This window comes from Grampus griseus (assembly GCF_964374135.1).
Source record: "Grampus griseus genome assembly, chromosome: X".
Taxonomy (NCBI): domain Eukaryota; kingdom Metazoa; phylum Chordata; class Mammalia; order Artiodactyla; family Delphinidae; genus Grampus; species Grampus griseus.
In genome coordinates this window covers 110,039,203-110,111,291 of record NC_138999.1, presented here as the reverse complement: position 1 = coordinate 110,111,291, position 72,089 = coordinate 110,039,203, and positions in this window count along the sequence as shown.

The following is a 72,089-nucleotide window of genomic DNA, read 5'->3' as shown; positions in this document are numbered from 1 at the left end:
GAGTCCTCCACGAGCGAGCTCTTTATCTTCCGTCTACAGAAGCTCTGTGCAGAAAGAGCAACTCAGGCTGCCCCTTAAGCAGCTTCATTATCAAAGGCTCAATAGAATTCTCCTTCTGAACAAAGGGAGATACATTTCTTTATCTCTCTAATTAATGCTTAGACTTAAAAAAAAAAATTGTGTTCAGTCCGCAGCCTAGAGGATGAACTACCTGCAAAAAGAGTATTCTTTGGAAGAAGAAGAAAAAAAAAAGAGTTGATGTCATCTCTGCTGTATGGATTTTCACATCAGTCAGGGAGCTTGATAAATAGAGATTCAGAAAAAAAAATCCAGGGGGTGTATTCTGCCCCAGCCTAGACACTCAGACTCCAATTCCCATTATGTAGCAGTCCAGTGGGTGGAAATGGAGCGAATGCAGATCTCCGGGAGCTACAGTAAATGTGTGTTGCACCGACCTCTGTGTGATATGTGCAATGCTTTCTCTCTTCAGTTATGCACCTTTTAGGCTTGTGCAAAAAGACCAGTCATAAAAATATACTGTGCTGGTGGGGAGTAGAAACAAGTACAGAATGCATTCAAACTTTCTGTCTTCCAGATCAATTCTAAATTGACCCTGCTGGCTTAGGGAACTCTGTGCACGGATCTGCTAAAGCTTATCTCCGTGAATAGATCTCTTCTCTCCCCCTTTCATCCCTCCCACCACATTGTACCCCTACTCCTTCTGCTGCTTTTTGTCTTGTCTCTCTCTCCCCCACTTCTTTCGGGGCGATTGGACTGTGATGTCTCTCTTGCCACGTTGCAACTTGTGATCATTTGACTATCTTGCAAGAGCCACAAAAGAAGTGAAAATCAGGCTATGGCAAGACTAAATGATTGCGGTTTTATCTTGATGAAACGAATCGCAAAATAGTTGAGCAAAAAGACATGGGATCTTTCACTTTTGTAGCATGCATGGCCAGAGAATATTCTAGAAATTGAAGTGCTGTGGGCTTGTGTTCTGTACATATTGTAAAGCTTAACCTTCAGCTGTGAGCAACACTATGAACACGAAGTGATAAGTACAGAAGGAAGAGAAGCCAGGTAGCAGAGCAGATGCATTCTGTTCTGCTCCCTCGGAAAACAGGAGAGATGTTTCTATAATTCAAATGAGGCCTGTATTCCCTAGACGCTCTCCTTCTGAGACCAAAGGGTTCTCTCCAGAGCCAGCAAATTCAGGTTTCGTCTAGGGGCATTATTATACCTTGTTGCCAGAAATTCCAGTCTTGCCTCCTTCCTTTAGATTGGAATCGTTCTTCCCCAGAGCACCTCGTCCCGTGTGGCCCTTGTGCCCCATTCTTGGTTAGAGGCTGGCAGAGTTACCCTGTGCACAGCTGTGGCTTAGGCATTGCCCTTGGCGTCCACCAGAAAAGGTCACCTGGTTGGTAAGTTTGGGGCGTGAAGCTTCATGATCTAACACAGCAACACTGGCTATCCAAGGAAGAAAGAGGAAGGAAGTTGCTAGATGAGTGAGGGACTTGATCGGGGAGAAGCTGCAGCGCGTCAGGCATCGGCCGTGGACGCACCCCAGTGAGCCTGCACACGCGGGCTCCACCCCAGAGGAGCTGTTCTATTTTTCCTGACTGTTCCAGATCCACTCGCTTTCTGTATTGACCCTGTGGGGTTTTGTTTGCTTGCTTCAAAAGACTCTCCGTTGCTTAAAGTTTCTGCTTTTGAGTTTCATGGTGCCCATCACACAGATTCTGCCGCCCAAGTCATCTCATTTGGGAATTCAAGGGCGTGAGGTTGCATGAATCCCTCCATATAAAGACGTTAACACCGCGGTCCTGTCCCAACTAACCAAAAGACTGTGTTACCAAAAAAAAAAAAAAAAAAAAAGTGAAAAGGAAATTCGAAGGGGTAGGTAAGGAGACATTAGGGAAGCCAGTGTCTGGCTTCTCATGTGGGCAGATAGAACATTCCACCCCTCTCACCCTCCCCAGACTTTCTATTTTCTCCGTCTGGCTACAAGTCTTTTAATGATCACTAGAGCCCCTAACCACAGGCTTTATCCCTGTAACCTCACCCCCAGAACAACCTCCCTTCGATTCCTGTTCAGTATAGGACCTCATTCCTGAAAGTTCCATCCTCAGCCCCCCTCCATGACAAATACCCAGGGGAAGGGAGTACACCTCACTGGCCCCTAAATTGGCCCCGATGACTCCCACCCACGAGGCCTCTTCCTGTCAGACCCGCTTAACTGCTCCCATCCAGGCTTCACTCTACCCCACAGGCCCAACCTCCTGCTGGAATTCCCTGCTGGAAGTTTTTAAAAGCAACTTCTGTGCTCTGACAGACAAGCTTGTATTTCTCCCCCTTATCATGGAGTCCCTGCGAGGTGCACAGCCATCGGTTTTTCCCTCATTCACGTATCTCTTCACCGTCAGGGCCAGCTGTCCACAGAACTGTGAACCTTTTGCCGAGCCTGCACTATCCTCCAGCCCTGCACAAGCGATGGCACCATTATCACTGTGGTACGGGCAAGGACATGGACACCCACAAAGGTTAAGTCACCTGTCCAGGGTGAGGTGACGGAGTTAGGAGTCCCAGCGAAGGCCGCCTCTTACCAGCTCTCTGTGGAGCTGATTTGGCCGAGTCTGGCCCGAGCGGTGTTCCCATCCTTTCTCTTTCTCCTGCTCTTTCCTCTCAACCCCTGCACAGGTGCCTGGCGCCCTCAGGTTTCATCAGGACCCTCTTGGCGCTGTGGACGGGGACTTTTACCTATTTCCCCACTTCTGGAGGAATGCAGGAGCTGGGAAAGGGCATTGGGAGGAGAAATCTGCAGGTGGGCTCCTTCAGTTTATATAGTTCCCTGTGCAGGGATAGACTTGAGGTGAGGAGGTATTCTTTGCTCCTAAATCACGTGGTGAGGTGAGTGCCTATTCTATCACGTGTAAGACTAGGCTGGGAACCGTATTCGACATGTTTTGAAGCCTTACAATTTGGAGAGGGAGCTCAGGAATGGGTATAGGAGCCCTGTGCCCATGCTTCCTCTCCCGCCTTGTAGCGCTCTGCCCTTAGTGGTGCTGTGAAATCCTAGGGCTGACTCCCTGACATCCCATATCTTTGATTCCCCTGTGTCTACTAGCCACACCATTCCCTGTACTTCCTAGTTAGTTTTGTCTCTTTCTCAGTTCCCCTCCAAACCGGAATCTTCTTAAAGCCTGGGGACCACATCCCCTGCAGTTTAGCACAGGACCTTACTTAAAGTCAGTGCCCCATACATCTTTGTCGAACTGAAATGAAGTCAGAAGGTTGGATGCCGTTTGAAACTTCAGATTCTGGCACAGGCTGGAGGGAGATCCGAATGTGTCATAAGGCAGGCTCTAGCTACAAAAAAAATAAAAAATAAAAACTGATTCTTCTTTCCTTCTTCATCCTTCCGCCTCTCTGGCTCCTTGCTTCTCCCCTCCCCGTCCAAGACCATCTGATGTGAGGCACAGAGCAGGCTGGAAAAGATAAAGAAATCCAAAAGTGAAATCTTGGCACGGAAGCAGTGTGCTTTGAGTCAGCTCTTTACATTAGTAACAGGAACCAGTGAAGGGGCATTCTTCAGGCTGAAAGGAAAGTCCTGAGATTTAATAGCTTCTAGATTGTTGGTGGATTCCACTGTCTCTTCTTGGGCCTGGGGGCGCGGGGATTAAAACAGTGCCTGGATTCATCTGTGATCATGGACTCACAGATCGCAACGCAGGGAAAGCCTCCAAGAGGAGCCGTCTTAGCGTGCTTCTCTTTCCTGGGTAGCCGAGCCTCTGAATAATTTGGGGTTGTGGTAATCGCAGGGGGGGCACACAGAGGGTTGCCAAAACCTCTGCCAACTGTGCGTTCGTTTTCAGTTGTTGGGGGACTAGCAGGTGGTACAGCTGCAGGTGGGTCTTGCTTTTGTTTGTCTCTGTGCTGCAAGCCCAGGAGGGAAGACCGTATAGTGAGAGTTGCAGCTCACGAAACAACCCTCAGCCGGTTCACAGCATGATGACTGAGACCGATCAGCCATGGTGCTTAGAGGTATTTTAATGAGAGTCTAAAACGCAGGGAGAGCGAGAGGCACAAGGTGGACCTGGCTGCTGACATCATAAAATAACAAAATTGGGCAAAAGAAACATTGGTTCAGATTTTTGGTTGGCATTTGCTTTTGAGGCAAGGTAGCAAGTATGGCCTACAAGATGCCTGATGAGATGCATAGAGATCAGGGCACCCCTTTTTATCTTCGGTCAGGTGCCCCACTGGGGCCTCTTTGATGGCCAGTAGAAGGCTCGCGCTAGTGTCCTTTCTTCCTTTCCCTAGAATACCCACCATTCCTTTACTGAGAAATTAGAAAGCAGAAGCCCAAGTGTGATCTTTCCAAAGGCCACCACTACACATCCATCATAATAATGAATAATTCTATTGTTATGAATAATAAAGTCTAATATTAAGAGAGTTAACAGTGAACTTGGAGCGGGGGAGGTGCAGAAACCTTTGAAACTTTGCTTCAGAAAGGCTTTGGATGACCATCCATCTATGGCTTCCCTTGGTTCCTTTCTTCCTCGTCTAACTGAGCGAAGTACGTGTGCCATACACCCATGGCTTGGACCCAGCTATCACCTCCCTGTAAATAGGGTAAAGGTGGAAAAAGACAAAAATTGACGTTTCTCCTATATGGTACATAAGCGTCTAGAATTTAGGATTTTTGAGGTTTGGCGTGCCGACGAGGAGTCCTGTCATGGCCGAGTTTGTAAATCAATGAATGAGACAAGACACTGGAAAAGGTGGTATCAGAGACAACCAAGGACAAAAATTGAAAGTTGTAACGCCAACTAATGTATACTATCGCTTGTGATATTTCCTCTACCACCGCCCCTGGGTCATATGCCTATTATAACTGGGAAGGGGTCATATTTAGTGGAAGTGGACAGGGGAAGTGGGGCTTATAAAAACTTTGTGAAAGCCTCTCTGCTCGAAACAGGCTTGAAGTGCAGAGGTTGACCCTTATGATGTGGGGTTGGCCGTGTGTCAATACCTTCATAGATTCTTCCAGGCCAGTCTCTGTTCTTGGGTTTTATTTGCATTTATTACCCCAGGATCCTAGATGCTGTGGCTGTGGGGACAATGGCTCCTGGTTATGGTAAAGCTAATTGAATCTGGATCATTGCCTCCTCTCCCGTTACTGCTATTTGATTGATCCGATTAATTTAATTATGATCAACTTAACCCAAGGTTAGAGTGACAGTGGTGGGATAACTGCAAGCTTTGGAGGGTTATTAGTAGGCTGAAGTGTTATTATAATTACTGAGGAATTATTAGTAGGCTGCTTAGGCCTTGTGCCCCACCTTGTGACACCCAGGCTTTGCCTTGAAAGGGCCATTGATCACTTCACCTGGAGGGTGCAATGTCTTCTCTCTAGAAGATAGATCCCTTCTGATTCCCTCATTAATTTGGGGCCCTGTATGTTTACCGTTCGCTTGCTTATTCACGTTGCCCATGTGGGTATCTTATCCTAGTTGTCCCCAGCGAATCACTTTGATAGACCAGGTTTAGGGCATTTCCTGACTGCCCAGAGTGGAAATTTAATTAGACACCTAATCGGCAGTTGTACGTGTAGTCTGACATGTTAAAAATGTATACTCTGCCACTAGTATAAGGGTTGCCTAAGCACAGATATTACTGTGGACCTTTAAACTTTCTGATCTGTAAAAAAGAACTTTTCGTAAGGTACCAGTTTATCCCCAACAGATGGTTTATTGAGTAAGAAAAATCCGCTTTAGAACAAACATGTCACAATTATTTTATTCTCTGCGGCAGAATTCCTACTGTCGATGAACCCCTAATTGGAATTTGGTTTTGGCGCGGAATGAAAAACAGAGACATACTGTGGGGACAGAGTGCCAAAACTAGCCCACTGAACAGTACCAAGGATCAGAGCAGCCCTGCCTCGTGTTTTCTTTAGGCCCCCTTTATTGACTTTCATGTGGAGGAGACCATTTGGCCCCAGTGTAATCCCATTTTGTGGTCAGGAGACAGAAACACCGAGAGGCTTGGGACAAGCCAGCAGTAAGGGAAGATCCAGGATTTCTGATGACTTCTGTTCCGGGTGTGCTGGAATCAACAAGGTCCCGAACTCAACTGCGCTTGACCAACTTCTCTAATACCCGGAATCACCACTGTTAATGTGTCTCTAGAACTTTCTTGCGGAAATGCCCACAGTGCTAGAGAGGAGTGACATTGGCAACATTAAAATGGCTAGAGATTATTGGACATTTGCTCTGTGATGGGATCTGTGCTAGATACCATGCATACGTTACCTCAGTGAATGCTGCTAACTCCCCTTTGAGATTTAAACTACCATTTCCCTGGTTTGCAGATGAGAAACGGGAGGCACACAGTGGTTCAGTGACTCACTCAAGGTCAGGCTGCTAACAGGTGAGAGAGCTGGCGTCGGAACCCGGCTCTGACTCCTAACCGCAGTGTTACTTATCTGACATATTTGAGTGTGATCGTTTGGCCATTGGTGCCCATTAATACACTAAGCTGGACTCAGCTATCAGATTAGCAGCCACTCATCTGTGTGTCTGGTTTAATGGGACAGGGGAGTTTAAGAATGGGGCGTGTGTGTGTGTGTGTGTGTGTGTGTAGAAGGATAAGTCCAGAGCAAGGATCCACACCTCATCTATTGAAGTGTAACACTAGAAAATCCTCAATAGTTGCAATGAGGGACGCCACGGGGGGCATCATGAATATCTCTGAAATTAGGTTTTATTACTGGCGATTTCTCATCAAGTAACTTTACTGGCTCAGAGACTGAAATCAGTGCAAACTCTTCCCTGGAACCGTGCTGACTGCCTCATTGTTGGCTGCACTGAAACATGTAGTTTGAAAAATACACCTTTGCTTGACACAGTCGCCAGTCCTTGCGGGCGTGGGGAGGGAGGAATAAAGCAGCCTTGGGTCCCAAGGGATGCTACTGTGAAAGAACCCCAGGTGGTCTGCAAAATGATCAGCTTCTGAAAGGTAGCCTTTTCTCTGAGCTGGGGACACCAGGCACGCTTGGCTTCTAACTCACCATATGGCATGCGGCACTGGGCCGGGCTGCTCTGCTCAGTCTCTGGTGTGATGTGGCATTTAATGCTGTGGAATTATTTCCTTACTCAATTAAAAAAAAATGCCCCGCTCTGAATCCTCATCTGTTTCTCCCCATAAGCCCCCCTGCCAATCCCCTAGGCGCAGAGTGTATTTTTTGCTTTGCTCCTTGCCTGTCCTTTCTTTTCTGCTTTTCTTTTTCTAAAGCTTTTCTCCTCTGACTTAAAAGTGCAGCAGGAGAAGGGAGCACAGTTGCGTGCCCTGGGCCTGGATTCTCCCAAAGCAGCTGATCTCTGGGGTCTGGCCATTCCCTTTCCGAGAAAGGCTTCTGGTTATTTCTCTCCTGCTGTATTTTTCACGATTCCACTCTCATCAGAGTTCTTGAAGGCAACAAACAAAAAACAGGCAAAAATCCCGGCACTGAGGTAGTCAATTCGGAGACCCATTGGTTTGCTTTCTATAGCTCCTCACCTTCTAAGTTCTTCTGAGTCTCGAACCCCATCTGCTCTCGGGTTGTGCTCAGATGTGGTTGCTTAAATAATCACTTTCAGTGTTTTTATCTCACTGTTCCCCTGCTCAGGAACCAGCCAGCGTGTGGGATCTCCTACTAAACTCAGGAAGCTTCTCAGGCCCCAAACATCTCCCCAGTACAACCCCACAGAGCTTGAGGTCCTAAGAACTCAGTGGTGTCTCCTGAAGGCCCCAAGTGAACAATGCTAATGGTTCCTGGGATAGTTTCTGCATGAATTTATTAGCATTGGTCTATCCACAGTTTGCATCGGAATTACTTGGGGAGCTTGTTACAATGCATATTCCTGGGCCCTGCCATGAATCTCCAGAATTAAAACTGCATGTGCCTGTGTGTGCTAGCTTGTGCGCAGGAGGCGTCCGGAAGCGGGCTCAAGGACCTGCATGTAAAGAAATAACCTCCTTGGGACTTCCCTGACGGTCCAGTGGTTAAGATTTTGCTGTCCAATGCAGGGCGTGTGGGTTCGATCCCTGGTTGGGGAGGTAAGATCCCACATGCCTCGCAGCCAAAAAACCAAAACACAGAACAGAAGCAATATTGTAACAAATTCAATAAAGACTTTAAAAATGGTCCACATCAAAAGAATCTTAAAAAAATATATATAACCTCCTAGACAGAGCACACAGCAATTTGAGAACTACTGTCATAAGGTTTGTAAGCAGGGAAGAACCATGATCAGACCTTTTTTTTTTTTGAAGAAAAATCTGGTGACAATGTGGAGATTTCCTGGCCTGGGGCAAAGTAAAACTTCAAGTAGGAAAAGCCACTTCAAAAGCTGCTGTCGGGGTTGGGGGCAAAATAACAGGTCACCTGTGGGAGGCCAAGAGAAGGTTCTGCTCTTAGATGTTAGGAAAGACGTTGCAAGTGTGGAATAAGTGGCTTCCGTTCTGAAACGCCACCTCAGGTCTCTCCTAGGATAGAAGTTTCTATCCTTCGTGTCAAGATATTTAATAGGGCGGTTCATTGACCCATGTCCTTCACAGGGAAAGAGCTCACCTCTCCTGTTTAAACCAGAGTTCAGAGGTATAATGTTTCACCTCTGTGAAGGATTGTGATTCTGTAGCTGTGGATCCAAATAGTGGTTCTCGAAGTGTGGTCCCCTGATCACCTGCATTGGAAGCAGCTGAAATACTTGTTAAAATGCAGATTCCTGGGCCTCATCTCGGACCTACTGAATCAGAATAGGAGCCCCCAAATATGCATTATAACCAGCTGTCCAGGTGACACCGATGTACAATAAAGTTTGAAAAGCAGTGTTCTCCAGTGTTTGTGTCTTTACACTTCCTGGGGAATTCTTCGCCTCCATTTCTGCCAATGGAAATCCCTGACCTACTTACCCCGACAGATACAACCCTGACTGCTGCTGTGGAGATGAGAAATGTGGGGAGACACCATGGTCAGGGTGCAGGGGAGAGCTGGAGAGCACTGAGAGGCAGCAGCTAGACGGGAGGTGGAGAGAGGGACCCAGGGTTTGGACTTAGAGAATTTGTTCACTTGAGTTGAGGTTGCAAAAAGGCAGGAAGCCCGGGGCAAACCAACCACAAAATTCCCCAGGCCAGATATCTGCACTCAGGCATGAATTCAATCCCCACAGCAATCGTGTTTGGCGATGAGGCTTGGAGGTCAAGGCAGGGCAGGGCTCTGAGGGGAAAGTGAGGGGAAAGTGAGCTGACAAGTGCACGTGGAGGGAGGGGGACGGGCCAGCCTGGCTTCCCCTTTCTCGCTGTGGTTGCCTGTGGGAACCCCATCCCATCCTCAGCAGCACAGTGCCTTGCCCAGGCTACCTGGGCTGCCCCGCTCTTACCGGAACAGCTGCCCCTTGATGCTCTCCCACCCCTCTCTTGTTTTTAGGAGTATAGGGGTGCACTTTCCTGGGATCTTTCGCTGAAATCCTCAGGGTAGAAAATACCTGGGGTAGAAAATACCGAGAAGCAGTCCGCGTTCCCTGCGAGACTCGAACTATGAGAAGGCCTGTCCAGGGCAAAGTGAGGTCTGAGGACCACTTGCATCAGCTCAGACTGCTGTAACAAAACGCCGTGGGCTGGGTGGCTTAAGCATTTCTTTTCTCACGGTTCTGGAGGCTGGAGTCTGACCTCAGGGTGTTAGCATGGTCGGGCTCTGGCGAGGAGTCTCTTGTACACATCCTCTGTGTCTTCCTGTGGCCTTTCTTCTGAGCACTCTAGAGGGAGAGTTCGCCCTCTTTTTATAAGGCCACTAATCCTCTTGGATTAGAGCTCCACATTATATCCTCATTCAACGGTAATGGCCTCCTAAAGGCTCCATCTCTACATATAGTCACACTGAGGTTAGGGCTTCGACACAGGAATTTGCCTTAGACCCACTTGGATCTATAGCACTCAGCATCGCCTGTGTGGGTACGTTTGAAAGGCTCCACCCTGCATATCCTCAGTGAAGATCTCTACCGGAGTAGAGCCAGAGAATCTGTAAGCACTTCAGGTGATTCTGATGAACACCGATATTTAAGAATCATTGGAGGTATGTTATATGTAGTTTATATGATCTCAGCGATTTTGAAGCTGGTTTTATTTTCACCATGTGTTATCATTTGATGGGTAGCACAGTCTCCATTTATAATTATTCTTGGCTGAGGTAGGCCTTTCTTTTATGTATCCTAAACCAGTCGTTCTCAAACTTTAGTCTGGATCTTGTTAAAATGCAGATTCTGATTCAGCAGGCCTGGGGTGGAGCGTGAGGTTCTGCATTTCTAACAAGCTCCCAGGTGATGCTGTTGCTGGTCCATGGAGCACAACTTTGAGTAGCAAGATCCTAAACCATTTTGCCAAGTTTAGAGGTGTGCCTCTGATTCAGGGAGAGCAAATTTAGGTGTCTTCACTGGCCAGGCCAGTAAGTAACTGTGAATGCATGCAACTACCAGAGGTAACATGAATAGGGCATGATAGAGCCTGCAGGCATTCAGTTACACATTTTTAAAACACACTGGGCTGGCCAAATACGCTACAACCTGCTTCCATTGGGGGCAACTGATTTGCAACCCCTCTGCTAGTACAACTATTTTAAGATTTGTCAATACGTATTTATTTTCCCATCTCCCCACTTCATGGGTGTTTAGATTTCCGCCACAATCCCTTTCACTCTTCCTCTCCCCTCTCTTAATTGGCACTGCTTGATGTTGCTTTGTAAGCATTTTTAAGGGTTATTATTTGAATTGTATGTCCTATATAAGCAACAGGGTTGTGACTCTTCAAGGGCAGGAACTGAGCCTTGTTTCTTTGGTCTGTCCTCAATAACGTTTAGTTCAGTGTTCAGCTCACAGTGGGCACTCGGTCACTGATGGGTAATTGACTCACTGTCAGGACCAGGATAGTACTTAAGAAACGAAGTGAGTTCACTAGGATGGCTGAGATTTGGAGATAAGGACCACATCCTATGTGATCAGCATACAGATACTCCTAGTTCGAAGAAGGCAAGCCAGGATTTTTTTTTTAAGAAGCATTGGATTTTTCCAATATTAGAACACAGACCAGGCTTGTTCAACTGCTATTGTTTTGAATTTAGCAGGATGTGTTGTGTTTGAAGCTTCTGGACTTACTGGATCTGCTATATTTGGTGCTCTTCATTAAATGGATTGTTGATATGTAAATATACAAGTTGCTATGCAAAATTGCCCTAATTTTCTTGTGAACTTTCTTCTGCAGCTTGTGAAAAGGCATTTTGTTAGTTCCCCACATTGAAGAATATTTTGAGTACTTGCAGCTAAATTGTACTAAACCAATTGTCAAAACTTGGGAGTGTACCATAAAAGAAAATTGATACAGATAAAGTCAACCCATTTGCATAACTCCTGTTTATTTATATGTATGCAAATGTATCTGTATGTGGCGTAGATATACACACATTGTACTATGGCCAAAGATTCAACGGGAGTTAATGACCATATACAGGGAAGAACTATTAGCAAATCAATTAAGAACCTGTCTGTCGTGCTATTGTAAAACACAGTCATTTGTTTGCTTGAAGAGGAACTCTTTCCCTCACTGAAAATTGTGATTCTGTAGAGTATTAGCTGACCTCTGCTAGAAAGGAGACTTCTGTTCAAATAGCAAAAGGCTGTAGATGACTAGTCAACCAGAGAAGTGTAAACATGAACTGAATTGAGTACTTTGATTCCCTACTTTTTCATTTGTTCAACTACTGTCGATTGATCAGAAAGCCTCCTATGTGACAGACACAGTAATGGGTACAGGGTGAACAAGAGGTTACAGTAGAAAACAAGACATCCGTGGTCCTTGCCTTCTTGAAACTTATATTGATCCAAGTTCTTTCATCAGTGTGTATATGTGTGTATTAGGCCTTTTGGGCTGCTGTAATGAAAATATGATAGACTCAGCAGCTTAAATAAGAAACATTTCTCACAATTTTGGAGGCTGGGAAGTCCAAGCTCAAGGTGCTGGCAGATTCACCATCTGATGAGTGCTCTCTTCCTGGTCCTTAGACAGCTGTTCTTGCTGTAACTTCACATGGCAGAAGGGGAGAGGGAGCTCTCTGAGGTGTCTTTCATAAGGGCACTCACCCCTCATGACCTTATCACCTCTCAAATGCCCCACCTACTAATACCATCACCTTGGGGGTTGGGTTTCAACATAAGAATTTTGGTGGCGGGGGCACAAACATTCAGTCTCTAGCAATGTATATTCATGTATTAAAAATTATAACAATCTTAGATATTTTCTTTATACAATTAAAGAATGACACAGTTGGAAGATGCCTTGAAATGCCATTCAACGTATTCTTGCATCCTTCAGGTAGCTGGAAGAAGTTGTAGGTGTGTTGCAGCTACACTGAGAGATGAACCCCATTCGTATCTCCTGGGCATTCATCATTTCTGCGTATACCCACCTGACATCTTTGAACTGCAAGTACCAAGTACTTGTCTGTGTGCTTTTTCTGGTGTCTGCTGCCCATGTGACCTATGCTGGGGAGTGAACACATCTCTTCCAACCAATGAAGCGGCCCTCAACAGTTGGTGCGTAAATACCCCAACTCCCTCCCACTCTGTTGAGATAACTCTGAGGAGTGTTCTGTACTATCTTTCAGAGGTCCCTAATGGGATTGAGCCCCAGTTACCCACAGTGCTGGCCTGCTCAGTAATTGCTCCATATCGGCTTCCTTTTCTCCCTGCAACGCTTCTCTATGCAACGCTTCTCTATTTTCCTACTCGTGCTTCCTGGGGTCACCTCCCCCCACCCAAATATACCACTTGTATCACATTCTTGTCTCAGGGTCAGCTTCTGGGGGAACCCAACCTAGGTCATGTATCAACCCATGGCTCTCCAAGAATACATGATAGAATTATATATTCACAGGCAGATTTATTTTGAAAATCATGTATAATGTAAAATACATGGCTATATTATTCATAGACAAATCTAATTACAATGTTTATTTTTGTCAAACCATTTAGATACACATGATTAGCTAATTAAGTGTACTTGGGGAAGTCTATCTGAGAAAAAGTAAAATTATTTTGTGATTTGGATAATAGAACCCCACTTTTGGTTGGGCAGTTTCACAGTTTTGTGTATTAGAATTTTTAGAAAGCCAGTTGGTACCTTCTAGGATTAGGAAACCTTGTTTTTAGGATACGGCTACCTCTTTTCATACTTTCCCACCTTTTCTCCCACTATAACCCAGGTCTTCCTGGGATAGAGTGTTGGCCTGGGTGGTTACAACATAACCCAAAGCTCACCTCCTCTTGTTTGTTTCATTTTCTGTTGTCTTCCATTGCTGTTTTCTCTCAGCCACAGCCTATGGCTGTTTTCCTCTATCTTGAATGGAATCGAACCCGTAGTTTTATAGACACGGTGTCCAGAATTTTCCTTTGCGGCCCCATAAACTCACTGCATATATTTCTCTCTTCCCTTTATTGGCGGTGAGAAAGTCACCTGATTTTTATCAGACTTAAAGTATTCCAGTCTATGAATAATATAATGTGGGAAATGAAAACAGACAAGCAAAAAACGGTTGGGCTTCTGGGCAGGACTGAAGACTTATAACATGAACTTTTTAATACATGTACATTTTATGTATGTGTCCTAGGATTTATGTACTGCTCTCATTTTAACTTCATTCTTCCCTCCAGTCCCCTGCAACTCTTAAGATTCATTTGTGAGCTTGAACATGGCCATTCCTGGGTAAGGAAGCACAGGAGAAGCTCCCTGATTAGGAAGGAGCATTCAGCTTTGGTTACTAAAGCCTTTGTTGTCAGCTCTCCATGTTGCCTGGCCTCAGTTGCTTGTCTGGGTACTTGAACTCTTGCCTTTTCCTACAGATGTCTTGGTTCAGGATGTTTGCTTAGAATTTGGACTTTGGGCCCCTGTCTTGTCTTTATTTTCTATGTCCGATCTATTGGCCTAACTCACTACTTGTTATGAATTCTTGCAGTTAGTAGGAATTGGATAGGTATTTCTTAAATATCAGGTATGTTTCCTGACTCCTGCTTGCATGAGCTTTCTAAGGCTTATATGGCATCTAAGACCTGAACCCTTGTCTCGTGATTCCAAACTTTGCCCTGGACTCATGCTCCTGGTTTTTGTTTTTGCTTTTGTTTCTTGCGGTACGCGGGCCTCTCACTGCTGTGGTCTCTCCCATTGTGGAGCACAGGCTCCGGACGCGCAGGCTGAGCGGCCATGGCTCACGGGCCCAGCTGCTCCACGGCATGTGGGATCTTCCTGGACCAGGGCACGAACCCGTGTCCCCTGCATTGGCAGGCGGACTCTCAACCACTGCGCCACCAGGGAAGCCCCATGCTCCTGGTTGATTTCCTGGGGCTGCAAGCTCTCCTGCCTGGATCCTTCCCTTCACCCTCAGCCTTGCCTCAGTTTACTGGAGTTCCAGTTCCTTATTTTGCACCACAGCTTGCTGACTGGCTGTGATGCTGACAGTCGAATACAGATAATGTAACTAGAATATTCACAGTAAGGGAGCACGTTAACAAATACGAGACCCATGATGCTGTTTACACTTTTATTTTGAAGGATAATTATGTCTGTGTTTAAGTAAGACCCTACGCATTGAGTGCAGATGTCAGAGCAAGAAAGTGTTGACTAAGACTGGGTTCCCGCTGTGAAGTGCACGATGTGTGAAATTCTAGCATATGTGCAGAATTTAAACCCATCATTTACTGACAGGCAATAATTACTTTAATGAAGTCAGGAGACTATTTCAAACAAGCAATTAGAGTTAACAATATAACTGTAAACAGGACCCTAGTTAATGAATTTTCAAACTGTACTTCCCTCCTCTGCGAATGCTAGGAGCTATAAAAAGAATGAGAAGAATAACTCATATTATTGACTACTTATACGTCATGCTGGGCGCTGTACCAAGCCCTTTACATAAGGTGTCTTATTTAATCCTCTGGGAGGTAAATACTAGTACTATTCCCGTTTTGCAGATGAAACTGTGCCTCAGAGGTAAAACACCTTTCCCGAAGTCACACTGCTTAGGAAATGGTGGACGTGTGATTTAAACATTGGTTAGTTTGGCTCTAGAACCCAAGCTCTTAACTGTGGCACCTAGATTATATAGTCTGTTAGCACATATGTAAAACCTACTTTCCACGGGGGTTTGTCAGTACATGCTAATAGGAAGCACATGGTACATCAGATTAAGAAAATTTGAAGAGGAACTATTGATAAATGGACTGTTGGCAGAGCTGTAGGTATAAAGGATCCACAAAGAGTAGCATAGTCATGTCAGAGGGAGCTGTTACTATCTCTAGGTTGAAGGGACACGAGGAGGGAGCAATTACAGGCACCCGGAAGGATAGACTCATACACAGGAGGCTGATAGGAGGGGGGCCAGTTATCTTAGTCTAGAGGCACAATCAGACCAAGACAACCTTGCAGGGAAGAAGCCAGGGGGAATAAATAACTTCCCCTCACCTTCCTGCCTCCTTCCAGTCTCCTTTCTGGGCTCCCCATTGGCCAGACCTAACCAGAAGCCAGAGAGTATAGTCTTACGGGTTACCTGGGAAATGTGTTGGAACAGTACAGCCAAATGCAGAATATATTTGATTCTGGAATCCAAAGAGGCCTGCCAAGCATTGTGCCTCTTTCTTCAGAGTGGGAAGTGTAAGGTATAGCAACTTGTTCCTTGGTTTAGAAGGATATCCAGATGTATCGCAGATCACTAAACCTAAAAACATCACACGTGTGGCAAGTCCCTGAACTTTTGCAAAATTTATCTTCCACCCTCTGGTGTACATATATCTTAAGGGAGGCATCTAGGATTCTTGCTTCTTCCTTCTCATCGAGTCATTAGCCATATGTTATCATGTAATGGAGCAGCATGATGTTAAGGGGCCTCTGGACCCTGTTATGACAGAGAGGAGGAGAATCGACACAGCCCTGGGGCGTGCTAGTGAAGATACACTGTTGTTCCTACCATGTGAATTCAGACTGCTCGTAATTTTCCTTACTGATGGAGATGGAGAAGAAAGCATTTTCCAGGTCAGTCGCCAGGAGCCAAGGGATATTCTGAATTCATCTAGTAAAGATACCATATCCAGAACCACAGCTGTGATTGGCAGCACCCCGTGATTAAGTTTGTGATATTTGCTGTCATTCACCAAGACCCACTGGCGCTTTTACACCAGCCAGACAGGCAAGTTAAGTGGGGACGTGGTAAAAGTCATCATCCTGGCCTCTTTCAAGTCTTTGATGGCGGCACCAGTCTTTGTAATTTCCGCAGGGATGCAGCATGTGGTTTGGTTTACTATCGTGTTGGGGAAGAGGCAGTTCCAGGAGCTGGCATCTGACTCATCCCACTATAATAGCCCTTGCTGCGTGGGCCAGGGAACAAAAGAGGAGAACCTTTCAGTTACTAACTATACTATTCCCAGTGCAGCTAACCTGAGACTGAGAAAATAGCTACAGGATGACACTTCTGTCCCATTGAACTGATTGCTAGACTCAGGCCAAGACTCCCTCTACCACCTGACTTCCAAAAGCCCCTATCCTGACAGGCGAACCACTGTGGCATTTTGGTTTCTGGGAATCAGTGTAAATTTAGAGTCTATATCTAATAATCTCCCAAAGAACTGAGTATTTTTCTTTTCCTAGTATATGGCCACAGTACCTCTGGAGAAGGCTTCAAGAAGATTTATAGTTTCCCCCTGCAGCCTCAAGGGCTTCACGCCTGTGAATTGACTTAAGTTTGGGAATTGTATGAGAGGCCATGAATTGTCACTTCAGTTAGTTGAGTTAGGTTTCTGCTTAGTAGACCAAGATTTTTTCTGCCTCTGTATGCCAAGCAGCACATTGGTAGGCGTTATGTGTTTCATTTTGAGACCTCTGTGATCAGTTAGCCATCACCAGAGATTCCGGCAGGTCAGTACTCTGATTACCATTTTGTCCCTGGCTCTTACTGTGTATATTGCACCTACCATGTCCCTGACTGATTGTTAAGTCATCCTGCCATTAGCACTTCAGGATCCCATATTCCCACTGAGAACAGGACACACAGTTCCACGATAGCATCCCCTACCGTAACCTATGACCTAGAGAAGACAGCCATCACAGAACTCTTTGAGGTTGAGGGGGCTCCCGATGTCTGTCATAATGCCTTGATGAAGGAAATGTTGTCCAGGACTTCAGGGACTAATTGCTATGGGCATTTGATTTCCCAAGACATCGCCCTTTACCTGAACTTTATTCCATGCTGTCTGTGATAGGTAATAATTTGAGTGATTATGATGCCACTGCATGCCGCAGTTTACCGACTCCTATTTTTTTCCTCAGCAAGAAAGTTATTCCAATACTCTTCAGTATGACCAAGTCAGTCTCAGAATCTCACTTTCAAAGTCTGTTTCATGCGGCCACTTTTAAGGAGTAATTACTGCATCAGTAAGCTCCCAACTGAAATAAAGTGGAAACTTAGCATAATTTGTGGAAGATTTATTTATGAAAGGATTATTTATAGAGGTGTAGGTGTGGAGAAACTGCAAGGGATTGTGTGGTAATTCAAGGATGGTGGCAGTGACGACATTACCAGTCCTAGACCCGTGGAATGAATGACGAGAGGGAACAGTTACCAGATCTTGGAAGGGAAGACTTGTGTAAAGGGAGACTATCTTGAGAGGAGCAGTGGCCTTTGGATAAGGGACACAGCCAGGCTAGAGCAATTTCGCAGGAAGGGAGCCAGAGGATCAAACACCCTGACCTTACTTTCTTCTCCTTTGGATCTCCAACTGGAGATCATATTGGCCAAGTCCATCCAGAAGCCAGAGGGAAGGGCGCCAGTTGATAAGGTCCATATAGGTCACCTTCTGAAGGCAGAGAACAGGATGAAGACTGGAGAGTAGATCAGGAGGGGCAAGTGGAACATACCGTAATTCCAGGTATGAATAGAATGTCCGTATCTACCACTGTGCTCTGCTTAGGTTCAGATAGCTTTTCACAACTTTCAGCTAAGCAGGAACCATGAACTCTGCCTCAAGTAGGGCTTTATGCCTTTGTAGATGGTTATAACAAAGTCATCATTGAATGTCTCATGAGCACCTGATAATGCAGTCACTATTTTCTTTCTTCTGTTGAATTTGTCAAGTAACTTGGCATTTATTTACATTACTGTGTCTTCTCAGAGTCATCAGTCATTTATAAATGTGCCTAAAGGTTTTCTCTAATTTTTCATTTTTATCTCCCACTCCTCAAGACTTTGTCATTCCTGTCAAAAATACCCCAACTGGAAAACTGGGGTCATCTTTGTCATATCTATCTTGTCATCTAACATCACGCTAGTCACCAGTTACAGTTAATTTTTCCTCTAATTTTTTTACAACCCCAATTTCTCTCTCTTCTGTTGTAACCACCCTAATACAAACCGTTATCGCTTCACACCTGGATTTTAGGGATAGCTTCTTAATGGCCCCATTAATCTTCCTAGTTAGTTATTTTGAACATGAACCTCTACTGTCAAAAAACACCAGCGAATCCTCAATATCTCCAGGAACAGGGCCACCTTTCTTTCCAAACTTGTCTCTCGGTAGTTTTACCAGACAATTCTACTCCAGTGAAAGCACTCAGCTCCTCATGCCCTGAAACTGTTAAATGGATTTCCTCTTCAATGTGTTGCCTCAAGTTGTTCCTTCTTCTTGGAATGGCCTCACTCTTCCACTTCAGCTGTCTAAGTGCCATTCTTCACTTGAGGCTCAGCTCAGTTCCTGTTTTGTTTTGTTTTCCAAGACTGCCTATTACTCAGTCTTTGGTGAGATCTCATACATTCTAGTAACACTTGCTATCGATGAATAGGCGTAGTATAACTAGTGTCTATTTCTTAGGGCTTTAAAAAATGATACTCTTACAGGTTTGTTGTAAGGTTTATATAACTTAATACATATAAATTTTTAAGACTAATGCCTGGTACGTAGTAAGCTCTCAGTACATTTTAGCTATCAAAATTATTATTTATTATTATGTTTACAACTCATTTGACAATTAGTATAGTACTTTGTATTGTTACTTTGTTTTGATTGTATATGGAATATTTCCCTAATTAAATTAGATTACCATCCCTGTGTGGGAAGGGTATGGTTTTTTTTTTTTCAATCAATTGCTATGTTTTCAACTTTTAGCATAGCATCTGGCAGAGAAGACGCCTGAATAAATGCTTACTGTGTAGTCAGTGATGGTGGTGATGGTGATGCCTGCTCCTCTATTCTTGGCTGCTTTTGGAAAGTGGCTTCATTATATCAGTTTGCAAAATCTTTGATTGCATTATAAAGCGGGTACGTACCTCACAGATCATTTAATTCCACACCATCATCTTCTAGATGGTGAAACTGAGGTTCAAGGGAGAGAAAGGACTTGCCCAAATCCAGAGTTGCCAGTTAGTGACAGACACAGGGCCAAAACTCGGAATGCATTCCAGAGCAGTGAACTGAACAAATATTTATTGCACACCTATCATGTGTCAAGTACTATGCTAGCTATTGGGGACATCTATGACCAGGACAGAGGCCCATCCTTCCATGCCGTTTGCTTTTTAATGTTGGGGCGAGACATAGTCAAGCAAAACTAAAGAGATAATTGCTATGAAGGAAATAGGGTGATTTAAGGACCAACAGGGTGAATAGGTAGGTATTTTAGGGCTTCTGAGGTGATAGTTAAGCTGAGTCCTGTGTGATGAGAAGGAGACAACCAAGGGAAGATCTGGGCAAAGTTAGTTTCAGGTACGAGGAAGAGTAACTGCAAAGGCCCTGTGGTAGGAATAAGCCTAATGTGTTCCAGGAATTGGAACTGAGGCTGGTGAAACCAAAGCATAGTGCACGAGTGAGAAAGTGGTAGGATTTGAGGTCAGAAAGCTAGGAGGGGGTCTAGTCACATAGAGTTCTGTAGGCTGTAGTAAGGAGTTTGTATTTTAGTTTTATGATCCTGTTTATGCTTTAAAATGATCATTTAGGCTGTTATGTGGAATAGTATTCTATGCAGAGAAGGACAAGGGCGTGCGTGTCAGAAAAATTATTGAAAACTTGGAACTCGGTAAAATACGTTACTGAGCCCTTTCTTCAGGACAGTGTTGGACTTGACTTTCTATCGTCTAGGCTATTGTATAACCTTTTGAGTCAGAGGATAATTTGTAGATTGTTGCCCAAAGTTTATAGTTATGGCTTCGTTGGATATTAACTAGTTTTGTATCTAACCCATAACTAATGTCCTAACATTACTAGAAATATTTAGCTTCTCAAATGGTCTTTGGACTAGATTTAAGATCTTACTGGTTCCCGCGTTAATGCATTGGCCCAAATCTTTGACATGTGTTTATTTGAATCACGAGTTTATCTTATTGAATATTACATTTTAACAAGTGGGAGCAGGCAGAATAGTTAGGGGCCAATTGCAGTAATCTAGGTGAGTCTTGACAATGTCTTGGGCTAGGGTCCTGGTGGTGAACATGGTTGAAAGTCATTGGATTCCTTATGCATTGGAGGCAGAGGCAACAGGATTTCCGATCGATGGAACACCCAGGATCAAGCAAAGAGTAATCAAGAAAGATTCCTAGGGTTTTTGCCTAAGTAACTGCTAGTGCCATTAACTGAAGTGGGGAAGATTGGAGGTGGAAAAGATTGGCAGAGCATGTGAGGTGGAAAATCAAAAGTCCAGCTTTAGATATGCCAGGTCAAAGGTGTCAATTAGTCATCTATGTGGAAATGTGAAATAGGTTCTAGACTCGTAAATCCAAGAGCCTAAGAGAAAATTCTGGACTAGAGATAAGGACTTGGGTGTCATTAGAACTTAAGTGACGTTTAAAGCCTGGGCCTGGATGGAGCTGGCGTTCTTCAGGAGATTTAGAAAAATGGATATTATTAGGCTCCATTACATATTCAGAACGTTTAAGGCATGGTCTGGAGCTCTCCAGTTCTACCACATGATCCAGGTGATTTTTGACACTGAGAAACAGAGCTCTAGAGAAAGTTTGGCAAAATTTTCTCTGTTAAGGCGCAGATAGTAAATGTTTTAGGCTTTCCAGGCTATACAGACTATCCCAGCTCTGCCACTGTAGCAGGAAAGCAGCCAGAGACAACATATAAATGCCTGACCACAGCTATATTCCACTAACATTTATAAACCTGAAATTTGAGTTTAATATAATTTTCATGTGTCATAAAATATTTTCTTTTTTAAATATTCATTTTTATTAAGATTCCACATATAAGTGGTAATGCACAGTATTTGTCTTTGTCTGACTTATTTCACTCAGCCTAATACGCTTCAGATCCATCCATGTTGTTACAAAGGGAAATATTTTTTTATGGCTGAGTAGCACTCCATTGTGTACACACACACACACACATCTTCTTCATCCCTTCATCTGTTGATGGACACCTAGGTTGCTTCTGTATCTCACCTGTTGTAAATAATGCTACTGTGAACATTGGGGTGCATGTATCTTTTTGAATTACTGTTTTCATTTTCTTTGGATATACACCCAAGAGTGGAATTGCTGGATCATATGGTAGTTCTATGTTTAGTTTTTTTGTGGAACCTCCATACTGTTCTTCATAGTGGCTGCACGAATTTACATCCCCACCAACAGTGTACAAGGGTTCCTTTTTCTCCATATCATCACCAACATTTCTTATTTGTGGTCTTTTTGATGTTAGCCATTCTAACAGGTGTGAGGTGATATCTCACTGTAGTTTTTTGTTTGTTTTTGCTTTTTAAACTTTTATATTGGACCATAGTCGATTAACAATGTTGTGTTAGTTTCTGGTGTACAGCAAAGTGATTCAGTTATACATATACATGTATCTCTTCTTTTTCAAATTATTTTCCCATTTAGGTTATTACAGAATACTGATTTGCATTTCTCTGGTGATGAGTAATGTTGAGCATCTTTTCATATGCCTGTTGGCCATCTGTATGTCTTCTTTGGAAAAAATGTATATTCAGGTCTTGTGTCTATTTTTTAATCGGGTTGTTATTGTTTTGACATTGAGTTGTATGAGCTGTTTATATATTTTGGATATTAAGCCCTTATCTGTCATATTATTTACAAATCTTTTCTCCTGTTCCATAGGTTGTCTTTTCATTTTGTCAGTGGTTTCCTTTGCTTTGCAAAAGCTTTTTAAGTTGAATTAGGTCCAATTTGTTTATTTTTGCTTTTGTTTCCTTTGCCTTAGGAGACAGATCCAAAGAAATATTGCTACAATTTATGTTAAAGAGTGTTCTGCCTATGTTTTCTTCCAGCAGATTTACAGTTTCTGGTCTTACATTTAGGTCTTTAATCCATGTTGAGTTTATTTTTGTATATGGTGTGAGAAAATGTTCTAACTTCATTCTTTTATATGTAGCTGTCCCATTTTCCCAGCACCACTTTTTTTTTTTTTTTTTTTTTTTTTGCAGTACGCGGGCCTCACACCGCTGTGGCCTCTCCCACCGCAGAGCACAGGCTCTGGATGCGCAGGCCCAGTGGCCACGGCTCACGGGCCCAGCCGCTCCACGGCACGCGGGATCCTCCTGGACTGGGGCACGAACCCGCATCCCCTGAATCGGCAGGCGGACCCCCAACCACTGTGCCACCAGGGAAGCCCCAGCCAGCACCACTTTTTTTGTGTTTTTGTTTTGCAGTACACGGGCCTCTCACTGCCGTGGCCTCTCCCGTTGCGGAGCACAGACTCCGGAGGCTCAGGCCCAGCAGCCATGGCTCACGGGCCCAGCCGCTCCGCGGCACGTGGGATCCTCCTAGACCGGGGCACGAACCCGCGTCCCCTGCATCGGCAGGTGGACTCCCAACCACTGTGCACCACCAGAGAAGCCCCAGCACCACTTTTTGAAGAGAATGTCCTTTCCGCATTGTGTATTCTTGCCTCTCTGTCATAGATGAATTGACCATAAGTGCATGGGTTTATTTCAGAGCTCTCAGTTCTGTTCCATTGATCTATGTGTCTGTTTTTCTGCCGGTGCCTTACTGTTTCAGTTACTGTAGCTTTGTAGCATAGTCTGAAGTCAGGGACTGTAATTCCTCCAGCTCTGTTCTTCTTTCTCAAGATTGTTTTAACAATTTGGGGTCTTTTATGTTTCCATACAAATTTTCAAATTATTCTAGTTCTGTGAAAAATGCTATTGGCATTTTAATAGGGATTACATTGACTCTCTAGATTGCCTTGGGTACTATGATCATTTTAACAGTATTCTTCCAATCCGTGAACACTGTGTATCTTTCCATATGTTTGTGTCATCTTCAGTTTCTTTCATCAGTTTTATAATTTTTCAAGCATAGCTCTTTTACCTGCTTAGGTAGGTTTATTTCTAGGTATTTTTTCTTTTTGATGCAATTTTTAAATGGAATTGTTTCCTTAATTTCTGTTTCTGATAGTTTGTTGTTAGTGTATAGAAATGCAAAAGATTTCTGTATATTAATTGTGTGTCCTGCAACTTATGCTGAATTCATCGATGAGCTCTAGTGGTTTTTTGGTGGTGTCTTTAGGAATTTTTATGTATAATTTCGTGCTGTCTGCAAACAGTGACAGTTTTACTTCTTCCTTTCCAATTTGAATTTCTGCTATTCCTTTTTTTTTTGTCTGATTGCTGTGGCTAGGACCTCCAGTTCTATGTTGAATCAAAGTGATGAGAGTGGACATCCCTGTCTTGTTCCTGATCTTAGAGGAAATGGATTCAGCTTTTCCCTGTTGAGTGTGATGTTAGCTGTGGGCTTATATATTGCCTTTATTTTGTTGAGATATGTTGTCCCTATACCCACTTGGTTGACTGGTGCCAGCTCTCTGGTGTGTTGGCTGGGTACTGGCAAGGCAGGTTACTGGGCTATGATGTTGCTTGGGTCAGTGTCCTTCTGCTAGTAAGTGGGGTCTGGGTCCAGAAGATCTTGGGGTTGGTGCCCGCTCATTGGTGGGTCAGGCTGCATCCTGGGGATGTTGCCAGGCTACTGGTGGGCAGAGCCAGGTCCTGGGGTCTCTGGATGCAGGGCCCAGGAGTCCCAGATCTGGTGTCAGATCACTGATAGGTGGAGTTGGGTCTGGACAGATGGCTGTGGGACCCAGGATGTCACAAAGCTTGTGTTGGCCACCTGGTGAGTGGGGCCAGATCCTGGGGTCAGAGCTGGTATTGGCCTGCTGGTGGTTTGGCTGGGTCCTGCCATGGCAGGCTGCAGGGTTCTGGTAGTCGTGGGGCTAGCACCCACCCACTGTCTCTGGCGGTTGGAGGGTCCTCGGTCGAGTGCTTGTGCAATGGTGTGTGAGGCTGAGTCCTGGGTCCTCTGGTGGATAGGGCCATGTCCAGGGGTGGCTGTGGTCTCAGCTTCCTTGCTGGTGGGTGGAGCTGTGTCCCCCCCCCAGCTCGATGCTTGGCCTGAGGCATCCCAGTAGTACTGGTGTCTACAGGTTGGTGGGGGTGGGCGGGGCTGGGTCTTGAGGCTAACGAGCCAGGGGGAGGATTCCAGAATGGCATTTGCCAGCACCAGTGTCCACGTGGTAGAAGGACCTCCCAGAAATGGCTGCTTCCAGGGTCTGTGTCCCCAGTGGGAGTCCCAGTTGCCTCTTGCCTCTCTGGGAGACTCTCCAAGATCAGCAGGTGGGTCTGACCCAGGCTCCTTTCACATTACTCCTTCTGCCCTGGGTCTTGGAGCATGTGAGATTTTGTCTTCACCCTTTAAGAGTGGAGTCTGTTTCCCACGGCCCCTGGGTCTCCAGAAAGTAAGTCCTGCTGGCCTTCGAAGCCATATGTCCTGGGGGCTTGTCTTCCCAGTGCAGGACTCCTGGGCTGAGGGGCTTGAGAAGGGGCTCAGACCCCTTGCTCCTTCGGCAGAACCTCTGAAATTGTAATCATTCTCTCATCTGTGGTTTGCCCATTGAGGGTTATGGGTCTTGACTATACTGTGACCCCGGCCCTCTTACCTGTCTCCTTGTGGTTCCTTCTTTATATCTTTAGTTGTAGATCTTCTCTGGTAGACTCCGATCATTCTTGTCAAAAGTTTTTCCGTAAATAGTTGTAATTTTGGTGTGCCCGTGAGAGCAGGTGGGCTCGGGGTCTCTCTACTCTGCCATCTTGAAACAATCCTCTAAAATATTATTTTCCTTGTGATTGTTTTCCAACCATTTTAAAATATGAAAACCATTCTTAGCTTATAGGCTGTATAAAAGCAGGCAGTGGGCTAGGTCTGGCCTGTTGTTGGTAGTTTGCTTATACTCTACGTGATCTAGATCAGTGGTCTGTCAAGAGACATGTGGGAATATAATGTTAAAGTCTGTATTTATATTTACTTAATCTTTACTAAGCTTTTCTAGTTTTGTAATCTCAGTAATGTAATCATGTACAGTGACACTTATGTAGCTCTTTCCAGGTGGAAGCACTTTACATATATTAAATCATTTAATGCTCATAAAACTCCTGGTGTTAATAATAACATTATTAATATTTTCATGTCTTGGATTAGGTAACTGAGGTAAAGAGAGGTTGAGTAACTTGTCCAAGATCATACAGCTCATGACTAGCAGAGTCAAGATTGGATTCCAGGCAGTTTAGTGTCAAATACCCACCTATTGGGGAACATACTGAAAATATTTACCTATGGGGACAGGATCACAGTTTGGAGAGCCCTGATCTACAACATAGGGACTATGTTAAGGTTCTCCAGAGAAAGAGAACCAATAGGATGTATATATAATAGAGAGAAAAAGAAAGATTTGTTGTAAGGTGTTGGCTTACGTGATTGTAGAGGCTGAGAAGCCCAAATTCTGTAGCTAGGTGGACACCCCAGAGAGCCGATGGTGTACTTATGGTCCAAGTCTGAAGGTCTGAGCACCAGGAGAGCCGGAGGTGTAAGTTCTAATCTAAAACCTGGCAGGTTTAAGATCCAAGAGTGGCCAGTAATTTTAGCTCAAGTCTGAAGGTAGGAATAGACCAATACCCCAGCTTAAGTAGTCAGGCAGGAGTTTTCCCTTCTTAGCATGAGGGTCAACCTTTTTGTTCTATTCAGACCTTCACTTGATTAGATGAGGCCCACCTATATTAGGGATTGCCATCTGCTTTATTCAGTCTCATGTTAATCTCATCCAAATACACCCTCATAGACACACCCAGAATAATGTTTGACCAAATATCTGGGCACCCTGTGGCCCAGTCAAGTTGATGCATAAAATTAACCATCACAGGGAATATCTCTTATTAGTTAAATCTGTTTATTCCTCTGTGCTGTTGTGAAATTATATTCTTACCTGGAAGGTGAAACGTAATTGTAGCACTGAGGTGATGGTGGACGTCCAATGTTTGCAACTTTCTGGATCTGCTCATAGCATGCCCCAATCCACACTCTATATTCTGGGCTACCTCACTGTACTTTATACTGTTAAGTGCTTTTAGAGTTTCAGTCTTATGAACCTTCTTTTATATCAACCCACTTTTCTTGTTAAAGCAATCCTGGTCTTAAAAAAAAAAACAGAAGCATTGATGACAAATAGAAGCACATTTGAAACGTTTTGGACGTAAACTAGAGCAGCGGACGCTAAGAGGGAAACGTTTGAGAAAGCTGGATTTCCTCATTGTATTTGCTTAAAGGGAGGCATACCTCAAGCTCTTTGCTCACCTAATCAATGAGGATTTCTGCTTGTACAGTAAGCAGCATCTCTAATTGTATTAATTTTCTTGGGTGATGTTTGGTTGAAGCAGGGTGAGTTTGAAGACTAAACTATTCTGGTGCATGTGTCCATTTCATTTTTCATCCTAAATCCTTTTATTTATTCTGGCTCCAAATCTGTTATGTTTTCTCTAAGAAGTGCAGGTAAGAGAAAGATACTAGGCACAGGTCAGTGTGGGTGGGCGAATGGGGGCTCCTGCCCAGGACTGCTATGCTCAGTCTCCTCTGGAGCGTGGCAGATGGGGATGGGTGCCATTGTTATGAGGGTGGCGCCCTAAGAGCCCCAGAGCGGTAAGGCCAGCAGGAGGAGGCGGGGTCAGTGCCAGAGAAGATTATTAGTCTCAGCCTGCCATCTTCCGCCCTCACAATCCCTGTAGCCTGCTTCCTGTATAGAAAATGGGTCTCTGGGGTACGTGGGTGGCGTTTGCCCTGGCTGGCCCAGAGGAGAGCTCGCTGGAGCTCTTCTTTTGCTAAAAAGCAAGGAAGGGGAGGGAAGATTTTCGCAGAATGACAAGTAGTGGAGCTGTGTCAGGGCAGCCAAAGTCAGAACAAAGGAGAGATCCTGAACTCCCTGAAATGTTCTGGCCACATCTTCATTTGAGGCAACCAATCCCTACCCCCACCCCCCATCTTGTGCCTACCTCTCGCTCCTGTATCCACAGTTTAAAGGCCGTTGGGTTGTTAGACACTGGAAGCCCAAGGGGCCAGGGGAGAAAGAGAAAATGCTAGAAGCCTCTGCACAGGGGATCCTACAAAGTAGAGTTGTTTGAATAACAAAAAACAAAGAACACGTAATAGGAGACCAATCACAAGGAATGGGGCAGAGCAGAAGGACCCCTGTAACATCGGAAGAAAGATGCAGGAAACGGCATATAAAGCAACTATGGTTTCTCTAAAAGGAGGCTTTTGCTTTATTTTTCATCTCTCAAAAGGTGTCAACTTAAGAAAACCTTACAGCTCCTGTGGGCTGCTGGCTCTCAAAGGGAAATGAATTATTTAGGAGTGTGATGAATAGTTCATCAAACCTCCCTCTAAAAGGGTTGCAGCTTAGGCTCAGAGTAATTGGCCAGGAGTGGAACGGGGGAGGGGGGGCCGGCCATTTCCTCCATGATTCTTTCTTCTTCCACCCACCTTGGAGGGGGCCAGAAGTGGGAGGGGGAGGGTGATTGCCCGGGGTGGATCTTTTCATCTCCAAGGGGAAGAACACACAGGCAGAGCTTGAAAGAGGTCATTCCCAGGGCAGGCCTGCAGGGGGAGCCAGCGCCCTACAGTGGAACAAGCTCTCTTCCAAAGGGAGCCCCTTCCCTGGGAGGGCTTCAAGAAGCCTCAGATCCACCAAGAATCCCAATCTCCCATCAGGTGGAGTAGGCATCAGGTGCTTCCAGGCCATTTCAGCCTCTGCTTTTCCTGATTGCAGGCTCTGGGGGCTTTTGGAGTCTGTAGGGTGAAGGCTGTTTAACAGAAAAAGAAATGCGATGCAGCATGTAGCCACAGAGCTATGCGTCCAAGGCGGCCTTTGAACAGCCTTGTTTTACCCCCAGTCTTCCCTCCCTCACCCGCCTCCCCCCCCGCTCCCCCCCACTGCTGCCTGTCGCCCACACAGCACCCACCAATCCACACCCACGGAGCCGCACACTTAATGGAAATGGCCAAAGGGATGGGCCCAGCCTAATGAAAACAGATTTCAGACCAAAGAAGCTGCATCTTTTTAAAGGCAAAGAAAGAAAGAACATGATCAGAGTTTATACAGTCACTGGTAGGATTGGAGAAAGGCAAGAACTATACTGGCCTCAGCTTGATCAGTAGATGAGGTGAGAGGCAGTTTAATAGAGTTCTTCTCTTTAGTCTGTCAAATATGGGTTCAAATCAGGGCTCTGCTCTAAGCTGTTTGACGTTGGACCCTTCACATAACCCCACCCGAGCCTCAGTTTCCCTGTCCGTAACTCAGGGATAATACCTGACTCACAAGGATGTTGTGAGGATTAAATGAACTAACTTTTGCAATGTGATTGGCCTAGTACAAGCGTTCGATGAATGCTAGCTGTTGTTGTTTATATTATTATTCTACTCCAAGATTTGCCATAGATCCCATGGGCAATTGGGCAGAAGAATTTGAATGGCTCTCGGAAAATCCACTCCTTACTATTGGAGAAAAATATTCATGTCCAGGTCATATATCCTCTCTCTCCTTCTAGCCGCTAGGTGGCTTTTCCCATATCAAACTGCTGTTACCATTCTAATGTTTTCTGTCTCTTTCCTTCCCTTCTGCCTCTTGTGTTCTGGGAAAATTTTTCTGAGGTGTGGTGCAGTGTCTGCTTTATAGTACCACATTCTATTATTAAAGGATTTGTGTTATATTACTAAGCCCTGTTGTCCCAAACTTTATTACCTACGGTTCCAAACCGAACTTCACTTCACACAAAGAAGAATAATTTAACTACACACACATGCACAAACAATAATAAGGGTCCTGGTTGACTCCCGTTCTTCCAAAAGACTTAGAAAATCATTCAGTACAATTATTCTTAGTATGCTGCCCGTCAGCTCTGAGACAGTTCTGCGAAAAACAGCTGTAGTTATTTTCACTCAAAGTAATGGGTTAAGATAAATCTGACGAGAGCCGCCTAGTAAAGTTAGCGTTGAACTAACTTGGTCCTTTTGAAACATCGTTTGGAATTGCCTCTTTTGACAGGGGGCACATGTCCTGAGTAGGAGCATGTTATGTCTCCCAGTAAGTGAGAAAACTTGCAAATGTGGGGTCGAGATGTGCAGGAACCTCGTGAGCTCCACTGCTGAAGGAGCCTGGTACTGTGGCGGGCTGTTTTTTCTGCTCAGTGCCACAGCGTTCTCTGTGGCTGAGGGGGTCAGCAAGCTTGCTGTCAGTTAAAGAGCCCCAGATAAGAACAAATCATCCTCAGGCTTCTGTGTGCAAGGATCGAGTTCTCTGTGGCCAGGAGGCTTCCAAATGCCCACTAATAGGTACGGTTGTGTGTTCATTCATTCATTACCCCAGCGTTTACCCCTAGCGTCCACCCTGTTCTAGGCGATGGAACTACAGAAAAGACTAAAACCTGTTCTCTGCCCTCAGGGAGCTTACAGTAGTCATGGAGATGAGTCCAAATTAAGAGGCAAGTACTGACTGAGTCTGTCAAACTGCTGTGGTGGGTTCTCCCTGCCATCTGCCTTTAATTATCTGGCCAGGGCAGAACTAAGAACTAAAAATAAGAATAATTCCACTTCTTGAGTGCTGCCTTTGTGCCAGGCACTTTACACATATTACCTTATTTCATCCTCATAGCAACGGTATTAGTCAGCTAGGGCTGCCATGACTGGGTAGCTTAAACAACAGTATTTTATTTTTTCAGGTTCTGGAGGCTGGGAAGTCTAAGATGAAAAGTGCTGGCCAATTCAGTTCCTGGTGAGAGCTGGCTCTCTCTTTCTTTCTTTTTTTTTAAAAATTATTTTCTTATTTATTTATTTGGTTGTGCCGAGTCTTAGTTGCAGCAGGCGGGCTCCTTTAGTTGTGGCAGGCGCTCTCCTTAGTTGCGGCTTGTGGGCTCCTTAGTTGTGGCATGCGAACTCTTAGTTGCAGCATGTATGTGGGATCTAGTTCCCTGACCAGGGATCGAACCTGGGCCCTCTGCATTGGGACTGTGGAGTCTTAACCACTGTGCCACCAGGGAAGTCCCCGAGAGCTCTCTTCTTGGCTTGTAGACAGTGGCCTTCTCACTATGCGTTTACTTCGCCTTTCCTTACTGTGTGCTCAAGGAGGGAAGGAAGGAGGGAGAGAGCGGAACTTTCTCTCTTTCTCTTCCTAAAGGCCACAGTCCTATCAGATTAGGGCCCCACCTTTATGACCTCATTTAATCTTAATTACCTCCTCAAGATCCTATCTCCCATGCAGTCACATTGAGGATTAGGGCTTCAAGATATGAATTTGGGGGAGTGGGGCACAATTCAGTTCATAGCACAAGCCTGTGCCTTGGATAGTGTTGTTATCCTCATTTTCCAGATGAGGAAACTGAGGCTCAGAGAGGTTAAGTGACTTTCCCTAAGTTACACAGCTAAGAAGTTGCTGAGACGGGATTCTAGGTCTTTCGGACAAAAGGACAACTGCTTTCTGCTCTACCCCGTTGCCTCTTGCATTAGTGGCACCTCCCACACCACTGGGTGGTAAATTCTGAGTCACTGTGAGAAGATGTTGATGTCTGGGATAATTAGAGATGGTAACATATTTTTAAGGTAATGAGGCCCTCATCCCTGCAAGCGTTAAGAAGAGATCAGATGCTATAGAGGGGGCTCTGGAACTGGGTGGGAGCTTGTAGTAAAGCAATGATTTTCAAAGTGTGCCAAGTGAGGGGGTGGGCTCTGGGATGCCCACACCTACCCCGCCTTCAATCAGAGCCACTCAGTGTCCATCTATTATGGTAAAAAAAAAAAGGGAACATTTATTAAGCATTTACCAGGTGCTGTTTCACAGGCTTCCTATGTATTTATTCATTTAATCATCACAGCAGTGCTCTGAGGTAGGTACTGTTATTAGCCCCATTTTACAGGTGGTAAAAAAAAAAAAACAGAGGCATGAAGAAGTGAAGACACTTGTCCAAGGTCACGCAGGTAGGGTAAGTGGTAGAGCTGGGATTTGTACCCAGGCTGTCTGGCATGTAGTTCCTATGCAGGATGCCAACTAGCTTCCCAGTTTGTGAGAAATAATGAGTCTCTTTGTAAGAATTCCTATAAATGAGGAGTGATATGGATAAAAATTTTTGAAAATTACTGTAATTATGTCCTCTGGAGGTTTCAAGTTTCATTGGTTCAATAATTGTCCTCCAGGTTGGGTTAGTCAAGAAATTCCTGTGACTTTCCCTACCTAGTTAAGTCCTTGGCCCTTGACTCTCTAGCCCACCACATTTCTACTCACTGAAGCCAGCTGGTCCCCTGGTCCCACCCAGTTTGAGCATCAACTGGGATTAGGGTTCGTTGGACGCAGCTGGTGAACCGGTGGGGCCCATGAGCCTCAGGAAGCTCCTGGACTCTTCCCCAGGGAAGCAGAAGCCACGCAGGAGTGATGGGCCTGACCAGTGAGAAAGCCGTGCTCACCAGGTGGGAGAGGAACGATCATTGTGCAGCACGGTTGTCTTTCTAATTTTTTAATTTTTTTTTTGCGGTACGCGGGTCTCTCACCACTGCGGCCTCTCCCGCTGCGGAGCACAGGCTCCGGACACGCAGGCTCAGCGGCCATGGCTCACGGGCCCAGCCGCTCCGCGGCACGTGGGATCCCCCCAGACCGGGGCACGAACCCGCGTCCCCTGCATCGGCAGGCGGACTCCCAACCACTGCGCCACCAGGGAAGCCCCTAATTTTTAAAAATTTTTATTGGAGTATAGTTGATTTACAATGTTTCTGCTGTAGAGCAAAGTGAATCTGTTATACTTATACATATATCCTCTCTTTTTTAGATTCTTTTTCCATATAGGCTATTACAGTGTCGAGTAGAGTTCCGTGTGCTATACAGTAGGTCCTTATTAGTTAATTATTTTATATATAGTAGTGTGGATATGTCAATCCCAGTCTCCCAATTTATCCCCCCCCCACCGTTTCCCCACACGGTTTTACATCTTTATTGGAGTATAATTGCTTCACAATGGTGTGTTAGTTTCTGCTTTATAACAAAGTGAATCAGCCATACATATACATATGTTCCCATGTCTCCTCCCTCCTGCGTCTCCCTCCCTCCCTCCAGCACGGTTTTCTTTATCTCAAATTTGTCTCCTGGCCAAGACAACCATGAACTCATGCCTCAGTGCTGTGGAGACTAGGAGGGAGGTACGTAAAAAATCAAGAGCACTGGTTGATGCAAAACTCCATATGACACCCTGGGCACCAGCAAGTGCAGCTTAAATATGACAAAGTCAGTCATTTAGTTACCACTGTGGATTGAACACCCAGGGCATTTAGAGTCCAGTGCTTGTTGGAAAGGGAATATAGAATAGGGGACGAACATGGTGTTTATCTGGCATTGTCAGTGAAGAAAGGGAGTACAAATACAGTACTCAGTAGAGTATGTGTGACCAGAAAGCACCTAAATGTTCGTGAACTACATATAACCCTGTTGTCAGAGATTGTTTCTGTATCTTCTGAATACGGCTATTAATGTCTACCTTGCAGCATTGTTGGGTAGATTAAATAATAGAACGTATACACATGGGTATAAGATGCCTAGTTCAGTGCCTATCACATAGGGGCACTGATAAACGGAAGACCTTACTTATTATTATTATTAGTATCGTTATTGTTATTATTAGCACCCATAAATTGTATTGTTCTAAGTAGCAAAGAATATGAATGTAAAGACAGTCTGAGTCACAGTTATGTTTTCTTTGTCAATACCAGCTTTAGGAGCTTAATGTATGTAATCTTCTTACTGAGTATGCTCTGGGTGTTGTTTTTGTCGTACTAGCTGGATAGGGAGTTCCCTGAGAGTAGCAGTTGCTTTCCATCAGATTTGAAACTTGCTGTTGAAGAGAATGTCTTCCCAGCTCTACAGGAGAGTCTACCGTCAGACATGGGGCTACATGAAAGCCGCCTATAAGTCTCTGCCCCCTGGACTTTAGGTCTCCTCGAGGACATAGATTGCATTAGCGTCTTCCTTTTATTACTGGTTAGTGACTTGGTATTACTGCTGGGCTGCACTGGGCTGCACTGGAGTGAGAAGGCAGCAAGGGGATGGGAAGAGATAGGGTCCAGAAACCTCACTGTAGTTGAGATCCTATGGAATATCAACACCCACTTTACCCACCGATATTTTGCAGCTAGCAAATGTCCCCAGACACTGCACTAAGAAGTTTGCCTTCGTTTTCAAGCCTGGGCACATTTTAGGACCTGTGGAATCCATGTGCTTCCAATTGATTCACATTTAACACATCAAAATGTTGTTTTGTGAGAGAGATTTGATATCCAAAAAGCCTGCTGAGCTGCTTTTATGAACATTTGAAAGCCTTTTTCTTTGAAGGGATTGAAACCTGGGTGGTGCTCCCTGTTGCTTCTGGCCTCAGAATGCCAGAGGGTTCTGGAATAGTAGAGTGTCCTGGGATGGCCTGTCCCATGCAGAGTGACTGCCTGGTGATCTGGAGGAGGCGGGAGACTGACTGGAGTTGTGGATCAGTGTGGATGGGGTAGGTTCTTTGTGAATTATGGCCAGAGAGACATCTGAAGTCCCAGCTATCACCCGTGAGAACCTAGTTCCGGTCCTGGCTTGCTGTGGAGGGGCAGGTGTCTGCTGGAAGAGTGAAAGAATATAAGGCACGAGGAGCCATCAGAGTGGAACAAACGTTAGGTACAAAGCGCCTGACCCAGCGTCCTGAATGCAAATGCCCATGAGTGAAGTCGCTGGGTAGAAGGCATTAAAGAGTGGTGGGCGCTTTGGGAAAGTAGAGTGTGTATTATCCATCATTAAAAAGAACATTAAACACTGTGCAGGCCAAACAGAATACATCCATGGGCCCAGTTTACCACACAGGTCTCCCGCTTACTGAATCTTGGTCTAGTTTACCCCTGAAATTTATCAATGAGGAAACAAAGGCCTGAGAACTGTGAAGTGACTGGTTAAGAGGTCCCCAGCTAGTCAGTGGCAGAAAGAGACTTGACCTTGAAGCTTTTTGAGTGTAAGAACTTCACGTCTGGTGCTTTTTGTCATTACGCTCTGCTGCCTCCTTAGGTCAAACCTTATCAATCAGAAAAATAAGAAGCTGACATCTGAAAGGCATGGAGGAAATCTAATGAATCATCACAACGGCCAGTGCTGGTCGTTTTGTGGGGAGAAGACTGACAGATTGTCAGAGGAGGAGTGTATGGAAGAGTGGCCTGGGTGTCAGAATTGAGGAAATGAAAAACAGGGCAAACTCATCAGAAGCTGGGGGTGGTCCAGAGAAGTTGGGCCTTGAGTCACTTCCGGACTGAAGATGACAGAATTCAAGAGAGCATTGAGAATAAGACATGAAGAGGGAGAGCGATGGCAGCAGGCACCCCTCGCAAGGGTTCCAGGAGGAGGTCTGAGACGAACGGTTAATGGACAGTCACCTATGATTGCTATTGGAGTTAGCACTTTAAAAGCATACCTCAGCCATAAAAAGAAACGAAACTGAGCTATTTGTAATGAGGTGGATAGACGTAGAGTCTGTCATACAGAGTGAAGTAAGTCCGAAAGAGAAAGACAAATAATGTATGCTAACACATATATATGGAATTTAAGAAAAAAAATGTCGTGAAGAACCTAGGGGTAAGACGGGAATAAAGACACAGACCTACTAGAGAACGGGCTTGAGGATATGGGGAGGGGGAAGGGTAAGCTGTGACAAAGCGAGAGAGAGGCATGGACATATCTACACTACCAAATGTAAAATAGATAGCTAGTGGGAAGCAGCCGCATAGCACAGGGAGATCAGCTCGGTGCTTTGTGTCCACCTGGAGGGGTGGGAGGGAGATGCAAGAGGGAAGAGATATGGGAACATGTGTATATGTATAACTGATTCACTTTGTTATAAAGCAGAAACTAACACACCATTGTAAAGCAATTATACTCCAATAAAGATGTAAAAAAAAAAAATAGGTAGAAATACGTAAGCTAAGATCTGGAGGAGAGGATATTCGCATTCATCTGACAGCTTTGATATTGTTTTTAAACTTTTATTTTGTATTGGCATATCATTGATTAACAATGTTGTGTTAGTTTCAGGTGTCCAGCAAAGTGATTTAGTTATACATATACATGTATCTATTCTTTTTCTTTTTTAAAAATTTCATCCTTTTATTATTATTTTTTATGATTTTTTTGTTTTCTAAAAAAATTAAATTTATTTATTTATTTATTTTTGGCTGCGTTGGGTCTTCGTTGCTGCACGTGGACTTTCTCTAGTTGCCGCGAGCGGGGGCTACTCTTTGTTGTGGTGTGCGGGCTTCTCATTGTGGTGGATTCTCTTTGTGCAGAGCTCGGGCTCTAGGCATGTGGGCTCAGTAGTTGTGGCTCACAGGCTCTAGAGCGCAGGCTCAGTAGTTGAGGCTCACAGGCTTAGTTGCTCCATGGCATGTGGGATCTTCCCGCACCAGGGATCGAACCGTGTCCCTTGCACTGGCAGGTGGATTCTTAACCACTGCGCCACCAGGGAAGTCCTATTATTATTTTTTAAATTCTTAAAACATTTTTGGCTGTGCCGGGTGGCACGCGGGATCTGAGATCCTGGACCAGGGATCGAACCTGCACCCGTGCCCCTGCAGTGGAAGTGCAGAGTCTTAACCACTGGACCGCCAGGGAAGTCCTGTATCTATTCTTTTTCAAATTGTTTTCCCATTTAGGTTATTACAGAATATTGAGCAGAGTTCCCCATGTACAGTAGGTCCTTGTTGGTTGGAGGCTTTGATTTTGAGCAATGTGATGTGCACACATGCACATGTGTGTGTGGGCATGCGCACACACAGGCTTCTGTGCATCTAGAACTGGAAGTTACATACTGCCGTATGCCTAAGATCAGATATTTGACTGACAAGAAAATGAGCTACACTGTACAAGTAGCTGACGTCACCTCCATATATATAGCTAAAATGTGACAGCTTCTCCTGTGGAAAATTCTTCCATCCGCAGGCATCATGGTCCGCATTTAATTGCTGTCTAATTTTTACATGCAGTGAGAAGTTGGTATTCTGCGCACCTGTGAGGTTCCATTTCAGGACCTCTGTTTTCCTAACCAACTGTGTGATATAATTTTGGGAGTTGACACCATTCAATAACACCCCCCACACCCACCAAAGGATCAACTTTCAGCTAGATTTAAGGAACCCATAGGGTGGATTAATTCAGGGACTGTCAATTTTTACATATTGGGGTGGTATGTTCAAATCTCAGCCCACAAATTTAGGTTTCTATAGTGCAGCTTAATTTCTTTTTGACTCCTTCTACCCCTTAGATGGCGAAACTCAGTATCGTTTAATTCAAGGATACCTCCCTCTTTTCCCAGGGTCATGAACACTGGGGAGCCCCCTGGTCCTCCATGTCGTCTGCCAGGCAGGCTGCACCTTTGACATCCTTCCACCTGTCCCCTTCAGCTCTAATGGCTTTCTCTGATACTTTCATGCTTCATTTGAGGAGTTGGAAATCATTCTGCTCCTTCCAGGCCATGATCGGGCTCAGAAATTTCTTTTCCTCTCCATTCCCCAAGCTTCTGGTCAGGAAGCAGGTTGCAAAGACCCTCTCACTGGGTTCCAGGCACACCTATAATCTCAGTATTTCCTTGTCTCTTCCCTTGTCACAGCGAAGGGTCTTTTCTAGTCTGAGGAAATATGAAATACTTCTCTCTTCAGTAAACATATTGACTTTACCCTCTGTCCTCTCTAGTGCCCTCAGAACCTAAGCTTTTGGACACCAAAGCTGAAAGACTTTTCCCCTGCTTTTGTTTGACGTTACCCCTCCCTGACGAAATGAACATAGAACTGCTAAACTGATGGAGTTGAGGAAAGACTGCTGGTCCTTGGGGTAGAGATTGCACTACCAAGAGAAAACCGATTTCCAATAGTATTATCCTGATCTAAAACCTAAATGATCTAAAATATTGTGATCAGCAGCAGCAGCGGTATTTATTCTTTGTTACCTAAATGCTCCTCTTGGCCTATTATGTGCACTTTGAGTTTTACTTCTCAAGGACCATGATGAAACTTTTTTAGAGCTGGCCATACCATCCCTACTCCCAAGAGCTGCTGGGATTCCAGGGTATGGCATCAGGGGCAGTCAGTGGTGGCCTGGGCACTAGGCAAAGCAGCCCACAGGGTGATCGAATGATGCCAGATCTTCCTCGCTTCTCCTCCCACTTTAGTATCTAATGCAGTCATTGCCCTGCATAGAGATGTTGTTTAGTGAATTCCTTTCTGGAAGGACTAAGCTACCCTTTAACTATCCTGTAGAATCAGCGTGTGTACTTCTTGGCTTGCTTAAGATTTCTAGTTGGAAATCCAGATATCCTTGCAAATCTTTTCAAACCTCAACACTTCTAATGGCAAAATGTGTGGTAGGTCCTGAAGGAACACAGACAGAGAGAAAAGAACCAATTAGGGTGGTATAGGGGGTAATAAAAAGATACTCAGATTTCAGAAAACCAGTAAGTACTCAAATTAAGGGCAGGAGCAAAGAAGGAGCCAATGATTGGAGGGTTAAAATAGGAAGCTTGGGCTTCCCTGGTGGCGCAGTGGTTGAGAGTCCGCCTGCCGATGCAGGGGACACGGATTCGTGCCCCGGTCCGGTAAGATCCCACATGCCGCGGAGCGGCTGGACCTGTGAGCCATGGCCGCTGAGCCTGCGCGTCCGGAGCCTGTGCTCTGCAACGGGAGAGGCCACAACAGTGAGAGACCCGCGTACCGCAAAAAATAAAAATAAAAACAGGAAGCTTGCCTTTATTTTCAATGAGACAGAGGTTTGCCGGACAGGGGAGAAAAGAAGCTGCAAATATTAATTCGAGCTCATTGCCCCCTCCTCGCCCTCCTCCCACCCTACCTCCTCGTCCCATGGTGAGAAATAATGATCATGTTCTGCACTTGGAAGATTGGGTAATGGGAAGCATGGTGAGAGGAAGTGACTTTCTCAGCTAATTGTCAGCAGAGGTTGAAGGATCCGCAAGCGGTGGCTCCCAGGGTGCTCTCACACGTGCTCCTACAAAGCGGACGCTGGCTGCTTAACGCGGCTGGTCAGAGTCTTGTGCTAATGAGACCAAGCTTGTAAGTTTCTTCTAATTTGGGCCAGGTCGCTTTACTCTGCTCCTGGCTACAGACTGAACCCAGGCCATACATTTTAACCCTAATCGTAGTCTCAGTCCTAGCCTCAGGCTGAGGCCCTAACCTTGACTGTGGGCCGAACTCTAACCCTTGTCACAGGTTGAGTCCCTAACCCCGGCAATAGGTTGAGCCTCTAACCCAGGCCAGCTACCTCAGATACATGTGTTATGCATCACAAAAGGGACTGGGAAAGAAGTTGGATGTTGTAGTGTATCTCCCATCACTTCTACTAAAAAAAAAAAAAAAGTGCTTACTTTGCTAATAGGACAGGAGTGACCTGTTTTCATATGATAACAAATGCTATATACACGCTTTAATCCTAGACACTGCAGGGCTGACGTGACAGTATGAGAACTTGTCCCTAGTTCTGAGAATAGAAGCTAGGTTAAAAGTGTAAGGTCTCTCTGCAAGTGTATCTGGCATTCTTTTTATTTGTTAAAGAGACAAAACACCAAATTTTGTCTAGTTTGTCTTGCTCCAGTTTCTTATGTTTAAGACTCCAAGGCCAGTGGTCGTGAGAGCCACTTGTGAAAATGACACCCGGTACTAAAAGCTTCTTTCGTTCTTGAATTATGTATCTAGCCCACTGGTATGCCAAAGCAACGAGACCTGCGACCATTCCTTTGGGTTTTGACATCGGTAGCCCCAGCTTAATTGCAGATATTACTTGGGAAACTTCCCAAGTATATAGATGTTGAGAAATTAAAATGCATTTGGGAAAGGAGTTCCATCTCAAGTAAGCCAAATAAACTGTTTCCAGAATTCAAAGCAGTCCAACAGTTGGTGGGTAAAGTAAATGAGAGGTTTAAGTAGAAACTGGACAAACAAGACTTAAAATGGAGTAAATCTCCCTTGATAGTTAAAAAATATTTATTGCAAGTTCAGACTCTTAACTTCTAACATTTGTTACAAGCATAGGGAGAAGCTAACTTTAGATATTCAAAGGGCAGTCATGTCAAAAGCAGGGAAGTGGGAGAAGTGAGTCTCTGCTTGTAACCAATAGTCGAGGCCTAGGTAATTAACTGAGGCTCGCTAGAAGGTAGGGGATTTCACATATGCTGCCCAGAGACAAGCCCTTGGCCTGCTTGAGATGTGTCTTTGGAAGTCCAGGTATCATAGCACAGATTTTCAAATCTTAGCACGTCTGATTACAAGGAGACTCCTGTCTAGTAGGGAAGCATGAGATTTGGATTGTGGAAAAGATGGTGGGACTACAAAAGGCTGTCTTCTGTATCTCTAATCTTTCCCTTTTGTCAGTTTTTAATCAGTCTCAAGTAAGTTGACTCCTAAACATATAAACAAAACAAAAACTGTCCTTGAATCCCATATTCCCCTTCCCAGCCAAAATGTCTCAGAGAATAGGGTAAACTCTATGTCTACTTCCTCACCTACATTTACTTTTAAATTTCAACTTTATTGAGTATAATTTACATATAATGAGATGCATACCTTTTAAGCGTGCATTAATGAGTTTTTACAAATGTATGCACAACTTGTGTAACCATTACCACCATCATTGATACAGAACATTTTTACCACCTCAAAAGTCAGTTGCCCCTTCCCAGTCAGTCCTACACCTCCCAGCCCCAGGCAATGACTTATCTGCTTTTTGTCACTATAGATTAGTCTATTCTTGAGTTTCATACCAATGGAGTCAGTGGAGTGTAGCACGTACATTTTTACATGTGACTTTGGCTAAGTATAATATTATACTTAGTATAATATTTTATATTGACTTAGTATAATATTTGGCTAAGTATAATATTTTTGAAATTCATCATGTTATGGCATGTATCGTTAGCTGTAAGTTTTTCTTTTTTTTAATCTTAATAGATGTCTTTTCAGGTTGAGGAAGTTTCCTTATTTACCAACTTGGCTAAAAAAAATTTTTTTTAAATCATTTTGTCAGATGTGTTTTCTGCACCTTTTGACATGATCATATGTTTTTACGTTTTTAGTCAATGGTGACTTTTTTTCCCCAAATATCGAATCAACCTTACAATACTAGGATAAACCCACTTGGTGATGATGTATTATCTCCTTTAAATGTGGTTGGATTTGGGTGGTTAAATTTGGTTAAGAATGTAACTTTTCATAAGGGGTACTGGCCTGTAGTTCTTTTCCTATAATATCTTTGCTGTGCTCTGGTAATAGGAATGTTGACCTCATAGAATGAGTTGGGACGTATTCCTTCCTGTTCAACTTTGTAGAAGAGTTTGTATTAAATTGGTATTATTTATTCTTTGAATGTTTGCTAGAATTCTCCAGTGAAACCATCTGGGCCTGGAGTTTTCTTACTGGGAAGGTTTTAAACTACATATTCAGTTCTTTTAATAGATATGAGTCTATTCAGGTTATCTATCCTTGAGTGAGCTTTGGTAGTTGCTGTCTTGGAAGTAACTTGTCAATTTCACCTAAGTTGTTGCCCTTTATTAACAAAAGTTTTCCATAATATTCTCTTAATAGCCTTTTAATATTTGTAGAATCTGTAGTGATGTCACTACTCTCATTCCTTATATGGTTAATTTGTTTCTTTTTTCCTGATCAGCCTGGCTTTAGGTTTCTCATTTTTATTGGTCTTTCAGAGAAACAATTCTTGGTTTCATTGGTTTTTCTCTTTTTCTGTTTCCTCTTTCTTAGATTTACATTCTGATCTTTATTATTTCCTTTATTCTCCTTATTTTGGGTTACATTTGCCCTTTTTCCAGTTTCGTAAGTAGAAGACCTTTTTTCCTCTCAAATATATGCATTTAATGCTATAAAACTCCTCCTAACCACTGTATTAGCTACACCCTACAAATTTTCATATGCTGTGTTTTCATTTTCATTCAATTCAAAGTAGTTTTTAATTTCCCTTTTGCTTCCTTGTTTAACCCATTGGTCATTTATAAGTAGGTGTTGTTTAGTTTAAAAATAGTTGTGATTTCCCAGAGATCCTTCTGTCAATGAATTTTAACTTAATTCCATTCTGGTAGAAAAAATAAACATGTCTTGTGTGACTTTAGAATCATTTTAAATTTGAGACTTGTGTTATGGCCTAGAGTATCGTCTTAGTAAATGTTCCATGTGCCCTTGAAAAAAATATTCTTCTGATATTGGGTAGGGTGTTGTATCAATACTGATCGTGTCATTCAGTTCTTATCTATCCTTACTGATATGCTGTCTGGTAGTTCTATCAGTTGCTGAGAGGGAGATGTTACAGTTCTCAACTATAATTGAGGGTTTTTAAAATTTCTCCTTTAGCTCTGTCAGTTTTTGCTTCACGTGTTTTGCAGCTCTGTTGCTAAGTGCATAGGTGTTTAAGACTGTTACACCCTCTTAAATTGGCCTATTTATCATTATGAAATGACTTTCTTTTCCCCTTCTTTGTCAACAGACTGTATTTGATGCTCTGCGTGAGCTCTGAGTATTGTTCCCTCTAATCCTTTATTAGTGTGTTTTTTTCTTCCAGGATTGGGAATTTTCCTCACGTGAATGTGCTAATCAATACTCAATTGAATATTCAGGGAGGACTCCGCATAGGTCTCCAGAGTGCTCTCTGTGGAGTTCTCTGCTATCGGAAACTTTCCCAACAAACTCTAACCTCCTAACCTCTAGACTTCTAGTCCCATTTTATCAACTCAAAAATTCTGTTACGTTAGGTCTGGATTTCCCCTCCCTGTGCCATGGCTAAGAAACTCTTTTCAGGTAGTAAGCTGGGGCAGTGGTAGGAGCAGGGCTCACTCACCTCATTTGTTTCCCATCCCTCAAGGGTCACTGTCATTTGTTGCTTGGGTTGCCCAGTGTCTGAAAACTGTTGGTTCATATATTTTGTTCCTTTTATTTTGGTTGATTGTTTCAGGCAGGAGGATTGTTCAGTCCCTGTTATTCCACCTTAGCCAGAAGTGAAAGTCTCAGCAACACTTATGTTTTAGATTTTTTTTCATCTCTGGGCAGAGGATTATTATTATTTTTTTAACATCTTTATTGGACTATAATTGCTTTACAATGGTGTGTTAGTTTCTGCTTTACAACAAAGTGAATCAGTTATACATATACATATGTCCCCATATCTCTTCCCTCTTGCATCTCCCTCCCTCCCACCCTCCATATCCCACCCCTCTAGGTGGACACAAAGCACCCAGCTGATCTCCCTGTGCTATGCGGCTGCTTCCCACTAGCTATCAGTTTTACATTTGGTAGTGTATATATGTCCATGCCACTCTCTCACTTTGTCCCAGCTTACCCTTCCCCCTCCCCATATCCCCAAGTCCATGCTCTAATAGGTCTGTGTCTTCATTCCCGTCTTACCCCTAGGTACATCATGACCTCTTTTTTTTTCCTTAGACTCCATATATATGTGTTAGCATATGGTATTTGTCTTTCTCTTTCTGACTTACTTCACTCTGTATGACAGACTCTAGGTCCATCTACCTCACTACAAATAGCTCAATTTCGTTTCTTTTATGGCTGAGTAATATTCCATTGTGTATATGTGCCACATCTTCTTTATCCATTCATCTGTCGATGCACACTTAGGAGCAACACTTACTTTGGCTTCTACACTCATGACACTGAAACTGCCTTTCTGGGAGAAACCAACAACATTTTATTGACAAATTCAAGGGATGATTTCTAATCCTTTAATTTGACCTCTCGGCAGCATTTGACTGTTAGACCGGGACTTTCACCTTGAAATACACTCTGCCTTTGACTTCTGTGAAATGACACACTGTGGCGGTTTTTCTCCATCCTTGCTGGCATCCCTTCTCAGTCTATTTCATGAGCTCATCTTCTTCTACTTGTCTCTTTACTATCCGTATTTAGAAAAATAAAAACAAATATGAACTGAACCTTTCCTGGATGCCAGAGGCAGTGTCAAGTGATACAAGGAACTCAAACTCAACATACCTTAAACCAAAATCATCTTCTCTCACTTCTCACTGTGACTCATAACTTACTTCTTTTCTGTTTCTTATCTGAGTAAATGACTTCCAGTGGTCCCAGCTGGAGACCTAAGAATAATCCTTGGTTTTCTCCTCTCCTTCACCATTTTTCTTTGTTCAGGCTGCTATAACAAAATACCACAAACTGGGTGGCTTATAGACAACAGAAATTGATTTCTCACAGTTCTGAAGACTGAGGAGTCCAAGGTCAGGGTGCTGGCAGATTCGGTGTCCGGTGAGAACCCACTTCCTTGTTCACAGAGGGCCGTATTTTCACTGTAACTTCACATGGTGGAAGAAGGGAAGGAGTTTCTTTTATAAGGGCGTTGTAAAAGATAATGGGGTTTCTTTTGTAAGAGCACTAATCCCATTCACGAGGGCTCCTAAAAGCCCCACCTCCAAATATCACATTGGGGATTAGGTTTCAAAATACAAGTTTTGGGGGCACTTAAGTATTCAGTCTATAGCATTCTGTTTCCTGCTCCCCCAATTCATGTTCTTCTCATTCCATCTCAATAGCTCCGACAGTCATAACTTATTCCAGCATCAACTTAAAAGACTAAAGTCCAGAGTCTCACCTAAATATCATCTAAATTAGATATGAACGGGATTCAGGATACATTCATCCTGAGGCAAGTTGCCCTCCAGATGTGACTCTGTGAAATCAAACAAGTTACGTGCTTCCAAAGTACAATGGTAGGACAGTCGTAGGATGTAAGTTTCCATTCCAGAAGGGAGAAATAAGAGAGAAGTGACAGGTTCTGAGCGAGTCCAACACTCACCCCTATCACAGCGCTCCTCATACTTTAATTACAATTACCTATTTAGTGGTTTACCTATTTTAGTGGTTTGACTGTGAACTCCTTGAAAGCATGGACTCTTTCTTGCTCATCATTATATTCTCAACAGTGAGCATGATCTCTGGTTTGAAACCGTGTAACTCATATTGGGACTTCAACCCACGTGGCTGGGACTTGAACCCGGCCAAAACCCTGCTTGGGACTTGAACCCATGGTCTTTTAATTAGAATCACTCACCTGATGTCTGGACTTACTGAGGCTCAGGTTCTCTGTGTCTCACTGCAGAAGGAATTCAGTGAGAGGCAAAGTGATACGCAAGAAGTAAATTTGTTAATATAGGATGCTTGTAAGAGATGGAAGCAGGCAGGTGAGGGACCTCTGCCCAGAGGATTAAGTGAGTTACAATTTTATAGTCAAAGGAAATGGGGAGGGGAAAAGACCACCTTCAAGTCGACGTGAGGCTTACATCACTAGTTCCTCCTTCGTATCAGGCAGGAGAGTGTCTGACCCTATGAGTTCGAACTAGGATTATCATAGTGCTTATTCCAATCAGTAGAAGGGTGGTGACATTTTTCTTCCACCTAATGGCCTGGGGCATATCTCGTGCTTTTATTTATGGCTTTATAGTTAAGCAAGCCTGCTGTGTTCCATGACCTTCCAATAGCTTTCTTGAGCGATCATTAACTTACGGTGGTCTCCCAGAGTTTCCTAGGTTTCCCTCTCTATCTGTAGTCCTCTACCGGGACTTCTACAACTACCTGTATAACTATCCTATTCTATCCCTATCAAGCTCATAGCACATTTTAAGGACAGAGGAATGAATGGTAAATTTGACCTACATTTTAAGAGTAGGTAATACCTTAAATGGGTCCCAGAACTAGGTTGCCCTCCGATTCTGTTCTCTGTTCCTGTGGGAGGTATGGAGAAGGGAGAGAGTACTTCTCTGTGGAGTCATCGGGGAGGCTTCATGGGGAAGTGAAATTCAAACTAGATTTAGAAAAACAGATAGGACTTTTGACAGGTCATTACGGAGGTCATTTTCAAAACTAGGGAACAGTGCAAGCAAAGGCATAGAGAAAAACCCAATTATGCATGGAATGTTTGGGGAAGAGTTAATGGTTTAGTGTCATTAGAAGAAGGGGCTGGTATAGGGGTGTGTAATAAGTGAATCTAGAAAGTTAGAGGTTGGAAACTTTGGATGGCATGCTATGGTGTGTGGAATTTTTTCCCACAGGCTCCAAGGAGTGTTTTGCAGATCTTTATCATATGTTAAAGACTTCTTAATGACTTGGAAGGATCAGGTTGTCTTAAAAACACAGTATATTTTGTTTTTCTCTGAGCCTGTATCTTAGAAATTGTACTGTAAGTCAAGGGAGAAAGGATAATTCACTTTACAAACATCTGTTTTGCAGACAACCTTTCAGGAGCACATGGCTTACTTTAAGTGATGTAAATTTGAAATATGTGTTACACGCAAATGATTTTGAAATGCATCCATTGTTTTGGACTTTTCTTGACGGGGCTTCCTTTCTGGCAGAAATTATTGATAGTTAACTATGTTAAATAGACAACTGTCAGCCTGGTACATGATGCCTTGTCCCCACCAAACACCTTCAATTATGGTTGCCATTCTTAGGATCAGGTGCAGTAAACGACCATGTCAATCGTTAGTTGTGGCAGGAGAGGGCAGTGTGAGTTAGTGGGATGGGGGTTGCAGGAGAATATGAATCCCTGGATTCTAGTCTTGCTGTGACTCTTGCTGACTGTGATTCTGGAGGCATCACTACACCTTTTTTGTACTTGAGTTTCCCCAATTGCAAAATAAAGATTTAACTCTAACGTTATGCACTGCTTTATTTATGTCAACATTACTCAAACAAATCTTTATTTGTTGAGAGAACATATTCTTTCTTATACCAATTTATTTCTACTGAGTTACTCTCATGATCACTTGGTCAACATATTTGGTTCTGATTAGCAGAAATGAAACAAAACAAAAACAAATTCCACATTGTGCTTTATTGAAAATGACTCAAGTCAGTCCCCAGGATAACTGTTCCCCATTTGTAGTGACCTTTGTTCCAGTCTCCTCATTACGTCTTCCCTTCATCCACTCTGGTGGATGATCTAATCCACTCTTGCAGAAGACTTCTCAAGTCTACATATTTTAGTTTTGGCCTTTCTCCTGAAATATGGATCTTCCAACTGCTTATGGGACATTTTCACTTGGACATCCTGCAGGTACCTCAAACTCAAACTGTCCCAAAGTGACCTCCTCATTCCCCCAAGAAACAATAACAATGATGAAAGAAACAGAAACCAAATGTAGGCCTCTTCTTGTTCCCTAATTCAGGGCATGGTACAAGAAGTGCTACTTAACATCACCTGTGTCTCCTTCAGTTCGTTCCCCCCAACCCTTAAGTGTAATGAGTTACAGATGCTTTACAACATCTCACTTCTTTCCTTGCATCTCCTCCTGCCAGTGTCCTCAGTTAGGCTGTAGTCATCTCTAGTCTGTTGCAGGACCCCCTAAATCACTGTCTCCTATCTGCACTCCAAACGCCCATTAGAGTCATCTTTCTAAAGCACAGCTGTCATCCTGTCACTCTCCTCCCCATAAATGCCTTTGTCTTCATCTTCACTACTTACAGAAAAAACTCCAAACAACACCGCTGGGCATCTGAGGCCCTCCCCAATCTGGCCCCAGCCTACCTTTCCAGGCTTATCTCCCTCTTGCCTCCAGTGTTCTATATTTGAAACATATCCTGTTCTTCCTTGCTCCTATGTCTTTGTTGACACAGTGCAGGCAGAAGGGAATGCATTTCACTCTATGCCTGGTAAAATCCTTCCTACCCTTCAGCTTGTTGTGTGATTACTGATTATGAAATTATTTTTATTGATGTGATTCCTTGCTAGACTCTTTACTGCACCTGTTTATGCAGTTCCCCAGGAGGTGCCCATTGGGCTCTGTTGTTGATGGGCAGGACATTGTAACAGTTGTCAGTCAGGACGTGGCCACTCCCTTTTCCTCCCAGAGGTTGCCAGCCTCTAGGGACACTATTGTATTTCCCCGACTCAAGCATCTGCTCCTGCGTAAATGCTGTTGGCTGACTCACAGTGGTGATAGGGCAGGGGAATGCACAGAGGTTGGACAGCTTACCTGCTATAATCACCTCATTATCCCCCCTTCTAATCCTTTTGTTGGTTCCTCCTTTTCCATACCCCTTCCCAGGTTTCATTGACTTCAAGTGTGATGTACCCTCTTTCTGCATTGCTTCTACATTTTGTGAAAACAGCTCCTGGTGCCTAATTTGTACACCTTCTAGGCTGCCGTTTTCCTCTTTAGTTGGGTTGGTTGGCTGTCAGTTTCTCAATGGTTCCTCAAATTTCAGTTATCTAACAATATCACCTGATTTTCAGCCCATGTATTGCACCCATTTCTTAGTTTTGGTGTAAAAAAATCCTTAAGAGGGGTAAAGGGGTAGAGGTTGGGAGTCCGGAGGTAGCGAAACTACCATGTATATTTAGTCTGCCATTTTGAAGCCAGAAATCTTAGCCATCTTCAGATCTCAGCTCAACAGCAACTTTCTCCATGAAATCATCCCCAACTGTTATTACTCTCTTCCTTGCCTATTTTTCCATCATATTCAGAAAAAAGGAGAAAAAAATCATACACTCATGAGAAATGCTGAAAAGATATGGTATTCACCATTATTCCTAATTAAAAAATAACTCAATAAAATAGTTGAATAGTCCTTAAAATAACATATCTACCTACCTACCTACCTCCCTATAGTCTCTAAAAGACAATATCACGCTAAAAGGTGAAACACTAGAAGAATTTTCCACTCAGGAAGAAGGTACGGATTAACTTTTTTTCCAAATTTTAGTCAGTGCAATTAGAGAAGAGAAAGAAATAGGAAGTATAAAAATTGTAAAGGAGGAACTAACAACATTGTAAAACAACTGTACCCCAATCTAAAATAAATAAACAAACATAATAATTCCAAAAACTGTAAAGGAGGAGGCAAAATTATTGATATTTTTCTGTGATGTAATTGAATACATAGAAAACACAAGAGAATCAACTTAAATATGGTAAACATAATTCTGAAAGACTTCTCAGAACAACATTAATATAGAAAACTGACAAACTTCCTTTATGTACAAATAGCCAGTTATGATATATAACGGAGGAATCGAATTTTAATTATAACAAAAATGATAATAGACCTAGGGATAAATTGATCAGGAACATGCAAGATCTTTTTGAAGAAAACTTAAAACACTAAGAGGAATGATCTCATTGGAGACTTGAACCAATGGAAAACCCATACCATATTCTTGGGTTGGAACACACAACTCATCATCCTAAGGTGAGGATTTTGACAACTTTAACATGATCTAAAGAAAGATACCTGTAGGAATGTGACATTTATATAGAAAAATAAATATGCAAGAATAGCATGGAAAAACCTGACCAAAAAAAGGAGAGAGCTGGCTTTATCAGTTATTAGGATCTATTATAAAAGCTTCAGTAATCAAAACTGTAAGATACTAGCACGTGAATAGACACAAAAATCAGTGGAAGAGTATAGATAATCCAGAAGTAGACCCCAAAACACATTAGCACATAATAAATAGGGTTTTTCAAGTCAGAGGTGAAAAGATGTTTTATTCAATAAATGATGTAAATGGGTAAAGTGGGTAGACATCTGGGAAAAGTAGGGTTGGAGTCCTACTGCTTTCTATGCCAACGGAACCCAGCCCCCATCGTAAGTTATCAACAGTGATGCCTGCTGCCGTAATTGATGTCCACCACCGGAGCCATGATACCCCTACCACACCTACCAGTAACTGCTATGCCAGCCAGCAGCCAACACCGCTGTTCAACTCTAATCCCACACTCCATGCGTGTCACCAACAGCTGTCGGCCGTTCCCATCACCAGCAGCCATAGCTACCAGCCATCTTTAGCGCAAGCAGCTTTGCAGGAATCCATTAGCGGCGGCCATACCATTGGTTCCACCCGGTACGAACCCTATTCAGCACCCTTCCTTGCTACCACCTTCCCCCTGCCATGCCCCTTTCACCTTCTGGGCTGCTTTGGTCTACTCATTTCTCTGACTAGTGTGCCCCTACCCTCTTGTCTCTCAGCCTCACTCGTCACCCAGATAATGCCAATTCACTGTTTCTCAGCTTAATCATGGGCGTCTCAGGCCAGGTCAGAACCCCATTTCATTTGCCTTTTATTTTTCCTTCACAGCCTAGTACATGTTTTAATCACTTAATGAATTAATTGCAACTACTTATTCGAGTTCTGTTATGGTACATTTATATTGTGTTCACACCTGTATCCCTCAGGGCCTACCAGTGTTCCTGGCACAGAATCAGTGTTCAAAACATATTTGTTGACTGACTGGTTGACTGTTTATTCCTGGGCTAGTCCTTCAGGGTACTCTGGCAGTGGGGATTAAGTTGTGCCGTGAGGTAGTTCTTTTCCCAATGTCTCCCCAGCCGTTGGTCAGGGACCTGAAATTCCCACCATTCCATACTCCTCTGTGTTGAGGCTTTGAGGACACCTGTGAAAATGCAAAAATAGTGGCCATTGATTTTTACCACCAAAGAGGCTTTAGCCTAGATCACAGGGCCCTTTGGGATGAATATTAGGCCAGTCAAGTATGATGGTAGGGGAGGAAGGAACTTGGTAGAGAAATCCTGCCGCATCAACTCTGGGGAGGGTGTCAGGGAAGTACCCAGGAAGTAACAGTGCCACAAGCCAGGCTCCACTTATCTCCACTTATCTCTATAGCTTAAGATTGGTGTACATTGTTGTGGTTTCCCTATGGGAATTTGTTGGCAAAAACTGGGGCTTTTCTTGTGGAAAAGAAAAATCCAAACACTTTATCAAATGACACTGTAGATTTATAATTAGATAATAGTGGCTGTCTCCTGAGGGGACTGTCAGTTTGCAAATGATTCTCACAAGATTATGGTAGGATCAATAGGAGCTGAATAATTAAAATTCAATACTACTATGTCTCTCTCAATAACACTGTGGAGAATGATGTATGACAGATTTAATTGAATTTGTCAGACACTGGCTACACGCATAGATCATGGAGGATATTTTCAGAGTTATGTATTTGATTTTCTGATGAGACTTGCAATGGGCCTTTTAACATTGGAGGTTCCTCCCGAGCCCTGTGCTGTTGTGCTCTGGGAGGGAGGTGGCAGCTCAGGGTGCGGAGAACGTTATGTAGGGAGGAAAAAAGGTCCTAAAAGAAAAAGCAACTCCTGTTACCTAATAATTTTCTTTCTCATAGCATGTGCGTAGCCACTGGAGAGAGGATTCTGGAATAACTCAGATGACCTGAGTTCTAGTCCTGACTCTGACACGTACTAGATCTGTGACCTTCAGAAGTCACCCAGATCTCTCATCTATAGAATGATGGGGTGATGCCATCTGGTTGCCGTTTCTGCCTCACAATATTATCAGGAACAAATAAGATGGAAAGTTGTAAAGTGCTTTGTAAACTGTGATGTGCTGTGAACGTGTAATGTGTTGTATCTTATTTTCGCTAGTATTGCCTACATTTGTTCATCAGTCCATTCATTTGCTTACCCATCTTATCATCCATCCATCCGTTAACTCAGCGGACTGTTACTAAGAGTGAATTATGCCGAGCTCTGTGCATAGTCTTTGTGAGGGAATAAGCCTATACAGTCGTCTTGAACAACATGGGTTTAAACTGCATGGGTCCACATACGTGTGAATTTTTTTCACTTAATAAGTACAATAATACATGATCCGTGGTTGGTTGAATCTGAGGATGTGGAACCATGGGTACAGAGGACTGACTATGGGACTCGAGTATCTGGGGATTTTGGTATCTGTGGTGGGTCCTGGAACCAATGTTCCAGAGATATCATGACCTAATCTGTGCCCCACAACCAGTACGTGATTCTGTCACAATACTGATACCACTTTATGGCCCTTAAGTGTATAGGTGTTATGATGAATCATGTACTGCTTGTGGGGCACAGATTAGGTCATGGTGAAGATGTCAGGAAAGGCTTGAACGAGAAGGTCAACGTGTTATGATCTGTGAATTTTAGGTAGGTGTTTACCAGGCAAATGGGGGTGCAGGAGAGAGCATTTTAGGTAGAGGGAGCAGTATAAGCAGAGGCACAAAATTAGGGAATGTTTTCGTGTGCTCCGGGAAGTCCAAGTAGTTTGGTGTGTCTGGAGAGGTAAATCTGGAGAAGAATGTGGAGCTGCTTCATGAAGTGCTTTGTGTATCGCTTTTAGGTGCTGGATCTTCGAGCTGAGGGCAGCGGGAGCCACTGGTGGTCTTTAAGCAAGGGTGTGGTATGAAGAGATTTGCCTTTGAGTTAGAACTCTGACAGCTGTGTGGAGCGTCAACTGGAAGGGGGCAGGGCTAGAGGCAGGAAGACCAGTTAGAAGGTTGTTAGAATAGTTTTAGGGAGAGATGGTGTGGACCTGAATTACAGGTTTAAACCCTACATGAGTGGTGACTTGGCAGTCATTTCTGTAGAGATGCTCATGGTGGGAGGAGGTTTTTAGACAGACTCCTCTCCTGTGACAACTCATGAATTTCCCTCCAACTCTGACTCTCAGTCCAGCATTCCCAGTTTCAGAGAATGGTTCTCCCATCCTTCTATTTGTATGAGTCAGAAAAGTACCCCTTCCAAACCCTTGGTGTTCAATCTTGTTTCACTTGCTGGGAAAACATAGCATCCACTCTTGGTTCATTAAGCTGCCTGCAGACGCACCAGTTCCTTTCCTCTATTGAAGGGGGTTAGGGTTGTGATTTACAGAATCCTAGCTTCCTGTGGCTTATTTCCCTTTCTCTTATAGGGCAGAGGTGGGCATGTCTCACCTATGTTTAAATTTAGCTGACACATTATCTTTTTTTTAACATCTTTATTGGAGTATAATTGCTTTACAATGTTGTGTTAGTTTCTGCTGTATAACAAAGTGAATCAGCTATACATATATCCCCATATCTCCTGCCTTTTGCGTCTCCCTCCCACCCTCCCTATCCCACCCCTCTAGGTGGTCACAAAGCACCGAGCTGATCTCCCTGTGCTATGCAGCTGCTTCCCACTAGCTATCTGTTTTACATTTGGTGGTGTATATATGTCCATGCCACTCTCTCACTTCGTCCCAGCTTCCCCTTACCCCTCCCCGTGTCCTCAAGTCCATTCTCTATGTTGTCTGCATCTTTATTCCTGTCCTGCCCCTAGGTTCTTCAGAACCATTTTTCTTTTAGATTCCATATATAGACACATTATCTTTTGAAGACCTATTTAGGTCTCCTCTCTCTGGTTTACTCACTGTTACACTTGGGCACCAAATGCCCTTTGCTCAGTATCTCTCTTATTTATTTATTTTATTGTGTTTTTCGTTTTTTTGGTTTTTGTTTGATTTTTTTAAAAAAACAAATGTTTATGGAACTGGCATCTTAAAAAGGTGGAGGGGACAGCTGAGTACATAATAGGATTTCACGGACTCATCGGAATCATCTGTGCCAAGCCCCCTGCGAGCAGTGCAGTCAGACATACAAACCTGGATGCAGTTCTCTCTTCGACCACTCACAAGCTTTGCAGATTTCAGCGAGTCACAGAACCCTTCAGAACCTAACCTGCTTTACCTGTAAAGTAAGCATTATAATAACTGCTTGGGAAGATTAGGGGAATGATTGCTATGAACAGCCTTGAACATAGTGTCTAGCACATGGTAAGAGCTCTATAAATTTTACTGCCCTGGATCCTCCTTCCTTTCATTTTATTAATGAAGATACCGAGACCAAGAAGTGACTTCCCCAAGGTCACAGAGATAGATAGAATCCCGAGTAGAATACAAGTCTCCTGTTTCCTTGTTCATGTTTGTGGTTATACTTTAGTACCCTGCTCTGGTGCAGGAGCAGGTAGAGGTGGTGGGTGGGAAGACTTTGCTTTGCTGGCCTAGGAGATGGGGGCAGAGAAGAGGCTGGGGAGGAGGCCAGTGAAGCCAGCCAAGGGAGCCTTCACCTCCCGATTTTGCTGAGGGCTGCAATTGCCACTCATCCTAGAGCATGATATAGTTTCCTTCACCATTGATTACTCTACTTCCGAGTTCATCTGTTGTCAACATACAGGGCTGGCGGAGGCAGGGCTTCCCAGCAGCAGGTTGCATGAGAGGAGTGAGCTGGGGGAAGTGATTAGTATCTGGGGAACCATTGAGAAATTTTTGGATTTTGAGACAGTTAGAAAAAGACACGTGAATGAATCTCCAACAATTAATAGCAGGCAGAACTTAACAGTTTTTTCAGAGTGAACCTCCTTGAGGTCATTCAGATATTTTTTCCCATATTTCGAATATGATGCCATTAGAAGACTGAAATTTATTTTAAGGGCTGTTATATGTAGCTCAAAGCTACAACAAAAGGCAGCGATGTTGGATGTTTCACCTTTGGGTGCCTCTAAGGTTGTTGCTCTCAGACATTTATCGTCTGTTCTGCTTATAGGTATTTACTTCCATGCATATGCTGGCACCATGGCTCAGTTCCTAGTTTTTCCGATATGAGCAGAGTCAGGGTTATGTCAGTAAACACACTAAAAAACACGTCTTCATGTTGACTGGGAGGCTCCGAGGTCTCGGTGAGTAGGCTCAGCTTAATTCACTTGGTTCACCTGCCTGATAGACTCTTGCTAGCTCTCTCTACCCCCATCCCTTGACTTTTACTGGTGGATTATAAATTACAGTTGATAACTGCTGATTTATAGTCAGTTAGACACGATGTGTCCTTTGAATTGTGTCTCTACTGGTGGGGCACGGGGTTTCTCTGAATCAATCATACTTTTTTTTTTTTTTGGTCCTCTTAGTATCCAACCATACGTAGCTGTCAGATGGCCAGGGTTGGTCTCAGTCTGGGGCCAGAGTTCGCTAGGTACCAGGGGACACAGTGAAAATAACCTTGGATCAGTTACCTTTGGTGGAACGGTTAGTTCAGATTAGTGCCCAATTGAACTTGTCCTTAAACCCAAAAGGACATTTACTTACATAATCCAGCACCTACCACATTCTGCTCAGAGCACAGCCTTGAGGGAAGCAAGCCAGAGCTGGAAGGTAGAGGGCAAAGGCAGAAGGAAGGGAAGGTCAGAAGCAAGTGTGGGCAAGTGCAACACATGAGTCAGCTGCCACTCTGGGAGGCCCAAGGGCATCAGGCTCCGCCAGATGGACTGTGCAGGAACAGAACGTGGAGGTGGAGGAACACCAGAAAGAAGCCTCACCTACTTCACACCTTTTTCTTTCACATCTTCTATAGAATCCACACTTCTGCCTGGAAGGATTTTAGAAAGAGGCATTTTGGAATATCACATGTGCAGTGACAGCTGTGATGTTTGTTCTCTCCATCCTTGAAACCATGGGCTACCTCAGAAGTGTTCACCACCTTGAGCGATATCCTGGTCCCCTTGGTGGTCGGGCCCTTTGCATGTGGGGACTTCAGTCTGGTCACGTAGCATGCTGTTTAACCTGGAGGTCCGAGTCTGCTGCCGGGTCTCTCGCCTGGGAGAGGACCAGTCTTGCACTGGCTGCTGGCTGTGCTAATCAGAGAAGGTAGAAGGTCTCAGAGGAAAACCCTGTTAAAGGCATTCAACTTCAGTGTCACCACAGATGCTTAGTGCTGCTTCGTAAAGAAGATAGGAAATGCCCTTGGTCTGGGCCAGGGGACATCTGCTAGAGAGCAGTGGCGGTGGCAGCCAGCTCAACGAGGCTCTGGTGAAGGACTGGGGCTTAGGAGAGCACTAAGACAGGTTCCCCAAGCCACCCAGAGAGCTTGTCAAACTTGTGGATGGCAGCCTTCAATGTGGAGATTTTCATGCATGCCGTGTAGGGTGCGGCCAGGGAATCTGGGCATTTAACAAGAGCTTCGGGTAGTTCTGATGCTACTGGTGCTGGAAACTACTGCAGGAACAATTCATTATTTCAGATTCTTTGAATTGGACTTGTTTTGATGTGGCTTGAGCTGTGATTTCTGTTGGGGTCTGTGATGAGACGGTCGCTTTAGCCGTGGAGCCTTGCAAACAAGTTCAAGACCAGGAGAATGGTTTACCTGTACTGGAGAACACTCGGATTCTAGGAGAACCAGGCATGTGTAAGAACTGTTAGACTACTGCTTTGTGTACTAAAAATTAGTACTCCGCGTACGTTTCTGATGTCTTTTCCTTTCTTTGTTGTAAATTCCATAAGAGCCTCTCAATATACGATGCTTGCTTTTCCAAGTTTAGGTTAATATTGAATGGCAGAATAAAGAGCCTCTTCTGGTTTTAAAAAACAGTCCACAGTTTAGATTGACTAGATTGACTACCTTACAGCTTCTTGAAATGCCAAATTTTTGCCTAGTAGAATGACAGATCATGAAGCAGCGGGTATACATGTGAGAACAGTAGGTGAATTGTAAAGAAGGGTGGACTTCAAGTAAAGGACTTTTGTGCTTCTTGATATAGAGATCTCTACAGTCCTACCCCTACCCCCTGTGCCTGGAGAATTCCATTTTCATCAAGCTCAAAGTGTTAAAAGCCAGAAAAGAGGAAAAGGGAGAGAAGGGCTGGGAGTGAGAAAGTAAGAAACAGAAAGATAGTCAAAGAGGTATATAGAGAGCCTGAACAGGCTTCTGAGTGTTTGGTTTTCTGTGGCTTTGGTGACGTCTTAGGGACTTTGTCAACTTTCTCCAGCACCGATGTCCTCTTAGAGTGTAGACACAGGGTGGGGTATATAGGAAGATTTGGAAACAGAGGAGCAGCCAGCCTGATCCCAGCAAATCCTCCACCTATCACTCTCCAGCACATCCCAACACTGTCCTCGCATCACCCCAAGTGTAGCGCTCCTCACACAGAGTACGTGAACCTGCCTTGCTGACTACTTCCTGTGCCCAGGCCGAGGTGCACAGACCCAATCAGCAGTGTGCCCTGCCTTTGGGGGAGGGGTACAGCGTAGACAAGTGTACCTATAATTAGCTGGCAGCCAGATTAACTCGATGGAATTGTGATCTGAGAAGAGGGAAGCCTGATTAAATCAAAACTAGGGAATTTGGGTCCTGAAATGATACCAGTGAGGTGTAAGGGACAGGTTGTGGGTTGTAGATGGTTGGGAAGGCACAAATTTCCTGATACCTTTTATCGATAAAAAATTAATCAGTCCGTCTAAGAAAGAAATGGAAAATTTTATTCGAGCCAAATTTGAGGATTATGACCTGAGAAGAGCATCTCAGAAAGCTCCGGGAACTGTTCGGCCCGTTAGAAGTCAAGGCACAGTTATACAAGTTTTTTGAGACAGGGCTGTACATCAAATGACGTATTGACAGTTCACACAGTCCAGATCTAAGTGTCATCGTGGCCCCTTACAAGATCAAGAAGGAATGTTATCTTTAAGGAGTTGTCTTGCTGACGTTAGGAGAATATTGTTCTTTATGGTCAAGCAGGTATTTCTGCAGGTGGGGGAGGTGATGGGGGAGGTTTGGTAGACGCATAATGTAGATTCACGATGCACAGGACGGGGGAGAGAGGAGGCCAAAGGGCAGAGGCAAATGTTTAGGCCTCAATTTTTCTTGTCTTGCCATTAAATATGAACTTTATTTCACACCTTGTGTCTCCACAAGCTAGAAGGAGTACGTAGCAAAGATGGAAGACAGATGGAGTTGGGAAAAAAAGCAAAGGGGAGTTTGGTTGTTTGTCACAATTGACAGTTGTAGGTATCTTGGTCTCTTTCCTTTTACTGTTACAAATCATAGTGTTGTTTAGGACAGCGCTTCTCAAACTGTGATATATGTGGGATCTTGTTAAAATACAGATTCTGATTCTGTAGGTCTGGGAAGAGGTCTGATATTTGGCATTCCTGACACCGCTCATGGCAGGGTAGGGGCAATTGGGGAAGGCTCGAAGGAAGAGGTATGTCTTGAGTGGGGCATTAAACACTAAGTTTAGGCTTGGATAGACAGAAGAGAGTGAGGGGGCATTCGGTAGTGCAGTGGGTAGGAGAGGCAGTCGGCAATAAAGGCACTGAGGGTGTGGTAAGCAGAATATCTGCTCAGGACAATGAAAAGCTAATCTTGGCAGGGCAGAAGTCTCATTTGAGGGAAGACGTGAAGATAGGGTTGGGTCAGTAGGGTGGAGGGTGGAGGCATGGCATGGAAGGTCTTGAACGCTGACCTGAGGAGTTTGGAATTTGTCCTGTAAACAGTCAGTGAAGGATTTTGAGCAGAGGAATAACGCATCGAAAGATGTGTTTTCGAAAGAACTAATCTTAACAGCAGTACACAAGATGGATCAAACTATATCCAATCTCCTGGGATAAACCATAATGGAAAAGAATATAAAAAAATGTCTGTGTATAACTGAGTCAGTTTGCTGTACAGCAGAGATTGGCACAGCGTTGTAAATCAACTCTACTTCAATAAAAAAAATAAAATAAAAAAGGAGGAGAACCTTGGAGGAAGGTGAATGTCAATTGCAGTGAGATTGGTGTGTGAGGAGATGGGGCCCTGGATCAGGGCGGCAGTAGAGTTTGGAAAGCAAGTCGTCAGACTGGGAGACAGCAGGACTCTGTGACTGACTGAAGGTCCCTCCATGTCCTTCTGCTTCTCCTTCAAATCACTAGGTTCTTCATGACCTTTTTTTTAAGATTCCATATATATGTGTTAGCATATGGTATTTGTTTTTCTGTTTCTGACTCACTTCACTCTGTATGACAGTCTCTTAAATATAGTAAAATTCACCCATTTTGGTGTATAGTGTTTCTCTCGCTAGTGCATTTTTGAAGCTCTTGTTAAACTCCTGAAAATCAGACTATGAAGTGAGATGGCTGTTGTGACCTTGTGGGAGAACCAACCCTCTCTTATGTTGCCAGAGGGGTGGAAAGGTGACGTTCTAAATGGTATATAAAATTCCGGAAGGATGGGACAAATGGTTGCCATTAAGTCTTGTGAGATAGTAACCACTGCTGAAACACAAGGTCATAGACAGACCTTGGAGAAGCTAGAATTGAAGCAAGCAATTTAGGCTGGATTTTGTTTACAAGGGATGTGTAACTGGAGACCATATTGACAAGAGCTCAGCTATAAATATAGATTTCATCCAGAAGCTCTTTGAGAACAGCGCCTGACGTGTGTGGGAATGAAGGGTTAAGAGGAAGAGGTAACCGTCGGTTTTATCCTTTCAGGATTTGTGAGGCCCACACCTGATTGGTCCGATGTCCTTGCACTTTCTCATACCTCCCCACAGCATGGCAATCACCCCGTGTTCATTTCATTTTTCCGAAAAGTAAGCGACATATGCCCTATTCCTGGGCTGTGAATTGAACGTGGCACCCAAAAGCCCCTTCCCCTGTTGACAAGTCTCTCCCAACTGTAGTCTGCCATGGAGCCTGGAACACTCACTATGCAAATGAATCTGTGAAGGCACAGGGTCCTGTGAGAAAGCAGGTATGTTACATCTAGAGGAGTAGCTTTTCCTGTGAGAAAGCAGGTATGTTACATCTAGAGGAGTAGCTTTTCCTGTGAGAAAGCAGGTATGTTATATCTAGAGGAGTAGCTTCGGTGGAGATGACTTTTACTACCTCCTTAGCATAGAAAGAGCTTCAACGGAGTGGGGATGTAGGGGCAGGTAAGTTGTGGTGAGGTGAAGCAGGAAAGTTCTAGATGACAGTGTTGGGAAAAGGCTCTTCAATATGCATGTGGGTGGGACTAGGGACCTAAGGGCCACTGCGGGGTGTCAGGTCACAGCAGCCCCACAGCTGAGGGGCAAAAAAATCTTTTAGAAAGTCTCTTTAAAAAAAAATAAATTTATTTATTTATTTTTGGCTGCATCGGGTCTTCATTGCGTGGGCTTTCTCTAGTTGCGGCGAGCGGGGGCTGCTCTTCGTTGCGGTGCGCGAGCTTCTCATTGCGGTGGCTTCTCTTGTTGCGGAACATGGGTTTTAGTAGCTGCGGCACGCAGGCTCAGTAGTTGTGGCGCACACTAGAGCGCAGGCTCAGTAGTTGTGGCGCACGGGCTTCGTTGCTCTGTGGCAGGTGGGATCTTCCCAGACCAGGGCTCGAACCCGTGTCCCCTGTATTGGCAGGCGGATTCTTAACCACTGCACCACCAGGGAAGCCCTAGAGAGTCTTACTTTTGAAGGTCTGGTGAGTGACAGTTTTCCATTGAGGGAAGGCTGGTGGTGGTTGCTGTTTGAGAGGCTTCTTGCCAGGCATTAGGCTTTCGTGAAAAGAGCATTGATTCGTATCATAACTAGATGTTTCTGCTGGGATAAAAAATAACCTGCTTGGTCTTAATGGAAGAAATTTACTGATGCTGAGATTAATATTGGCAGAGGAACACCCCTCCCCTAGGTCCCTTTGTAGCATCAAGAGGTAGTCCTGGAAGGAAATCCTAGAGAGTGAACAACGTGGGAGCTCCCCTTACCTGGCACAGAGTCAGCACTTGATATAGGTTTGTTGCATGAATGAATGGATTGATTGAATGAACAAAATGCAGATATTGTGAGGAGAGCATTAATCTAAAGCCACAAGGTCTGGGTTCAAATTTCTGGACTGAAATTTACAGGCTCTTGGACCTTTGTTGATTTCTCTCTCTCTCTCTCTCTCTCTCTCTCTCTCTCTCTCTCTCTCTCCGCCTCATTTTCTTAATAGTTAAGATGAGAATAAAGATACTTGCCCTGCCACCCTCACACAACTGTGGGAAAAACGGTGGATAAGAAGAAACATCCATTTGGAAACTCTAAAATGCATAGAGAAGTCCCGGGTTGACCAAGGACAACCATTTTGGTGTTTACGAAGATAATAGAGTCTTGGAGCTCATTAATGGAGGATCACTACAGCTGGCCTCTGCCTCGCATGGATCCTTCTACAAAGAAACCTCTGTCCAAAATCCAGCCCCAGACTTCTGTGCAATCATTGTAAAAATCAGATTCCCGTGCTGCCTGGCGGGCCTTCCTTCCTCAATGACAGCAGCACAGGAAGCATCGTGGAGTTTGTGTGCAACATCTTTGGAGATCTTTTACCAGAAGGCTACACTGTTCCTCAGCCAGTCACGGTCATCCTCCAGAAGTGAGTTATCTCAGTAGATTTTTTTTTTTCTGTATCCTCAACTGTCTCCGTGATGGCACTGTCCCAAGGGGGAAAGAGTGGGTCTCTCTCTGTCTCTCTCTGTCTCTCTCTCTCTTTCTTTGTCTCACTCTGTCCCTCTCTCCCCTCACCTTGTGATTCACAATGAGCCGTTGATTTGACTTCTAATCACTCTCCTCTTTGTGTGTCCCTCATCCGAGGGCTCACTCCTCACCTTGGGCTCAGTTTGGTTGATCTCAACTTTGATCTCAACGGAAGGTCCCTCACATTGTGCAGAGTCCCTGTTTAAATCGGTGCTTTGTTCTTGGGGTTAGGGGAGAGAAGTTGGGATGATTTAAAAATCCTGCCAGGAGTCCTTGAGGAAACAGGCTAGGAGTACTGTTTGCAGAAATCAATAGGCTTGTTGTAAGCAGGCATTGTGTGTTCTGGCACAGTCTGCTGAAACAAATCAATTTCAATTTACTTGTCCAGCAAAAGGAGCCATTATTTAGAACTGAATAGCCAGAGCTCCCATAATATATCGTGAAAACTTATTGTAGTTTTTACTGAGAACTAGCGTATGATGAAATTATTTGTTTAGAAGCAAAGTGTGAATGTTTATAGAATATAAATTCTGGAGGTATTGATTAGAAGCAGTTGAAGAACGAACCACAGTTCTTTTCTAAATGTGGTGGCCGTGTGATATTCATCCGACATTGATACCAGAGTCCATTGCTGGCTGGACATGTGGCAGGATCCTTATTTTGACAATGTGCACGATTAACACCACGGGAAGGTGTTTGCTAGTTGGGGGGATATGATAGTTAAGACCGAAGTTCATTCCCCTTTTAAAGAGCAAGTTGGCTCATAAATTTGGCTCCCTCACATTTGCCCTTACAAAAATATCTGTCCCTGGCTCTCTCTGTTAGCTCTGGCTTGGTATATTACCAGTAAATTGTTGAAACTCCCAGTAGGAGTAAAATTGAAGGCTTGATTCACTGAAGTTTCCCTTTTTGCACAGTTTACATTGGAAAAAACAAACAAGACGTTGGGCTTGAGACATGATTTATGTCTCTCCCCCAAATTGGCTGATCATATATATGTATATTTAAATATGTATTTACATTTATATTTAAAATTTATTAGCCCTTTCTGTGCATCTTGTGTAACCTCTAATAACAGCTCTTTTGGAAAATGGCTACAGTTTTTCTACTGTATATATATTGTGGTTTTCTCTTAAAAGATATCTCCCTACCTCTTCCACGAGTGCAAGTTCTCACGTTATCCACAAAGTTCAGATACATTTACCTATTGGAAAGTATAACACCACCAGGTTCTTTAGAGTACCTACTCTGTGTCGGGTACTATGCCGGGCCCTATGTCTTTGCCATCATAGTGGTCTAATGGAACTTTGGATCTGTTCAGTGGACTTAGTTGGGTAGAACACTGGTCTGTAGAGTAATAACTGATGACACCTTACTACAGAATCCTCAGCACCTGGTTAACTTAGAGGTTATTCTTGCCCCAGTTATGCTGTCCTGCTTGGGCTTGCCTTCCTCAAGCAGTGGTCCCCACTCCAGCTCCTTCACGCTCCACCCTGAGCGCTTTATCAATAGTACTTACAGAGAGCTTGAATTTAGTGGGTGTTCATTAAATATTTATTAACTGAAAATATGGAAAGATGCCTCAAGGGTAAAGAGGTAGGTAATTTGATATCTGAAATCAAGCTGTTGGGCTTCTCTGGTGGCGCAGTGGTTGAGAGTCCGCCTGCCGATGCAGGGGACACGGGTTCGTGCCCCGGTCCGGGAAGATCCCGCGTGCCACGGAGTGGCTGGGCCCGTGAGCCATGGCTGCTGAGCCTGCGCGTCTGGAACCTGTGCTCCACAACCGGAGAGGCCACAACAGTGAGAGGCCCGTGTACCGCAAAAAAAAAAAAAAAAAAGAATGGCAGGATGTTGAAAGTTATTGAGATAGGATGATGAGTACATGGCGGTTTATTACACTCTTCTGTTTACTTTGTATACATTTGGAATTCTCTCTAATAAAGCCCTTTTAAAAATCTTTCTTTCCGGGAATTCCCTGGCCATGCAGTGGTTAGGACTCCGCGCTTCTACTGCCGGGGGACCGGGTTCGATTCCTTGTTCGTCTGTAGGGAACTTACTGTACACAAGATAAAAAGATGTAAATGTGACATGAAAAACATAAAACATTGGAGAGTAAAAATGTAGAGCCTGTGGTCCGCAATGGGAGCAAAAATGTAAAAATGTAGAGCCTGTGCTCCGCAACGGGAGAGGCCACAGCAGTGAGAGGCCCGCGTACCGCAAAAAAAAAAAAAACACGAGATAACAAGTGCTGGTGAGGATGTGGAGAAAAGTGAACCCTTGTGCACTGTTAGTGGGAATGCAAATTGGTGAAGCTACTATGGAAAACAGTATGGAGGGTCCTCAAAAAATTAAAAGTAGGACTAGCACATGATCCAGCAGTCCGATTTCTGGGTATGTATCTGAAGGACATGAAGTCACTATTTTGAAGAGGTATCTGTACCCCCACGTTCATTGTAGCATTATTCACAGTAACCAAGACACGGAGACAGCCTAAGTGTCCATCTGTGGATGAATGGAGAAAGAAAGTGATACATACATACACAGACGCACACGTGCACACACCACACATTTGTGGCAACCTGGATGTACCTTGAGGGCACTATGCTAAGTGAAATATGTCAGAGAAAGACAAATACTTCATGTTCTCACTTATGTGGACTCTAAGAAAGCCGAACTCATGGTGGTTGCCAGAGCTGTGGAGGGGGAGAAATGAGGAGATGTTGGTCAGAGTGAACAAACTTCCTGTTATAAGATGAATAAGTTTTGGGGATCTAATGTACAGTATGGTGACTATAGTTGACAGTACCGTGTTATATACTTGAAAGTTGCTAAGAGAGTAGATCGTAAATGTTCTCATCACACACACACACAAAAGAAAAGGTATGTATGTGTGGTGATGGAGCTGTTAGCTAACCTTATTGTATTAATCGTTTTGCAGTATATGCGTCTATTGTTGTACACCTTAAACTTACATATGTTATACATCAATTATATCTCAGTAAATCTGGGAAAAATCCGATTGTTTGCATGGCATGTAGACAGACCTGCCAGTTGATTGACCACCTTTTCATTTGAGTTGCTTATAGTATTGTCACATAAGCCCAGTATATGTCCGTGTGGGGCCTGAGAGTAGTCAGCATAGTGAAAAATTCAGTTCTCCTTCCTTAAAGTCATGGTTTAAAAGTCACAGCAGGTGAAAGAAACATATCAGATGAACCCTGAACCTTTAACTCAGACCCTTATTTGCTTCTTAAATATCAACTCAGAAGCCTGATTATGGTAGTCTAGTTCAAATATTGTTTTGTATTATTTAATACAAATAGAAGTACTCCCATGTTAGTGTTGTTTGTAGTTAGACATTTTTCTTTCTTTTTGCAGAGACATTTACAGTCTCCATTTCAATACAACTCTTTATCTCCTGCCCTGTCTTACTTCTTCCTTTCCTCTTGACTTTTTATCTGGACCATTCCTTTGCCATTGACTCAGTTGCCTTTTGACCCCTCCTATATTCCCTTCTCTTGTGATTGAACACCTCTGTCTCTCTCCCCACACATGCCTGTGCATGAAGGAAAGGACATGTGAGCACAAAGCAAGAGGGTGGCCACCTGCAAGCCAGGAGAAGAACTTCCACCAGAATCTGACCATCCTGGCATCTTGACCTTGGACTTTCTAGCCTCTACTACTATGAGAAATAGAGTTCTTTTGTTTAAACCACCCAGTGTATGGTAGTTTGTTGTGGCAGTCTGAGCTAACTAAGACAAATGTTGAGCATATTTTCATGTGATTTTAGATCATTTGTATTCAGTGTATCTTTGGAGAAATGCCTTCTCAAATGCTTTGTTTTAAAATTGGGTTATTTCTTTTAATTGTTGAGTTATTATGGTTCTTTATTTATTTTGTACACAGGTCCATTATCAGATATGATTTTCAGATACTTTTTCCCATTCTGTCTTTTAACTTTCCGATGTTATCCTTTGAAGCACAAAAATTTTTAATTTTGGCAACGTACTGTTTATTTGTTTTCTCTTTTGTTGCTTATGCTTTTGGTATCATATTTAAGGTTCCACTGCCAAATCCAAGGTAATGATTTATCCCTACGTTTTTTTCTGAGAGTTTTATGGGATTTGCTTTTATATTCACATCATTGATCCATTTTGAATTATTTTTTGTCTATAGTTAGAAGTAGTGGTCCAGTTTTATTTATTTGCATGTGGATGTCTACCTGTCCAGTTACTATTGTTGAAGAGATTATCTTTTACCAGTTGTATTATCTTGGTACTCATGGGTAAAATTAACCATAAAAGTATTTGTCTCTGGACTATCAATTCTATTCCATTGATCTATGTGTCTATCCTTGCCAGTCTTTTGCTTCCCCACAGCTTTATTGGGGTATAATTAATATAAAATAACTGCACATATTTAACGTCTACAATTTGATGAGCTTTGACGTAGGTACACACCAGTGATACCATCACCAGAATCAAAGTAACAGACATATCCAAATCTTCCCAGAGTTCTCTTGTGTCCTTTTTTGGTGTGTGTGTAGGAAGAGCAGTTAACATTAGATCTACTCTCTTAACAAATTTTTAGTGCACGATACCATATTGTTAATTTTGGGAACTAGGTTATACAGTAGATCTCTAGAACTTATTCATTTATCATAGCTGAAACTTTATACCCATTGAATAACAACTCCGCATCCCCGCCCCACCCACCAGCCCGTGGCGATCACTGTTGTATTCTCTGATTCTATGAGTTTGACTACCTTAGGTACTTTATATAAGTGGAATCATGCAGTATTTGTCCTTCCCTGACTGGCTTAACTTAGCATATTGTCCTCAAAGTTCGTCCATGTTATTGCAAATGGCAAGATTTCCTTTTACAACTAAATAACATTCCATTTCATGTATAGACATTTTCTTTGTCCATTTCGGTTGATGAACACTTGGGTTGTGTCTACGTCTTGGCTATTATAAATAGCACTGCAATGAGCATGGGAGTGCAGACATCTCTTCGTGATCCTGATTTCAACTCTTCTGGATATATACCCACAAGTGGGATTGCTGGATCATATGGTAGTTCTATTTTTAATTTTTGAGGAATCTCCGTACTGTTGTCCATAGCTGCTGCACCATTTTACATTCTCAACAGCAGTATACAAGGATTCCAGTTTCTCCATAACCTTACCAACCCTTCTTTTGCTTTTTAAATAATAGCCATTCTAACAGGTGTGTAATGGTGATATCTCATTATAGTTTTATTTGCATATCCCTGATAACTAATGATGTTGAGTATCTTTTTCATATAACTGTTGGCCATTTGTATGTCTTCTTTAGAGAAATGTCTGTTCATGTCCTTTCCCTTTTTTTAAAAAAATATTATTTTATTTATTTATTTATTTTTGGCTGCATTGGGTCTTCGTTGCTGCGTGCAGGCTTTCTCTAGTTGCGGCGAGCGGGGGCTACTCTTCGTTGCGGTGCGTAGGCTTCTCATTGCAGTGGCTTCTCTTGTGGCAGAGCATGGGCTCTAGGCACGCAGGCTGCAGTAGCTGTGGCACGCAGGCTCAGTAGTTGTGGCGCACGGGCTTAGTTGCTCCGTGGCATGTGGGGTCTTCCCGGACCAGGGCTCGAACCCATGTACCCTGCATTGACAGGCGGATTCTTAACCACTGTGCCACCAGGGAAGCCCCCCCACCCTTTTTTTTTATTTTTTGCTATTTTGTAGGTGTTCCTTATATATTTTGGAAATTAGCCACTTACCAGATAGATGACTTGCAAATATTTTCTCCCATTCTGTGAATTATCTATTCATTCTGTTGATTGTTTTCTTTGCTGTGCAGAAGCTGTTTAGTTTTGATGTTGTTCCTTTTGTCTGTTTTTGCTTTCGTTTCCATGCTTTTGGTATCATATCCAAGAAATCATGGTAAGACCAGTGTCAAGAAGCTTTTCTACTATGTTTTCTTAGAGGAGTTTTAGTTTCTGATGTTACATTGAAGTCTTTAATCCATTTTGAGTTGAGTTGGTTTTTGTGTATGGTGTAAGGTAGGGATCCAATATAATTTTTTTTTGCATGTGGATATCCACTTTTCCCAACACTATTTAAGAGACTAGCCTTTCCCCATTGTGTGTTATTGGGACCCTTGTTAAAGATCAGTCGATCCTATATGTGCTGGTTTATTTCTGGGTTCTCTATTGTGTTCCATTGATCTTTGTGTATCCTTCTGCCAGTACCGTACAGTTTTTTTTTCTAACTTTTCCTCCCCCCCACACACTGTATTTTATTTTTACAAGAGATAAATAAATGGACACCAAGCATTGTAAGTGGATGACCACAACAAAAGCAACAACGATTGCAATTACCAAACACGAACCACGCTCATACTATTTCATAATATTGACATTCAGTCCAGTAATCCTCCACTGTAACAGCTCCTTTACTTTGCAGTGAAAATTGATTTGTATATTTTTTGCCTCTGAGTCCTTGTGGGATTTTTTTTTTTATTCAAACAGAAAGTCAAAAAATTATAATCATCCTCATCAGTTCACTCAGTCCCATGTGATTAATTTTTTTTTCATCTTGATCTTTTGTTAGCACTTTTATGAATTCATCAGTTTTCCATTAGAGTTCTGAAAATGCTTATTCATTCAGTTCAACAGTATAGTCAGTTACCAGAAACCTGTACTTGTCAGAGTCTTTTTTTTTTTTTTTTTTTTTTTGCAGTACGCGGGCCTCTCACTGTTGTGGTCTCTCCCGTTGCGGAGCGCAGGCTCTGGACGCACAGGCTCAGCAGCCATGCCTCACGGGCCTAGCCACTTCGCGGCATGTGGGATCTTCCCAGACCAGGGCACGAACCCGTTTCCCCTGCATCGGCAGGTGGACTCTCAACCACTGCGCCACCAGGGAAGCCCTTGTCAGAGTCTTTTCCATGAATTCCTTGGAGATGAAACCCTTTTATAGGAACATTTTTGCAAAAGCATCAGAGTACACCCAGAACTATCTGTAAATGACAAAGGACTTAAAAATGACCACGGTTAAAGATTTGATGAAAGTTCACAATGCAATTGACAAGGAAATTTAGTTATTTCTGAGAAATACATTTTAAAGTAATAACTAGAATTATGACTTATAACATTATACCAGAACATATAAGATTTTTAGAAATTTCATGTAATGTCTGAAACATTTATATTAACATATTTCCATACAAATAACCCAAAGAAAGTTTAGTATTAGTTGTTTTTGTTTTGTTCATTTGGTTTTTTATACTGCAGGTTCTTATTAGTCATCAATTTTATACACATCAGTTTATACATGTCAATCCCAATCGCTCAATTCAGCACACCACCATCCCCACCCCACTGCGGTTTTCCCCCTTGGTGTCCATACGTTTGTTCTCTACATCTGTGTCTCAACTTCTGTCCTGCAAACCAGTTCATCTGTACCATTTTTCTAGGTTCCACATACATGCGTTAATATATGATATTTGTTTTTCTCTTTATGACTTACTTCACTCTGTATGACAGTCTTTAGATCCATCCATGTCTCAACAAATGACTCAGTTTAGTTCCTTTTTATGGCTGAGTAATATTCCATTGTATATATGTACCAAAACTTCTTTATCCATTCGTCTGTCGATGGGCATTTAGGTTGTGTCTTTTTGAATTATGGTATGCTCTGGGTATATGCCCAGTAGTGGGATTGCTGGATCATATGGTAAGTCTATTTTTAGTTTTTTAAGGAACCTCCATACTGTTCTCCATAGTGGCTGTATCAATTTACATTCCCACCAACAGTGCAAGAGGGTTCCCTTTTCCTCCACACCCTCTCCAGCATTTGTTGTTCGTAGATTTTCTGATGCTGCCCATTCTAACTGGTGTGAGGTGATACCTCATTGTAGTTTTGATTTGCATTTCTCTAATAATTAGTGATGTTGAGCAGCTTTTCATGTGTCTCTTGGCCATCTGTATGTCTTCTTTGGAGAGATGTCTATTTAGGTCTTCTGCCCATTTTTGGATTGGGTTGTTTGTTTCTTTAATATTGAGCTGCATGAGCTGTTTATATATTTTGGAGATTAATCCTTTGTCCATTGAATCGTTTGCAAATATTTTCTCCCATTCTGAGGGTTGTCTTTTCGTCTTGTTTATGGTTTCCTTTACTGTGCAAAAGCTTTGAAGTTTCATTAGGTCCCATTTGTTTATTTTTGTTTTTATTTCCATTACTCTAGGAGGTGGATCAAAAAAGATTTTGCTGTGATTTATGTCAAAGAGTGTTCTTCCTATGTTTTCCTCTAGGAGTTTGATAGTGTCCGGTCTTACATTTAGGTCTCGAATCCATTTTGAGTGTATTTTTGTGTATGGTGTTAGGGAGTGTTCTAATTTCATTCTTTCACATGTAGCTGTCCAGTTTTCCCAGCACCACTTATTGAAGAGACTGTCTTTTCTCCATTGTATATCTTTGCCTCCTTTGTCATAGATTAGTTGACCATAGGTGCGTGGGTTTATCTCTGGGCTTTCTATCTTGTTCCATTGATCTGTTTCTGTTTTTGTGCCAGTACCATATTGTCTTGATTACTGTAGCTTTATAGTATAGTCTGAAGTCAGAGAGTCTGATTCCTCCAGCTCCGTTTTTTCCCTTCAAGACTGCTTTGGCTATTCGGAGTCTTTTGTGTCTCCATACAAATTTTAAGATGATTTGTTCTAGTTCCATAAAAAAATGCCATTGGTAATTTGATAGGAATTGCATTGAATCTGTAGATTGCTTTGGGTAGTATAGTTATTTTCACAATATTGATTCTTCCAATCCAAGAACATGGTGCATCTCTCCATCTGTTTGTATCATCTTTAATTTCTTTCATCAGTGTCTTATAGTTTTCTGCATACAGGTCTTTTGTCTCCCTAGGTAGGTTTATTCCTAGATATTTTATTCTTTTTGCTGCAATGGTAAATGGGAGTGTTTCCATAATTTCTCTTTCAGATTTTCCATCATTAGTATATAGGAATGCAAGAGATTTCTGTGCATTAATTTTGTATCCTGCAGCTTTATCAAATTCATTGATTAGCTCTAGTAGATTTCTGGTGGCATTTTTAGGATTCTCTATGTATAGTATCATGTCATCTGCAAACAGTGACAGTTTTACTTCTTTTCCAATTTGTATTCCTTTTATTTCTTTTTCTTCTCTGATTGCCATGGCTAGGACTTCCAAAACTATGTTAAATAATAGTGGTGAGAGTGGACATGCTTGTCTCGTTCCTGATCTTAGAGGAAATGCTTTCAGTTTTTCACCATTGAGAATAATGTTTGCTGTGGGTTTGTCGTACATGGCCTTTATTATGTTGAGGTAGGTTCCCTGTATGCCCACTTTCTGGAGAGTTTTTATCATAAATGGGTGTTGAATTTTGTCAGAAGCTTTTTCTGTATCTATTGAGATGATCATATGGTTTTTCTTTTTCAATTTGTTAATATGGTGTATCACATTGATTGATTTGCATATATTGAAGAATCCTTGCATCCCTGGGATAAGTCCCACTTGATCATGGTGTCTGATCCTTTTAATGTGTTGTTGGATTCTGTTTGCTAGTATTTTGTTGAGGATTTTTGCATCTATATTTGTTGGTGATATTGGTCTGTAATTTTCTTTTTTTGTAGTATCTTTGTCTGGTTTTGGTATCAGGGTGATGGTGGCCTCATAGAATGAGTTTGAGAGTGTTCCTTCCTCTGCAATTTTTTGTAAGAGTTTGAGAAGGATGAGTGTTAGCTTCTCTCTATGTTTGAGATACTGTTTTAATTTACTCTAATTTTATAATATATTTTGAAATTAGTAAGTGTGATGCCTCTAGCTTTGTTTTTCTTTCTCAAGATCATTTTGGCTATTCTGGGTCTTTTATGGTTCTGTGTGTATTTTAGGATTAAAACATATTCTCTAAAAAAAATACCACTGGGATTTTGATGGAGATAGTATTGAATCTATAGATGCTTTGGGTAGTATGGACATTTTAAATATATTTAATTTTCCATTTTATGAACATGAGATGTTTTTCCATTTATTTGTGTCTCCTTTACTTTCATTCATCTATATATATATATATTCTTTTGTGGTATGCGGGCCTCTTACTGTTGTGGCCTCTCCCGTTGCGGAGCACAGGCTCCAGATGCGCAGGCTCTGTGGCCATGGCTCATGGGCCCAGCCGCTCTGCGGCATGTGGGATCTTCCCGGACCGGGGCACGAACCCGTGTCCCCTGCATCGGCAGGCGGACTCTCAACCACTGCGCCACCAGGGAAGCCCAGTATTTTGTAGTTTTTAGCATAAAAGTCTTCCGCCTGTTTGGTCAAGTCTGTTCTTAATTATTTTATTCTTTTTAGTGCTATTATAAGTGGGATTGTTTTCTTAATTTCTTTTTTGAACGGTTTGTTCCTAATGTATGGGAACCCAACTAATTTTTATATGTTGGGTTTTTTTTGTATACTGCAACTTTACTGTATTCTAACAGGTTTTTTGAAGAGTCTTTAGGGTTTTGTATAAATAGGATCATGTTATCTGCAAACAGATAATTTTACTTCTTTTCTGATTTGGATTCTTTTTATTTCTTTTTCTTACCTAATTATTTTGGCTTGAACCTCTAGTAATGTGTTGGATAGAAGTGGCAAGAGCAGACATTGTTGCATTTTTCCTGATCTTAGGGGAAATGTATTCAGTCTTTCATCATTAATTATTTCCTTAGCTTTGCATTTTATATAGATACCCCTTTATCAGATTGGGCAGTTCCTCCTATTCTTGTTTGAGTATTTTCTCATGAATGGGTGTTGGATTTGTCAAATGTTTTTCTTCATCTATTGAGGTCATCCTGTGGGTTTTGTTCTTTATTAATATGGTAGGTAACTTTGATTTTCATATGTTAAACAAAACTTCATTCCTGGGATGTACCTCATTTCATCATGACGTAGAATCCTTTTTATATGTTACTGTATTTGCTTTGCTAGTATTTTGTTGAGGATATTTCTGTGTATGTACATAAGGGTCTGTACGTCTCTAATTTTGTGATGTCTTTGGATGGTTTTGGTGTCAGGATAACATTGGCTCCATAGAATTAGTTGAGAAAAAATTCTCTTCTATTTTTGGAAAAGTCTCTGAAGGATTGGTGTTAATTCTTCTTTGGATGTTTGATAGTTGTGCCAGTGAAGCCATCTAGGCCTAGGCTTTTTTTCTGTGGAAATTTAACATTATTATTTCAATCTCGTACTTATTATAGGTCTATTTAGATTTTCTGTTTACTGTCGAGTCACTTTCACTGGTTGGTGTCGTTTTAGGAATTTTTCAAACTCATGTAGGTAGGTTATCTAATATGTTGGCCTACAGTTGTTCATAGTATTCCTTTATAATCCATTTTGTTTCTGTAAATTCAGTGGTGATGTCCACTCTTTTATTCTTTTAATAATTTAATTCTTCTCTCTTTTCTTCAAGAGTGCTTTTAGAATAATGGAACTTGGATATTTTATTGAGTCAGTAAAGAAGGATGATTCAGTTATAATATTTATTTTAGTTATAATTAGGGTTGGCCTTTGTGGATATTCATTGTGATACAATATTC